We start from the raw sequence: 72,089 nt of genomic DNA on the forward strand, positions 1-72,089 counted from the left end.
AAAATGGTGATCATACCTATTACAAATAGTGATGTTAATTTGATCCTTGAACAATGAATAAAACCAACTTTCATTTTAGGTTTATGTAATTATAGGTATGTTTCATAAATGTTTAATGTGTTGAAGATTGTACTAAACACGCCAAACATTGGTGATAATTTTAGAACAACATTAAATAGATCACGCCTGTTAACAGCTGCCACAGAAGTTATTATCTGTGATTTTAAACTTCCTTTTCGTGTTCAGATGTTTTATCAAACAGCAACGTTGCTTTCTCAAATTGGTCATTCCCAGTGGTCATTATGAAACATGTAGGAGATAGCTATATGCTGTTCCTGAAATTGAAAAGATGTTTTCCATAAAGGTTCATCGGTCAGATGGTCACAGCAGTCAAACTTCTGTTTTGGTAAAGATATTGTCAGTTATAACCGAAGCGTGACCTCATGAAGATTCACTCATCTGAGAACAAACAACCTGTTGTATTTTGCTTGATGTTCACAATGCAATAGATATATGATAAAAGATATATCACAGGGCATGGGTGTCGCACAATAAATTCTCATTGTAAATTGAAGTAAACTTTAATTTTAGTTTTCAAATGTATAAAATATTTTCTCAAAGTTATCAAATGACAGTGTAGAAAGTTATGAAAACAAAAGAAAGATGTCTATCTGTTTGTAGATTTATTTATCTAGAATTACTTTTTGCAAAAAAATTCAATGATTAAAAAAATATACAGGGGTTATGGGAGCGTTTGCCTGCTCCTACCCTATTATTGCTGACCAATCTCAGAGTGAAATATCAGGCCATGTCCAACTAAGACAAGGATGAAAGAGTCATAATGGTGATGTTCCTAACGACGTTCTTCGCGTCAATTCTGGAAGCTAAAAATGGCAACTTTGGCTGCTAGTAACACTATCAAAAGTAGCACTTTGTCTCTGCTACATCTACTTCTATTACATGGGCTGCTATTTTCTACACTTTGATACCATGGTCTAGTGTAATAAAGACTCCCATAGACAAGATAAATTCCAATTTCCAAAATGATATTACATTGACTTGAATGTATCTTGCTTTTTCGTGGTGCCAACTTCCGCAGCCACCACCAGCGATTACTTACAAGATGGGAACTGTCTACCAGCTCAAAAACAAATTGACCAATTAAATCATAGATAGAAATATCTAAACTAAAAGAAAAATCTTTTCATCCTCCCTCATTACGCTATGTCTAATACCCTTGTCATGCTTAGTCCGACATTTAACCATGGTGTATGTAGATGTACGGACAAAAAGAATCTTGTTGAACGCGGCTTCTCATACGCGAGTGAAAATCATTTATCATAGGTAAATCTTGAGTTGTTCCAAAGCAAACCATCTAATTGAAGGAAAAATACAGGTTATTAGATAACCCAACTGGTTAAACGGGTAAGTCAATCACAGTAGTCTAATTATCATGGACGCGTTGAAATTGGATGAGTTGGCAATACTGCCACTCATGGAGAAGGAAAAGCATGTGTTTGTAATTTGTTGATCAATAGATTTATATTGGCTTACTGAAAAGTACATACCAGACAAGGGCTTATACTGTAACAGAAATAGGTACAATAATAACACTTTATATTTAAGACTAAATTATAAACTTCAATTTTCACATAATGTTTACTTTATTGTCATGAGATTGGAAATAATTTCAGTTAAGACTTATGTAAGTCTGTAATCAGAGTCTGGAGTTAGAAAATTATCAAAGTTTGTATTTGATTCCATGTATCAGTCATATTGTCTACAATAAGACACTTAACCATCATTTCAGATCAGGATATATGACAAAAAAAATGTTCATGATAAGCAAACATGATTTTTATTAAATACAAGTAATTGGAAAGTACTTCCGTCTGTTTGACCTCTCTCACTTTGGCTCCTGGGTGAACAGTGGAAGGCTTGCGTCCATTAGTGCTGCTACATATAGAACCATTGATATTTAGATAAGGCAGTTTCCTATCGAAATTGCTGTGGCTTCATTGAATATCAAATTAGGAAGAAAATCCTTTATTTGTGACAAAGCAACTAGCCGTCGCGTGTGGTGATTGTTTTCTGGAATATGTAACAAATTCATAGGTTATCCTACAAGTTGATCTGTATCAGTCACAGCCGACAAGATCACAAATCTGTTGTGGTACATGTCTTATCATACGCCACTAAGGTGACGAGCTATTCTTGTTTTTTGAGGCAATTCTTGTTTTTCGATGCTGACCTCCATTAAAGGAGTATAACAGGATGGATTGCAAAAGCAGGAAATATACCTGTAAATAGGAATCAATATTTTACGTTACCATAGCCGAGTCTCTATCATGTTTTATAATGTTGTATAAACAGCTAAGCTGAAATTGTATAACTAAATTCAAGGACTTTTTCTAGAAAAGAACAAAAATGTTGAGCAGAATTTGTTCTGATTTTTCAGACAGTACAAGCTCGTAAGAAAACAGTGGTTGAGTACTGTAGTCACCATAATTAGTGCCACCCTCTTCCTGATGGGGTTATTAAAACTATGTAATTACCAGATTATCTATTTCCACTGTGTTTAGTTGTTATATAAACTGCCATCGTTGGAAATCTTGTATTGGCAGTGGGGATACCTGTCATAAAATGTTCACCTTTTGTTAACATTGTTTTTATGCTAAGAGCATTTTCAATGCTCTTCAGCATGTTGCTGTCGCCCCTGGCCCCGAGTATCAGTACTTCGTTTTCATTGGTTCATAAATCGAAAGTTTACTCCTACTCCATCTGCCGGACATTACCGTAATCATTGGATTATCGCCCCTAGAAGTTGCTGACGCTAGTCATTAAATGAAACAACCTTATCGACATTTTCTTCATTACTTGTACATCAAGAAAACGTTTTGTGTTGTGTATTAATGATAATCAGACATCGAAATTTGTAAATACAATGACAAAGACTCACGTTTTATGGTGGTAAATTTTGCGAGGCAATGCCAATATGACGGCTTAACTTACTTTTCCGCGCGATGCATTGTGGGTGTCATATATCTTTCTTTTTTTCCTTTTTCGAAAATTTTCATCCCGTTTAATACTGTTGAAAACTTTTGAAAATACTGATATATGTAGTTGAAAATAAGAATGAAACTAAAATAAGAATGATTTAGAATAGCATAAAATTTTGACGGAAACAGCCGGGGTGCTCTTTGCTGCTGGACCCTGAAAGAAGACGGCGGCAGAAAGAAGATGGCGGGTATTTTATGTAGGTAAGTATCACTTTATATATATAAGCTGAATCTAAAGTCAATACTTATACTGAACTAGCAATTGCATTTTTTGCAAAAATTCATTTGAAATGAGCTATCGCATGTATTGAATTTAGGCTCGACGGCGACGCGCAAGCTGGGCACTGCCGCCATGGCACTTTTTTCAAAATATTTTCAAGACTTTTCCTTTGAAGCATCTAGCACATTTTTGTTGCTTCCGTAAAGTATTTCAGTGTTTTGAAATGAATTTATTTTTGAATGATCGTTTCATAATGGTCTCATCGCAGTCACTTCTGTCAGTGGCCCAACAGATAGGAAATTAAACAGAAAAAATCTTATCCGTAATATTGTACCAGGGACGTATATATGTTAATATACAGGTCCCTGATTGTACTGTACTACTTACGCTACCGTGAATAGATCTAGGAATCTATCTATGTAATATATCGATTTTACTTTAAAATATCGATCACTGTCCATGCTATTGTAGATCTAGCTATTTCAAATTTCTGATCGGAGATAATTTAGAAGTACCTCAAGGCCAGGGTATGAAATCGTACGGGAACTCTACAGCTATGCTAATTGTAAGGTTTACAAGTGAAGTTATAGTTTTAGTTTTAATTTAGTTTTTGTCTTTCTGACATGATGTCTAGTTGATTCTGTTGAAGAGTGATGCATGTGAACGATTGCAATATAAAGATTGGGAATAATGAAGATGTCGATTGACATCTGAATCCCGGAAAGTGTTTTAATAAAGATTAGGAAAAACCTAGCAAAGTGTTAGGTCCCAGTGTGAATATGTAAAGTGTAAGGTCCCAGTGTGAATGTGTAAAGTGTAATTGGTACAATTCTTATTATGCCTGAACTTTTGATATATGTACTGTATTTGTTTATCTCAGAAATTTCAGTATTATGTCAACTGCTTCCACTTTCAGTTCAACACTTGATTCATCAATTTTACACAGCCCTATGCTCAATATTTGTCATTAATTGTCGACTGTTTTTAAGTGTTTTAGAGTTTTGTTTCCATGGTGAATGGAATGAAATGGGATAAATAGTCTAACAAATACCCCTCGAGAGCTTATTAAGACATTGCAGTATTATCACTTTGGGCCTTATTAAAAGTCAAATTGAAACTTTAAGAAACTCAAGTGACCATAAGTACAACAATAAGATGTCGATAATCAATGAAATTGATTAATTGAGAGGACATTTTCTTAGTACAGTTAACCAGGCTTTGTAGTGGTTTGTTCAGAACTGTAGTTCTGGTTAAGTAACCATTAATTATGTCCTTTCAGCTACAATGACATACATTTTTGAAATACCTCTACTGTAGCTAAATGTGGCATTTGTAATAGACATAGCCAAAGTTAATTTTGTGATAGACATAGCCAAAGTTAATTTTAGGATCAGTTAGGACAGCTACTGTTTGTAACAGGCATGGGTTCAATTACATGATGATGTAATTAATTAAATTACAATTACATTATGAAAATGGCATTGCCATTACAGGTATTTTCAAAATAATTAAATAACCATTACATGACGGTCCAATGTAATTAATTAAATTACACATTACTTTTCAAGTCAAAATGATTTTTGAAATACAAAGGTCAAAATTAATTATCATACTGCACAGATTTATCACGCAAATTTAATTTTATGATTCAATCTCTGTATGACCATGGTCAAGATATTATCATTTTGCTAGCTGTCATCGCTTAATAATTTGACAGTATATTTAATATAGACTCCTATTGGGAAGACTGTAAGCTTATACAGAAGTGTATATTTCTTGCACATAATCATAGCAATAATGAAATATAGTTATTTATTTCCCTTACTCTCTTTCAGCAAGTGGATGTCCCTGAAGACATGAAATCTGGAATGGTAGAAGGTATCTCTATTGATTCTTCTAAGTTGGAATTGGCTATGGTGACCAACAATGGATTTGAGGACCTTATGGTGGAGAAAAACGTCCTTCTTTCCGGCCTCCAATTAGATGTTGAAGATGATTAATCACTTGAGGAGATGCTAACAACCATGTTGCCTTTTAATGTCACAGTACTTTCTAAAGGCGGCAGTATATTTACCATCACAAAAGAAGAATAAAAAAATCGTGGAAACTGAAAAATGTGGAAAAGATCATTGTATACTGCATTTGTAGTAAATTTGCATACAATCTTCAATTTACTTGAGTAGAAAGATTCACTAGTTATACCAAGTTTGTGTAGAAAGGATCACTGTATACTGAGTTTGTAGTGTACATAGAAAGGTTTACTTCTTTATTTTTTTTCTGAAGTTAAGTGTATACAATATATATAAAAAAAACTTTTTGTAGAAAAGATCACCGCATAATGAGTTTATTGTTTACAAATGTGTAGAAAAGATCGCTGTATACCGAGTTTATAGTTTACAATTGTCTAGAAAAATCACTGTATACTGAACATAATATGACTTCTGTTTAAAACCTTCATTTAAACTTAGGCATGTATTTTTTTATGTATCTTAAAAGTCTACCTACAACAATTTTGTGTATGCAATCTTGTACTAGGATATTGACATGACAAGATTACATTGCTGATCAAAGCATGGAAAGAATACTGAATAAAGAAAACAAGATATAAGCATCTGTATCATGTATTATTATTATTATTATTATTATTTTTCCATAATGTCTGTCCACATGGAATTTGTAAGCACTCTTGTGCATTCTTATACCACCAAAAGGGTGGGTAAACTGGAATCAGGTTGTCTATCAGTCCATCCATCTGTTTGTCTGTCTGTAGACACATCTTGTCTGGACAACTCCAATGAAACTTTTCAGTAATATTTTTTTCTAATTTTATTACTTTTCATTCTGGTAGGTATTAGCGATGCAAGCTACCATGAGGCTTAATGGTTTTCAGAAGAACTTAATCTGAGAAATGGGGCATATTTCATAACCAAAATGAAACTGAGGATCCTTCATCTCATATGAGTTAAATAGTTTTCATGAAAACCAATTAAGACTCGGAGTCCAAGTTCTAAATTACTTTCAAATACAGTTGACTATTACAGAAAAAAAACACACGGAAAATTGATTGACAAAACTGACAAAGGAAAACCTTCCAACAATAACAAGTAACAATCGTGAAGAACAATAGTGCACAAGTTTTTCTCACTTTTTTAGTTGTTTACAATAAACTATAATTTAGCAGCTAATGGCTTCCCAATGCTGTACTAACATTGTATTAAAAATCAAACTCTCTCGCTATAATTCAGATGTCTTAAAAATCTTTATTTTGTTTTTACTACAGAAATATATTTCCTGTACTACTTCATCCATCCCTCTTCAAAGACCTAATAGATGTGATGATGGACAGCATCCGTACAAATGCTGCTGGTGTCCAGCTGATAATGGGACTCGAGGCTCGTGGATTTCTGTTTGGGCCAGTGGTTGCCCAGGCCCTTGGTGTAGGGTTTGTTCCTGTACGCAAGGCTGGGAAGCTACCCGGGGAGACATTCAGCATAACGTACAAACTTGAATATGGCCAGGTAAAACATAAAGAGCCGTTACCATAGTAGATAGGCCTGGATTTAGTCTGACTCTTGAAATGGCTGTATCTCGATTTGCCCACTTTTTATAAAAACAAAAATTGAGAAATGTTGTTAGAAGGATTGTAGTCTGTTTCATACTATCCTACCTGTATTTACCTGTATTTTTGCCTGTGGTTACACGTGTTCTTTACTAATGTTAGCAAATAAAAACTGAGTTACATGTATTATTATACTTATATTAAGAGGAAAAAGAAACTAGCAGAAATTTAATATTGTAAATTAAATCCTTGACATACACCCTTGAAACTTGACAAATGTGTGCATTTGAGTTAGGTCCCTATGGTACCGTATTAAAATCACTGATGCATAACTAAACTGCGCACGCCGCTTGTACAAAAGAATAAGAGACAAAAGCACGATATCTCGAACCCAGTATAAAGGATTGGTTCAAAATCTGTGTGTGCGAATCTTGAGACATATCCGTCTTGATTTCCCACATTTTAAGCATAAACAGTTCCCCATAAAAAATGCCACGACTGTCCGAAGTTGACAGGGGTTGTGCCATTGCACTTCTTATGCAAGGTATTCCGCAAAATCAGGTCGCTAATCAATTTGGAGTACATCTATCAAACATTTGCTGTCTCAACCGAAAGGGTTGCAGACCGCCCCCGAAGCGATCGCCCTCGTCTGACGACGCGTCGGCAGGATATGGCAATGCGACTTTTGCACCTACGCAATCAGAGAAACAGAGACTACGCCCATACCAACCATCTACAATGATGAAATTATCAAACTCAGATCCGACGAGTGGGATGACAACAGCGATGTCGTCAGTACCAATGCCAAACTCTACCGTGCCAGATGGAAACAGACACCAAAACTTCCCATTACCACCAGAGACATCAACCTGGACAGTATGTGGACGAGGACAACTGCCTGGAACAGTTTCTACTATTCGATGACAGAGAGGACTCTTGCATCATCAGCTTTGTAACAACAGACAACCTGTTTGATCATGCCAACGCGGACACCATCTACTGCGATGGAACTTTCCTCACTTGTCCTAAGCTCTTCTACCAAATCTATACAATCCATGGACTGATTGACGTGAAGATGTACCCACTCGTCTACACTTTACTGTTCAAGAAGACTCCACAGGTGTATACCCGATTCCTGACCCTTCTGAAAACTACGATGGCCAACTTCCACCTCCCACCTCTCCGTCCAACAACAGACGTTGAGACAGCCGCCCACAACGCTTTACGCCACGTTTTCCCTGGAGTGACCATCAAGGGCTGTTTCTTCAATTTTACACAGTGCATCTGGAGGAAAGCCCAAGAGACCGGACTTCAGCAGCTTTACAGAGAAAATGATGACATCAACAGACTTGTTCGCCTCGCAGCCGTACTGCCTCTGATACCCCTGGAGAGAGTGGACGATGTGCGGTTCAACGCACGGGAAGAACTGGAGGATGTGGACTTACCCGTAAACACTATGCCATTCACCAACTACGTTGTCACTCAATGGATTGAAGGAGACCACCAAACCTAGAACCACTACGAAACCGAGGGACCAAGCACCACCAACAACTTGGAAGCTTGGCATGGGAAACTGAAGCAGAATGTTCATCACTCGCACCCCAACATATTCAACATTATCAGAGTTTTCCAGGAAATCCAAGCTGCCAATGAAGTTCAACAGATTCAACGCCATGCAAGAGGAGCAACAAGACTCTGCGCTAAACCCTACCGAAACATCAACCACAGATTGTCTCAGCAGAAGGAGTGCCTACAGACCCAGAGAATTGACAGCATGGAGTACGCAAATGCAGCATCTCATCTTCTCCACTTAAAATAGATAACTACCAATATTTTCATTTTGATTGAGTGCATTCTGTTACGTGGAATGTAATGTGGTCCGATTTCAGCATGCATTGTATATTTCTTTGTACATATACATGTATATTGTTATTCGTTTTAATACCGTTATATATATTGTGTTCAATTTCATCATTTTACAATTATATGATAAAATTAAATGTATGTTGATACCTTTAATATATGTAAAATTTCTAAATAAGAATGTACCTAGGTATTGTGCTGAATAACATTTTATTTTGCTAAATAATATTATATATGTAACATGTAAGTGCTTAATAAAATAAATGTAAATTATGTTGAAGTTATGTATGTAAGGTGACATTTTTGCTAAATAATATTTGTGTATGTAACATGTAAGTGCTTAATAAAATAAATGTAAATTATGTTGATGTTCTGTATGTAAGGTGACATTTTGAAATAAATTACATCAAATTAATAATTTTATCTGTTTCAGTGTTACAGTAAAGTTATAAGGTATATAAGTAGCACAGGTAGAATCTCAGGTAAATGAACTCAGGTGAAATTTACAGTTAGTGTGAAACTGACTATAATTGCTTTTCTATTGTCTTCCTAAACCAACACTTTCTATTGTTTTCTAAAAAGTGGGCAAATCAAGAACCCACCCTTGAAACTTCCTGAATCTAGCTTTACCCCTGACTGTCAAAAAACTTTTCTACAAGGTACCCTGTTGAGGGTTAAATCTTTCATGAATTTGCAAGATTTTTTACACATCGTTCTTTCATGATTCATTACATTTTATTAGGTCGCCTGAACCGAAGGCTCATGGTGACCTATTGCCATCATAATTTGTCTGTCGTCGTGCGTTGTTAACTTTTCACATATTCAACTTCTTCTCAAGAACCACTGAATGGATTTTGACCGAACTTGGCACAAAGTATCCCAATGGGAAGCCGCTTCAAGAAAAGGGTGTGGCCCCAATACGGACTGCAGGAGGGGGAAAAAGGGGGTAAAATTAGGTAAATCTTTAAAAATCTTCTTCTGATGAACCAACAGTCAGATTAAGTTCCCATTTGATATTTAGGGTCCTTATGGCATGGTCTACAAAGTTTGCGAATGGAAAAAAAATGGGGTTAAAAACGGCCACACTAGGGGCGCTCAAAAGGTCAAAAATTCAACTTTGACCGATTTCAACCAAATTTGGTTGAAAGCATCCCTTAGTGAAGGACATATGAAATTATGGTGAAAAAAGTGATTATGTCCCCTTTGGGGCCCATAAGGAGTGTAAAAGGGGCCATATGTAAAAACCTTCTTTAAATGACTTCTCAAGAACCATTGGATGGATGTTGACCAAACATGGCACAAAGCATCCCCATGGGAAGCCGCTTCAAGTTTGCGAAGAAAAAGGGTATGGCCCCAATAGGAGCCCTAGGAGGGGGGAAAAGGGGAAACTTGATACGAATGTTCTACACAAGGTCCTGGCAAATGTTTTAACTTTTTGGGGCGATTCAAAATCCAAGATGGCCACCCTGGCCTCTGTTTGGCTAAGACATTATGGACTTCCTCTCAAGAACCATTGGGTGGGTCATGTTCAAACTTGGTACAGATGTTTTACACATGGTCCTGCACAAGTGTTGTTACATTTTTGCAACATTTTAAAATCCCCAGATTATTGACATATATTCCTCAGGTGACCATTAAGGCCCCTTGGGCCTCTTGTTTCCTTTGTTTGTGTGCATTTTAGTCAAATATGGAAACAATACAACAATCCAAATCTATTTCTCTGTTGTGTACCCATTCCGCATGTTGAGCAAACCAAATTCTTTGGTGTAATATTCGACAGGAGATTGTTGTTCCTTACACATATAAAATACCTTAAATCCAAATGCCTTAAGACACTAAATATTCTAAAGGTGGTGCCCCACAATGGTTGGGGAGCTGATAGAAAAGTTTTGCTAAGACTTTTTAGAGCTCTTATTAGATCAAAATTAGACTACAGTTCCATTGTGTATGGACCTGCTAGACCTTTATATCTCAAACCATTAGACACTGTCCATCACCATGGTCTGAGGCTCGCTCTCAGATCATTTGAAACCACACCTACAGCAAGCCGCTATGTAGAGGCTAAAGATATCACTATATTTGAAATACACCATTCAGCTAAAGTCAAATCCTTCAAATCCTGCTTTTTCATTTGTATTTGATCCAAAATATAAAACCTTGTTTCAAAACAAACCAAAAAGCCCATTTCACCATTCAGATTTCTGCTTTTTACAAAACACAAATATTGATATTGACTTAATTCAGTCGTTTGGAACAATAGAAATTCCACCCTGGCTCTTGAATTCACATGAAGTTGACTTTTCACTTTATGAAAAGGTTAAATCAGACATTGACAGCTGCACCTTTCATTCATCCTTCTGGAAATTGCAGTTAAAATATAAAACATTTCTATATTTACATACTGATGGTTAAGAAGATAATAATAAGGTTGCCGCAGCCATGGTTTCACTAGATGAAGCATATGGATGCGGGCTACTGAACAACGCCTCAATACTCTCGGCAGAGGCACAAGCTATCTACCTCGCCCTTAAATATATTCAAACAAAGTTATCTATTCAGACTCTCTTGCTGTACTACAAAGTCTCAGCAATAGAAATATGGTAATATATTAATACTATATCATTAACTTGCCCTTAACTTTCATATTGCTTTTTACTGGGTTCCTGGGCACATGAGAATACATGGCAATGAAAGAGCAGATCATGCCGCAAAGGAAGCTTTATCGCTACCATCTCTTGTTTTAAATCTCCATTTTACTAATTTTAAACCATTTATCAAACCTATCATCAGTGAATGCTATAACGAAAACTACTTCAGATGGGCCATACATACCTTATGCATTCATATATGTTGAAAGGTGAAGATAATCGTCGCTGCATAGGATGAGATGAGATATTTACTGTTAAACATTTTTTTATTGGACTGCACTGACCTTTTGTCTTCTCAAGAAATTTTTTATTGTAGCATTACGTGTCTAAAGACCCATTTTGAAACTGTTAAGATTTATAAAAATCAAAGTTATCTGAAACATGTTGGTCTGTATTATAGACTTGCCATTTTAATCTTTTGTGATGATATAACCATTTCAGGTTTTTAGTATTTGTCTTTTAACTTTAACTTTGTTTGATGATTTTAGCCAAACATCATCAGATGGTGGGCTATTCAAATTGCTCTGCGTCTGTGGTCTGTGGTCTGTCCGTCTGTCCATATATCCCTGCATCGTACAATTATCCATAAACAATTTTTGTTATCGTTATTTCTTGAGGAGTCCTGGATGGATCTTTTTCAAATTGCATATGCCGGTTCCCCTTGGTCCCTTGTTGTGCGCATTTGATTTTGAGACTGATAAAAAAAGACAAAATGGACACAGGCAGCCATCTTGGATTTTGACTAGTTTGTTATCTCTATTTCTTGAGAAGTACTTCATGGATTTTCTCAAATTTCGTATCTAGGTTCCCCTTGGTCCATTGTTGGGCCTGTTTGATTTTGTATCTGATAAAAAAAAAATGGCTGACAGGTGGTCATCTTGTATTTTAACCATGAAAGTTTGTTATTGCTATTTCCTGAGAAGTACTGAATGGATCTTTCACAAATTGCATATGAAGGTTTCCCTTGGTCCCTGGTTGTGCCCGTTTGATTTTGAGTCTGATCCAAAAAACAAAATGACAGACCGGCAGCAATCTTGAATTTGTTTTTTGTCGCTATTTCTTGAGAAGCACTGAATGGATCTTTCTTCAATTTCATATATATTTTCCTCTTGGCTGCTAGTTGTGTTGGTTTGTTTAATTTTGGATCAGATCAGAAGAAACAAAATGGCTTCCAGGTGGCCATTTTGGATTTGGCAGATAAAGATTATCATTTCTATTTCAGCAAGGCAATGTTCCAATGTCTTAACATTAAGAGCAAGTACAGGGAAAAGGAGGAAAAAGATCCAACTTTCAAAGAGCAAATTAAGATCAAACAATGGTGTGCGCGAAGATCCCTCTGGGATTATCTTGTTTGATATTAAGACCATAAGTCAGTGAACTATAATTATAAAACCTCAGTTGTCTTTACAATGATTAAAATACATGTATTTCAGGATACGTTTGATATAGCTAAGGATTGTGTGAAGCCTGGAGAGAAGGTGGTGATTATAGATGATCTTTTAGCAACTGGAGGTAAATAAAATATATTTTATCAAGTTTCATAGTTAGGAACATTGCACAATCAGGGTTCCAATCTATGGCCTTCCAGATTCTAGACAGATGCTCTTCCAGTTCATGCTCTGTCTATGACCCCTATATCTTAATCCATTGCTCACTTGACAAAATGATTATCCATCATCAGCTCAATAGTCTACTTCTCTAGAACGGCTCTATAATGTCGAACAGTTATTAATTTCAAGATATGATTGCCTGCCAGTACATAGGAGTAAGTCAATAGGGAGATTGAGTTTGATTATCTGAATAGACTCCATACTACTGTCCTGTTGATGAATTCAAACGAACTTTTAAGTGACCTGTAATAGTAGCCATGAAGCTCAAAACAGAAACAAAGAAATAGGGGTAAAATAGTCAGTTGAGAATAAGGGGTAAAACTTCAAATTGCATGGAAAATTCAGTGAAAGAAAAACAGGAAATATAACACTTGGATGACTTTCTTATAGGTACAATGAAGGCAGCATGTGATTTAGTGAATATGGCTGGGGGAGAGGTCCTTCAGTGTCTGGTAATCATGGAGTTGATGGATTTGCATGGACGGGACAAAGTACCAAAATCTGTGACATCACTCATAAAATACTGATGAATCAGGATCTATGAAAAAAAGGAAAAACATCGTAATGAACCATGAGATTTTTGTGTTTTACAAATTTACAAAAAAGTCATTGGTATTTTCACATTTTTATTCCATATGAAAAAAAATCCAACTTAGATACAGATAACATCAATTGCTGTTTCATTAACTAGATATTTATAGAACCACTCTAACCCTTGAAGGCAAACCTCAACCTGCAAAGAAACCTGATCAAATTGCTTAACTCTCAGCATGCCTAGTGCTTACAACTTGATGATATATATCCCAGGGTTGAGATACCCTATTTGTTGTCACAAATGTATTTATCCTTGATGTGAAAGGAGCATCCGCCATCACTATCCTAGTGTGAGACAAGGAAATTTCAAACCAGTAAAAGATTGGATGCATCTAAATCTCACACCAGTAAAAGATTGAATACATCTAAATCTCACACCAGTATTAGAGTAGATACACCTTGATCTCACACCAGTATAAGAGTAGATACATCCAAATCTCACACCAGTAAAAGATTGAATACATCTTAATCTCACACCAGTATAAGAGTAGATACATTTAAATCTCACACCAGTAAAAGATTGAATACATCTAAATCTCACACCAGTATAGGAGTAGATACATCTAAATCTCACACCAGTAAAAGATTGGATGCATCTAAATCTCACACCAGTAAAAAATTGGATACATCTAAGTCTCACACCAGTATAAGAGTAGATACATCTAAATCTCACACCAGTAAAAGATTGAATACATCTAAATCTCACACCAGTATAAGAGTAGAAACATCTAAATCTCACACCAGTATAAGAGTCGATACATCTAAATCTCACACCAGTATTAGAGTAGATACATATAAATCTCACTCCAGTAAAAGATTGGATACATCTAAGTCTCACACCAGTATAAGAGTAGATACACCTCAATCTCACACTAGCAAAAGAGTAGATACATCTAAATTTTAAACCAGTAAAATATAAGATACATCTAAATCTCACACCAGTATAAGAGTAGAAACATCTAAATCTCACACCAGTAAAAGATTGGATACATCAAAATCTCACACCAGTATAAGATTAGATACATCCAAATCTCACACCGGTATTAGAGTAGATACACCTTAATCTCACACAAGTAAAAGATTGAATACATCTAAATCTCACACCAGTATAAGAGTAGATACATCCAAATCTCACACCGGTATAAGAGTAGATACATCCAAATCTCACACCGGTATAAGAGTAGATACATCTAAATCTCACACCAGTAAAAGATTGAATACATCTAAATCTCACACCAGTATAAGAGTAGATACATCTAAATCTCACACCAGTATAAGAGTAGATACATCTAAGTCTCACACCAGTATAAGAGTAGATACACCTAAATCTCACACCAGTAAAAGATTGAATACATCTAAATCTCACACCAGTATCAGAGTAGATACATCTAAATCTCACACCAGTATAAGATTAGATACATCCAAGTCTCACACCAGTATTAGAGTAGATACATCAAAATCTCACACCAGTATAAGAGTAGATACATCTAAATCTCACACCAGTATAAGAGTAGATACACCTTAATCTCACACCAGTATAAGAGTAGATACATCTAAATCTCACACCAGTATAAGAGTAGATACATCTAAATCTCACACCAGTAAAAGATTGGATACATCTAAATCTCACACCAGTATCAGATTAGATACATCTAAATCTCACACCAGTATAAGATTAGATACATCTAAGTCTCGCACCAGTTTTAGAGTAGATACACCTTAATCTCACACAAGTAAAAGAGTAGATACATCTAAATTTTAAACCAGTAAAATATTGGATACATCTAAATCTCATACTAGTGAAATATTGAATACACCCCAATCTCACACCAGTAAAAGATTGAATACATCTAAATCTCACACCAGTATCAGAGTAGATACATCTAAATCTCACCAGTATTAGAGTAGATACATCTAAATCTCACAACCCATGAAAGATTGAATACACCTCAATCTTACACCAGTATAAGAGTAGATACATCTAAATCTCACACCAGTATTAGAGTAGATACATCTAAAGCTCACTCCAGTGAAAGATTGAATACATCTAAATCTCACACCGGTATAAGAGTAGATACATCCAAATCTCACACCGGTATAAGAGTAGATACATCTAAATCTCACACCAGTATAAGAGTAGATACATCTAAATCTCACACCAGTATAAGATTAGATACATCTAAGTCTCACACCAGTATTACAGTAGATACACCTTAATCTCACACTAGTAAAAGAGTAGATACATCTAAATTTTAAACCGAGTTCATGTAGTAGAGCCAATGCCGTGTGTTCTCGTGGGGTGGTTAGTAGTAGAGCCCGGGAGGGTGAAACCGGTAGACGGTATAATAAATCCTAGTAACTACCACTCCGCAGACTGTTGTGATTGATTCTTATAGTCTAAATTTTAAACCAGTAAAATATTGGATACATCTAAATCTCATACTAGTGAAAGATTGAATACAACCCAATCTCACACCAATATAAGAGTAAATACATCTAAATCTCACACCAGTAAAAGATTGAATACATCTAAATCTCACACCAGTATAAGAGTAGATACATCTAAATCTCACACCAGTATAAGAGTAGATACATCTAAATCTCACACCAGTAAAAGATTGAATACATCCAAATCTCACACCTGTATAAGAGTAGATACATCTTAATCTCACACCAGTAAAAGATTGGATACACCTTAATCTCACACCAGTAAAAGATTGGATACACCTTAATCTCACACCGGTATAAGAGTAGATACATCTAAATCTCACACCAGTATAAGAGTAGATTCATCTAAATCTCACACCAGTAAAAGATTGGATACATCTAAATCTCACACCAGTATAAGAGTAGATACGTCTTAATCTCACAACAGTAAAAGATTGGATACACCTTAATCTCACACCAGTAAAAGAGTAGATACATCTAAATTTTAAACCAATAAAGTATTGGATACATCTAAATCTCACACAAGTGAAACATTGAATACACCTAAATCTTACAAAATTCATAAAAAATAAATTCCCCACAAAAATTAATGAATTTTCACTATCATCATGCAATATTTCTGTTATATTCCAACTTAGGTCATCATGTTATTTACATAAGTGTTTATTCATATTGATTAAAGGGAAAACTGCATTCAGCTTTTTTTTTATATATGTTTAAAATTTATTATGTTTATGAACTTTTTCAATCAGTTATTGATTTCACTGTTATGTATCAAATGGTTTCTTGGAAACCTGGATCTTAATCTAAGGTTGACTAAAGCTACAAATGTAGCACAGGGGTATGTGGCATTAAATTTCAAAGTTCAAAACTAATTCATGTAAAAAGCTAACTTGTTTATTTACTTCTGAACTTCAAAAATTATCATTACATGCTTCTGTGCATATAGTTGTACAAACATGTTCATTAACAAAAAAATATTTCCAGCTTGTTCTTTACAATGAAAACATTAGGATTTTTACCCAAAGTTTTCATTAAAACCAAGTATATTTTATCAAATGTTATCGAGAATATTAAGATTTTTACCCAAATTGTTCATGAAAACAAAGTATATTCTATCAAATGTTATTGAGAATATTGGGATTTTTCCCCAAATTGTTCATTAAAACAAAGTATTTTTTATCAAATGTTATTGAGAATATAAGGATTTTTTCACAAATTTTTCATTAAAACATTTATCAAATGTTCAGTATAAGAGGTAAGGTATAAAGTTTTGTTTAAAAGTAAAGAGGAAAAGATGTTTTTGTTTTGTTTTTCTTGTTTGTTTATCTACAGTGGCCTTAAGTCATTCTTGATACACTTGGGGCTATGATCACCATTGCTCTCTGCACCCCTGGAACATTTTGTAGCCAAATTGAAGGGTCCATTGTGACACCTTTTCGATTAGACGAGATGACTGGTTTGATCCTTTGATGTATATTGAACAAATCTTGAGGTCGTATTACAATATGTTGTATGGACTTTGAAGTTGGGTGTCACTCCATTGCAGTCTTTAACAGAGCATATCAGTCTGTGATTGGTCATGTTTTTAATCCTGAAACTTGCTCTAGACCAATTAAATTATTTTGACTGTGCCTTCAATTCTGCAAGATGTTCCAGTGGTGCAGAGAGCGAAAGTGATTTTGGCCGCTGTATTATCTACCAAGGAAGCTGAGAAACACAACCAATATATATATAAGAGTCTGTACTGATGCATTACCAGGCAATACACTTTCCCTTAATTGCTACGGATTATGGGCCTCCTGTATGTTGTTGAGTGAATAAGCCACCAGATACTACAGGGAGAACCTACCTGAAAATGACATGGGGCAATAAACCAAAGGAAGATACAAACATGTACACACACCCTGTATAATTATATAATAAAATCAGGTTTTTTCTGTACGTCAAAATAGGGATTTAGGAGAGAAATTAGTGTTGAAAACAATTTTGATTGTTGTTATGTATAATTTTTGAAGATAGTCATCATGTATGGAAGTCATGAATTTCTTCAAAGCAGATTGCACTCAATATTTAAATTCAAAGTGATGGCAACAAAAAATGGCATCCATGTCAAGCTTTAGATTTTTGAGTGTCAAATACAAAATCAGTAATTCATGCTTTTCTATTCTGGTCGATTACAGTCATATTCAATTTGAAGTGATATTTCAAACCTTCAATATAAATTTTAGAATTAATTCAAAACACTTATATTATCAATCAAGAGATAACAAGAATGAACAATGATTGGATAATGACATTTATTATATCAATAATAGCAAAAATCATGTGGATTTACAACACAATTATGTTCTATACAGCAACGTATATACCTTGCACCAAATGTGATTTATCTTTTTCCATCTCGATGTGTTCATATCCACACACACTATCAACGAAAAAAAAAAAAAAAATATGTTCTACAAAATGTGGCATTTTGTGTGCTAAATCTGAGTTGAAGACATAGTTAACAAATGTTATTGTAATTTTGCTGGAGTCCAACATTGTTTCAGAAATATTGTTTTTTTTTTTTTTTTTTTCATACAGCATATTGTTTATTGTATTGACAGACCAAGTTTGTTTTTCTACTATCAAGGATTTTCAAGGAATGGACAAAACATTTTTTTCTTTACTTTTCCCCTCAAATAATAATAAGTATTTCAATTTCAAGATTTGTATTGACCATTTTTTTTCAATTTCTTTCAAGTAAATTCACTCATTATGTGTTTAAATATTTTAAATATTTCCATTTTCTATTGCTTAAACACTCCACGAAGACAAAAATAAAAATAAAATCTGTTTTGTTTCTTCACATGCATAAATTCATGCAAGCAATGGTACATATTTCTTTTTATACAGGAAAAGGAAAAATATTTCAGTGCAAGTTAGGAAACAAATGTTCACTTTTTTCTACAACATCTCCTACAAAATTCAAACCAGTATGCTATGGACATCTTCACAACACATCCCAATTTCATTGGATACATTTATTGTAAGTTGTCGAGGCACATGTTCCTGACTATGGCAGAACATCTTTACTTCTAGATAGCAGGCTTATATTCACACAGTAACTGATGTCAAATATTCCTGAAATCTCGCTGCTGATCTGTAAGAGATGGAGACATTTGCAGAGAATAAATGAAAAGTATTTTGAAATATTTTGGTTTTTTGACATCATTTGCCTCCTCTTAAAGCTAAAACTAAATGCAGTACTGATCCCCCCGTAACTTTGTAGTCAGCCGCTGTCTTCTCGTCATTCCTGAAAAACAAATATAATGCTTGATATATTTGAAGATATCACTTAACCAAAATTTAGTTGAATAGTCAATAATGGGAATGAGAGTTTGGAATATTTCATGCCTGAGCTTAAAAGCAGGAGTTGGGCAGCATTGTTGATCAAATTACAAAAGTTTTACAGGGAATGAGACAAGCGCATGAAATATCTTTACAGTTACCATAATTTTTGAGGGACATTCTATTACACTGCATGAACACAATCGTAATTTTACATTTACAAAAAGGAAAATTATATCTTGCAGGATATTATGAGATAAAATAGATTTTATCAGATATCACACATCAAGCTTATTCTAGGATTTTCCAAATAATTGTGATAATGTAAGATATAAAATCTTTTGTCATCAAAAATATGTCTTCTACTTACATCTGCTTTCCACTAAAAATTAACCTTTGTTGTGGAGGTGGAATACCTTCTTTTTCTTCTACTCTCTCCTTTATTCTCTCAACCTATCAAATTGAAAAATTTAAACTCAAACAAATAAAACGAGATCCCAAAGGTATCTTGGCATCCATCATTGAACCATCTTTATTGGTTTCTGTACAAAACTGATATTTTCTACACAAGTACTTTTCCCTTCTTTTTTGATAAATAAAAAGGAATCCTACACATGAAATCTAAGAAATGTTTAACAAGAAACTTCTAAGAAATAGTGATAACAAACACTGTCAAAATTCAATGATGGGTGCCTGTCAATCATTTCACTTATGTACATACATTGACAACAATAAAGTCTTTTTTTCTGCAATTAAAACTTGTACATGAAGTCTTTAACTTTGATAAATTGATGCAAATTCTTACTTCTCCAAATAATTTCAGAATCTTGGTATCTTCACCGAGCCCTTTAATAATGTTTTTTTTATACTTATAAGGCAACTTTACTGGTATACAATATGAGGACAAATGAATTTACCTTGTCTGTTGGTTCTATATCTATTTCAATCTGAAAGAAAACAAATATAGGAATTACAGCTAAGTACAAATGTGTTATACTCCCAATGGTTGTTGAGAAACAGCAATGACTTCTGAAACCCTTTTGCTATTACTATGGTATTAACATAAAAAATTAACAAGTAAATGGAAATGTTTGCCAATCACTTACTACACCCTTGTTTGTTTTGCACTTTGATGGTTCAAATTTCTGCCATTTTATCAAACATCTGAAACAGGTATGATGCATTTTTCATATTATCACATTATTTTAAGATTTCAACAACTGACAGATAGTCTCAACATCCATGGTTTCAAGAGATGCAGCTTAATGATTATTTGGAAGTTTTATGGTCATCATCATGATCACATTGGGCATTTTTTTCCTTGTGTAAAGTTGGAGGTATTTGATGCTCATTAGTATACCAGTTGGTTCCATTGATGATTATCTTGTTCACACATAATATTGCTTAAAAAGACTAACCAAAAAATGTGTGGCAGGCTGTCATTGATGAAGCAGAGGATGCTTACCCTTCCAGAACACCTGTCCTTATTCTCTTAGTATTTTCCAGGTCTCTGTGTAAATCTTTCTTTTTATTCATACTTTGCCTTAGTTTCTTTCAATTTGGGTTCAGATCTAGTTTTTCATGTTGGTGTTTTCTTTGTTGTTATCACAATATTATTCCAACCTAAGATAAAATATGATTCAAACAGGGAATCTGGGCCTTGGTGTGCCCCCTACTTCTGTAACCTTGAATATAACAACAGGATCCCAGGAAGGGTTCTGTCCTTGGCCTCCCTCCACTTAAACCTTAGATATAACAACAGGATTCCAAGAAGGGTTTTGTCCTTGGACCCCACCCAACCCCCTCCACTCCCCTCCACTTAAACCTTAAATATAACAACATGATCCAAAAAGGGAGTCTGGTCCTGGACACTGCCCCCTCCAACCATAAATGTAACAATATGATCCAAAATGGGAGTCTGATCCTGGGCATTGCTTCCTCCAACCGTAAATATAACGTGATCCAAAAAGGGAGTCTGGTCCTGGACACTGCCCCCTCCAACATTAAATATAACATGATCCAAAAAGGGAGTCTGGTCCTGGACACTGCCCCCTCCAACCTTAAATATAACATGATCCAAAAAGGGAGTCTGGTCCTGGGCACTGCCCCCTCCAACCCAACCGTAAATATAACATGATCCAAAAAGGGAGTCTGGTCCTGGGCACTGCCCCCTCCAACCTTAAATGTAACAATATGATCCAAAATGGGAGTCTGGTCCTGGGCATTGCTTCCTCCAACCGTAAACATAACATGATCCAAAAAGGGAGTCTGGTCCTGGGCACTGCCCCCTCCAACATTAAATATAACATGATCCAAAAAAGAGAGTCTGGTCCTGGGCACTGCCCCCTCCAACCTTAAATGTAACAATATGATCCAAAATGGGAGTCTGGTCCTGGGCATTGCTTCCTCCAACCGTAAATATAACGTGATCCAAAAAGGGAGTCTGGTCCTGGACACTGCCCCCTCCAACCTTAAATATAACATGATCCAAAAAGAGAGTCTGGCCCTGCACACTGCCCTCTCAAACCATAAATATAACATGATCCAAAAAGGGAGTCTGGTCCTGGACACTGCCCCCTCCAACCGTAAATATAACATGATCCAAAAAGGGAGTCTGGTCCTGGGCACTGCCACCTCCAACTGTAAATATAACATGATCCAAAAAGGGAGTCTGGCTCTGGACACTGCCCCCTCCAACCTTAAATATAACATGATCCAAAAAGGGAGTCTGGTCCTTGACACTGCCCCCTCCAACCGTAAATATAACATGATCCAAAAAGGGAGTCTGGTCCTGGGCACTGCCCCCTCCAACATTAAATATAACATGATCCAAAAAAGAGAGTCTGGTCCTGGACACTGACCCCTGCCACCTTAAATATAACAACATTATCCAAAAAGGGAGTCTGGTCCTGCACACTGCCCCCTCCAACATTAAATATAATATGATCCAAAACGGGAGTCTGGTCCTGCACACTGCCCCTCCAACCTTAAAGAGTACCCTGAGAGGTCAGCTATATTGACCTTGAAAAATAGTTCTGCACATAAAATACACTATGCCGAAAACGCGAATGCCGTGGAATGTTACGTTACTGAGAAATTGCGACTTTTCTGAAAAACACACCTTTGGCTGAGAGGCGTTGACCTCGTTCTCGGGCACCCAAACCTGTGACGTCATAAGTTCAACGCTTTTGTTGATGCAGCCATATTGTCTTTACTGTGCTACATGTGATTGTGATCTATTTTGGGATTTTCCGTGGTAATTTCTTTGTTTATTTACGTGAAAGTACTTCACATCTTCGCAATATCTAATGGCGTGAACGAGGGGTCAGTGAATTAGCGGTTAAATCCGCTAAAATGGCTTCCTATCGAGGAGGGAAGCGGTGTGTATGGTTGTCCTAACTCTAACACGGATGGGGTGTCGATGCATGACGTCGATAAATAAAACTGATTGTTGATTAAATAAAGTATATTTGTTATTAATTCTACAACTAAACATTTTAAATTGATAGGCTAGCCTATGACTTGGGCGGTCATAGGAATATTATTCCTTCGTAATCGTGAACGCCTAATACTCGGAGAAGGCCTAGTCGTGAATGGGTCACGGGAATTTTCACCCCAAGAATTTTCATACTACTATTATATAGTATAGAATAGAATTATTAGAATTTATAGAATAGGTTATGTGTGTATGTTGTTTGTATAAGGTGTATTTGGTTTTTAGATCTTCCAGCAGACGATGTTGTTTAGTTATTAATTTTGCAATCGTAAAAATAACAATAAGATCACCAATCTTGATTTGAAAACACAGTTCACAGTGTAGAGATGTCATCTAAACTCATAATCACACCTGTGCCAGGTTAGGTAATTAGCACCTCTGTGGCTGGAAAAAACAATTGTGACACCTGTGAGGCGACACGCCTGTCGGCTAACAACAGACCCGTACCAGTGCTAGGGTAAAAACCAGTCAAATAATTGTTTAAACTTCTAAAACATCAAATTTTTATCATTAACACAGCGGAGGGTGTTATAATTGGTTGTTGACACCCTATCTATATATATATCCATAGTGGTACGAAAATTCCCTGGAAAGAAAAATTCCCCTCGGACAAAACTTCTTCGGTAAGAAAATTCACGACACCTCGTGAATGTATGCATAGTCTTGCACAAACGCGATTGCCCGACGTCAGAAATTGTTGATCGAGATTTGAAGATAGTAAAATTAGTCCAAAACCACACCCAATTTTATTTTGTTTCTTTGAAACGACGATTCACTGTTCGACTACTTTCACGACTACTGGTGAGACCCAGTGAAGTACGTGCCAATCTATGTTGCCCAAGCGATCGTCACTTTTCGAAGGGTCATTTTCCTCCTCACTGGATACATCGTCTTGTAATTCCAGTTCAAATCGGTAGGGCTGGATTCCGTCTTCAGACATATCATTCACACCATAATCAGACTCCTCAAAACTCATGCTCAAATCGCTCTCAGTTGCGGTGTCGTTGTCAGTGTCAGTCATGATGACTGCCATTTCTGTTGAACTTATGACGTCATGAGTAGAAGAGCCTCGATTCCGCGGAAATGACGATTCGGCTGATTAGGTCTGGGCGGACAGGTTAAAATCGACAACTTTGAGCTTTAGTAACTCACCACTGGGGCGACGGATTTTGATGGGGTTTTCATTATTATTATTTTTACGGCATTCTTAACATTATATCTAAATATAAAATTACTCTCAGGGTACACTTTAATTATAACATGATCCAAAATGGGAGTCTGGTCCTGGACACTGCCCCCTCCAACCGTCAATATAACATGATCCAAAAAGGGAGTCTGGTCCTGGGCACTGCCCCCTCCAACCGTTAATATAACATGATCCAAAAAGGGAGTCTGGCCCTGCACACTGCCCTCTCAAACCGTAAATATAACATGATCCAAAAAGGGAATCTGGTCCTGGGCACTGCCACCTCCAACCGTAAATATAACATGATCCAAAAAGGGAGTCTGGCTCTGGACACTGCCTCCTGCCACCTTAAATAAAACATGATCCAAAAAGGGAGTCTGATCCTGGGCACTGCCCCCTCCAACCTTAAATATAACATGATCCAAAAAAGAGAGTCTGGTCCTGGACACTGCCCCCTGCCACCTTAAATATAACATGATCCAAAATGGGAGTCTTGACCTGGACACTGCCCCCTCCAACATTAAATATAACATGATCCAAAAAGGGAGTCTGGTCCTGGACACTGCCCCCTCCAACCATAAATATAACATGATCCAAAAAGGGAGTCTGGTCCTGGACACTGCCCCCTCAAACCGTAAATATAACATGATCCAAAAAGGGAGTCTGGTCCTGGACACTGCCCCCTCCAACCGTAAATATAACATGATCCAAAAAGGGAGTCTGGTCATGGACACTGCCCCCTCCAACCTTAAATATAACAATATGATCCAAAATGGGAGTCTGGTCCTGGGCATTGCTTCCTCCAACCGTAAATATAACATGATCCAAAAAGGGAGTCTGGTCCTGGACACTGCCCCCTCCAACTGTCAATATAACATGATCCAAAAAGGGAGTCTGGTCCTGGACACTGCCCCCTCCAACATTAAATATAACGTGATCCAAAAAGGGAGTCTGGTCCTGGACACTGCCCCCTCCAACCGTCAATATAACATGATCCAAAAAGGGAGTCTGGTCCTGGGCACTGCCCCCTCCAACCATCAATATAACATGATCCAAAAAGGGAGTCTGGTCCTGGGCACTGCCCCCTCCAACCGTAAATATAACATGATCCAAAAAGGGAGTCTGGTCCTGGACACTGCCCCATCCAACCTTAAATATAATGTGATCCAAAAAGGGAATCTGGTCCTGGACAATGCCCCCTCCAACCGTCAATATAACATGATCCAAAAAGGGAGTCTGGTCCTGGGCACTGCCCCCCCCCCAACCATAAATATAACATGATCCAAAAAGGGAGTCTGGTCCTGGGCACTGCCCCCTCCAACCGTAAATATAACATGATCCAAAAAGGGAGTCTGGCCCTGCACACTGCCCTCTCAAACCGTAAATATAACATGATCTAAAAAGGGAATCTGGTCCTGCACACTGCCCCCTCCAACCTTAATTATAACATGATCCAAAATGGGAGTCTTGTCCTGGACACTGCCCCCTCCAACCTTAAATATAACATGATCCAAAAAGGGAGTCTGGTCCTGGACACTGCCCCCTCCAACATTAAATATAACATGATCCAAAAAAGGGAGTCTGGCCCTGCACACTGCCCTCTCAAACCGTTAATATAACATGATCCAAAAAGGGAGTCTGGTCCTGGACACTGCCCCCTCCAACCTTAAATAAAACAAGATCCAAAAAGGGAGTCTGGTCCTTGACACTGCCCCCTCCAACCGTAAATATAACATGATCCAAAAAAGAGAGTCTGGTCCTGGACACTGACCCCTGCCACCCTAATTATAACAGCATGATCCAAAAAGGGAGTCTGGTCCTGCACACTGCCCCCTCCAACATTAAATATAACATGATCCAAAAAGGGAGTCTGGTCCTGGACACTGCCCTCTCAAACCGTAAATATAACATGATCCAAAAAGGGAGTCTGGTCCTGGACACTGCCCCCTCCAACCTTAAATATAACAACATGATCCAAAATGGGAGTCTGGTCCTGGGCACTGCCTCCTCCAACCGTAAACATAACATGATCCAAAAAGGGAGTCTGGCCCTGCACACTGCCCTCTCAAACCGTAAATATAACATGATCCAAAAAGGGAATCTGGTCCTGGGCACTGCCACCTCCAACCGTAAATATAACATGATCCAAAAAGGGAGTCTGGCTCTGGACACTGCCTCCTGCCACCTTAAATAAAACATGATCCAAAAAGGGAGTCTGATCCTGGGCACTGCCCCCTGCCACCTTAAATATAACATGATCCAAAATGGGAGTCTTGTCCTGGACACTGCCCCCTCCAACATTAAATATAACATGATCCAAAAAGGAAGTCTGGTCCTGGACACTGCCCCCTCAAACCGTAAATATAATATGATCCAAAAAGGGAGTCTGGTCCTGGGCACTGCCCCCTCCAACCGTAAATATAACATGATCCAAAAAGGGAGTCTGGTCCTGGACACTGCCCCCTCCAACCTTAAATATAATGTGATCCAAAAAGGGAATCTGGTCCTGAACACTGCCCCCTCCAACCGTCAATATAACATGATCCAAAAAGGGAGTCTGGTCCTGGGCACTACCCCCTCCAACCATAAAAATAACATGATCCAAAAAGGGAGTCTGGTCCTGGGCACTGCCCCCTCCAACCGTAAATATAACATGATCCAAAAAGGGAGTCTGGCCCTGCACACTGCCCTCTCAAACCGTAAATATAACATGATCTAAAAAGGGAATCTGGTCCTGCACACTGCCCCCTCCAACCTTAATTATAACATGATCAAAAATGGGAGTCTTGTCCTGGACACTGCCCCCTCCAACCTTAAATATATCATAATCCAAAAAGGGAGTCTGGTCCTGGACACTGCCCCCTCCAACATTAAATATAACATGATCCAAAAAAGGGAGTCTGGCCCTGCAAACTGCCCTCTCAAACCGTAAATATAACATGATCCAAAAAGGGAGTCTGGTCCTGGACACTGCCCCCTCCAACCTTAAATAAAACAAGATCCAAAAAGGGAGTCTGGTCCTTGACACTGCCCCCTCCAACCGTAAATATAACATGATCCAAAAAAGAGAGTCTGGTCCTGGACACTGACCCCTGCCACCTTAAATATAACACCATGATCCAAAAAGGGAGTCTGGTCCTGCACACTGCCCCTCCAACATTAACTATAACATGATCCAAAAAGGGAGTCTGGTCCTGGACACTGCCCTCTCAAACCGTAAATATAACATGATCCAAAAAGGGAGTCTGGTCCTGGGCACTGCCCCCTCCAACCATAAATATAACATGATCCAAAAAGGGAGTCTGGTCCTGGGCACTGCCCCCTCCAACCGTAAATATAACATGATCCAAAAAGGGAGTCTGGCCCTGCACACTGCCCTCTCAAACCGTAAATATAACATGATCTAAAAAGGGAATCTGGTCCTGCACACTGCCCCCTCCAACCTTAATTATAACATGATCCAAAATGGGAGTCTTGTCCTGGACACTGCCCTCTCAAACCGTTAATATAACATGATCCAAAAAGGGAGTCTGGTCCTGGACACTGCCCCCTCCAACCTTAAATAAAACAAGATCCAAAAAGGGAGTCTGGTCCTTGACACTGCCCCCTCCAACCGTAAATATAACATGATCCAAAAAAGAGAGTCTGGTCCTGGACACTGACCCCTGCCACCCTAATTATAACAGCATGATCCAAAAAGGGAGTCTGGTCCTGCACACTGCCCCCTCCAACATTAAATATAACATGATCCAAAAAGGGAGTCTGGTCCTGGACACTGCCCTCTCAAACCGTAAATATAACATGATCCAAAAAGGGAGTCTGGTCCTGGACACTGCCCCCTCCAACCTTAAATATAACAACATGATCCAAAATGGGAGTCTGGTCCTGGGCACTGCCTCCTCCAACCGTAAACATAACATGATCCAAAAAGGGAGTCTGGTCCTGGGCACTGCCACCTCCAACCGTAAATATAACATGATCCAAAAAGGGAATCTGGTCCTGGGCACTGCCACCTCCAACCGTAAATATAACATGATCCAAAAAGGGAGTCTGGTCCTTGACACTGCCACCTCCAACCGTAAATATAACATGATCCAAAAAGGGAGTCTGGCTCTGGACACTGCCTCCTGCCACCTTAAATAAAACATGATCCAAAAAGGGAGTCTGATCCTGGGTACTGCCCCCTCCAACCTTAAATATAGCATGATCCAAAAAAGAGAGTCTGGTCCTGGACACTGCCCCCTGCCACCTTAAATATAACAACATGATCCAAAATGGGAGTCTGGTCCTGGACACTGCCCCCTCCAACCATAAATATAACATGATCCAAAAAGGAAGTCTGGTCCTGGACACTGCCCCCTCAAACCGTCAATATAATATCATCCAAAAAGGGAGTCTGGTCCTGGATACTGCCCCCTCCAACCTTAAATATAACATGATCCAAAAAGGGAGTCTGGTCCTTGACACTGCCCCCTCCAACCTTAAATATAACAACATGATCCAAAATGGGAGTCTGGTCCTGGGCACTGCCTCCTCCAACCGTAAACATAACATGATCCAAAAAGGGAGTCTGGTCCTGGACACTGCCCCCTCCAACCGTAAATATAACATGATCCAAAAAGGGAGTCTGGTCCTGGACACTGCCCCCTCCAACCTTAAATATAACATGATCCAAAAAGGGAGTCTGGTCCTGGACACTGCCCCCTCCAACTGTCAATATAACATGATCCAAAAAGGGAGTCTGATCCTGGGCACTGCCCCCTCCAACCATAAATATAACATGATCCAAAAAGGGAGTCTGGTCCTGGGCACTGCCCCCTCCAACCATAAATATAACATGATCCAAAAAGGGAGTCTGGTCCTGGGCACTGCCCCCTCCAACCGTAAATATAACATGATCCAAAAAGGGAGTCTGGCCCTCTCAAACCGTAAATATAACATGATCTAAAAAGGGAATCTGGTCCTGCACACTGCCCCCTCCAACCTTAATTATAACATGATCCAAAAAGGGAGTCTGGTCCTGGACACTGCCCCCTCCAACATTAAATATAACATGATCCCAAAAAGGGAGTCTGGCCCTGCACACTGCCCTCTCCAACCGTAAATATAACATGATCCAAAAAGGGAGTCTGGCTCTGGACACTGCCCCCTCCAACCTTAAATAAAACAAGATCCAAAAAGGGAGTCTGGTCCTTGACACTGCCCCCTCCAACCGTAAATATAACATGATCCAAAAAAGAGAGTCTGGTCCTGGACACTGACCCCTGCCACCTTAAATATAACAGCATGATCCAAAAAGGGAGTCTGGTCCTGCACACTGCCCCCTCCAACATTAAATATAACATGATCCAAAAAGGGAGTCTGGTCCTGGACACTGCCCTCTCAAACCGTAAATATAACATGATCCAAAAAGGGAGTCTGGTCCTGGACACTGCCCCCTCCAACCTTAAATATAACAACATGATCCAAAATGGGAGTCTGGTCCTGGGCACTGCCTCCTCCAACCGTAAATATAACATGATCCAAAAAGGGAGTCTAGTCCTGGACACTGCCCCCTCCAACATTAAATATAACATGATCCAAAAAAGGGAGTCTGGCCCTGCACACTGCCCCCTCCAACCGTTAATATAACATGATCCAAAAAGGGAGTCTGGCCCTGCACACTGCCCTCTCAAACCGTAAATATAACATGATCCAAAAAGGGAATCTGGTCCTGGGCACTGCCACCTCCAACCGTAAATATAACATGATCCAAAAAGGGAGTCTGGCTCTGGACACTGCCTCCTGCCACCTTAAATAAAACATGATCCAAAAAGGGAGTCTGGTCCTGCACACTGCCCCCTCCAACATTAAATATAATATGATCCAAAAAGGGAGTCTGGTCCTGGACACTGCCCCCTCCAACCGTAAATATAATATGATCCAAAAAGGGAGTCTGGTCCTGGACACTGCCCCCTGCCACCTTAAATATAACAACATGATCCAAAAAGGGAGTCGTGTCCTGCACACTGCCCCCTCCAACATTAAATATAATATGATCCAAAAAGGGAGTCTGGTCCTGGACACTGCCCCCTCCAACCGTAAATATAATATGATCCAAAAAGGGAGTCTGGTCCTGGACACTGCCCCCTCCAACCGTAAATATAATATGATCCAAAAAGGGAGTCTGGTCCTGCACAATGCCCCCTCCAACCTTAATTATAACATGATCCAAAATGGGAGTATTGTCCTGGGCACTGCCCCCTCCAAACGTAAATATAACAACATGATGAAAAATGGGAGTCTGATCCTGGGCACTGCCCCCTCCAACCTTAAATATAACATGATCCAAAAAGGGAGTCTGGTCATGGACACTGCCATTCAACCCCTCACATTTTCCAACAAATGCTATAGTTTCCCTTTTTCAAAAACCCTTAACATCTCCCTAGGTTACAGTCATTATCTGAACTAAACCTTCAGAGTATGTTGCAAGATTTTTAATTTCTTTGTGCACAACAAATCTAGAAACCCTAATCTAGATTTGTTGTAAGAAATCAGTCTGTGTGCTCATAAATATGTGTATTATTCACATACTTAACTAGTACTTAAAGACTTGGGGTTTTATTTATCATTTTGTTACACTGAATAAAACTAGCAGTCCAAATTTATTCAGATCATGCTGAAACTTTGCACAAAGATATGTTATGATCATATTAACAACATTCTTATTGGTGTTGTTAACTTCTCTGAGTGTTTTATCTTGATACCCCATGCTATTTGTGTAAAATGTAAATACATGTATGTCTTCCAAGTTTTTCATTACAATAAAATCACCATATTTTTGTAGATAAGTGCATTATAATCATATTAACAATGTATATTTTGATTATGATAACTTCAATAAGTATTTAAAGATATACAGTTTAACCTTTTCAGTGCCACACTACATTTCAAACATATCCAACAAAGTATTTACTTGTAATCTCATTTGTCTAGTTCTATCATTTATAAAGTAAAATAGATAAAATATCATTTAATTTAATTCTACATAAACATGTATGTACTTTCTCTCTAAAATGCAGACAAGGCATATTCAACTTTCAGCCTGCATACCCCTGCCATCTCTCAAACACATCACCTCTCATTGGTGATGTGATATGCATCAGATTTATTTGTTGATCAGCTGACACTGTCATATATTTCTTCACATAAAGACCAGAAGCTTAATGGAGAGGAATTTGTCAATCTTGACAGTGATACATATTCAGTACTGGAGCCCAGCTTTGCAAACATGAACACCTTGTTCTACACCAGTTACGGACCTTGTTTGAGGATCTGAGCAAGTGCAAGTCTTACTTCTTCCTCATATTTCCCCGATTTGGTAGAAATGAATTAACACTAGCAATAAAAAAAACTTTGCAAAATACTGCTATATTTCAAGTCTTTTAGGAATGTGGTTATATATATTGTTCATAAGTGATTAGCAACACACAGACCTGGTAATATGAATCAGTGATCAATATATGATTTACTTTCATGGGTCCTTTTCAACTTCATTGCTAAAACCAATGGTTCCAGCAATGTAAGATTTAAGTATTTCCAGAAATTATTTGAGTCCCATCAAAACTCTACAAGTAAAGGACTCAGAACTCGCATGTAGATTAATCACTGGTGAATTGCTATTTACAAACCTTTTAAAGACTTGATGATATTACTTAAAACAACTTGGCAGTGTGTCGGCTTTATCTACTCCATCCATTTGTTTGTTACAGAATTTCATGATAAAAGGTAAGCTTTTTCTCAAATCAGCAACAGACCAAGTTGGGAGGAGTCAGACAGCTTTTATCATATTCCTTTCATTCTTGTAGGTGGCAGTTAAAATCTCCCTATTTCTCATAAAAAAAACTTTCACTCAGGCAAATCAGGAATCCTGGTGAGCTGCTGGTATTTTCCTGTTAGACTGTAATATATAGAGCTGTTTCTGATAATTTATTTGCAAGATCTACACAACAGGAAAGACACTGTCACAGACAACATGATATCCTTTGTCCAATAAATAAGAGAGTTGTAAAAGATCCAAGACTACACCTGTTCTCTGACTTTGTCGTGGTGGAGCAGACTGAGGTACTTTCCCTAGGAAACAAATCATATAAACTATAACTCCGCTACAATTTTTTGTTTTGGAGATATTGCAACAATGTAGTTCTCCCATTTGTCCTTGGAGAACATCCTCTTTGCAAATTCCAGCAAAGGTTTAAGGTGAACATAAAATACAGAAGAGAAAAAAACATGCACACAAATGACGAAGTAAGACAACATTTGGCTCTGGCACTGAACACAATATACGGCTCAAAGTCTCCCAGCCAGAAATATACTGTACTGTTCAGTAAACGGATGAGTCAAAAGTTCCTTTGTTCTTTGTGTTTCTGTTAGTAAAACGAGATAAGTAGGCTACAGCATCATTTAAACATGCATGCCAATTTTGGAAAGTACAAAAATAATTTTCTATCTAATGCAATCAGATCTCAATCTGCATGCCATTAAAAATGAAAGTGTAATTGTCTATTCTATAGCTACGATGTTTATGTTGATCATGATGTTATGAAAAAGTGTATGGTAGACATTACCCATTTGTCTAACTATTTTCCAAATCAAAATCACATTGAATATTAGATTGAAGAAAGCAACTTAATATGCTGTCTGGTCAGGAATATTCATTGCCATGTTTAAAAACACAGCATTCTCCTATGATGATGTTCAATGCAACACAATGATGTCATTTATTTGGCGATGACATTCAAATTTATTTCAAAATGAAGATGAAATATCTTTTTTCTAAAGGGTTATGAATAAATCCAGAAATTCAAAACTTTATTTTTATACACCTGAATAACCTTTCATCGGCCCATTGGCACTCAACATATTTCTACAATTGACCATACATCATCCATGTCGCACTTAAAGATACGTTGAAGATGCTGCTCTAAAGTGTGATACATGACACTCATGTGTAGTTTTCTCTATCTTAAAATCACTTATGTTTACTGTGGTGGTAATCAGATAGTATGTAAAAGTCAGTACTTGCTACAACCAATGTAATGGGCTTTTTATATATACTGTCCCATATAAAAGATTAATCAGCAAACTCAAGTTGTATAACTTCTCAAAACAATTAATCTCCTGGATATCATCATTCCTAACAAACAGAAGCCATAAAGTACCAATGAATGGGGAAGACTCTGAATGGGGCAATGTAACTTCAGGTATCCCATAAGGATCAGTCCTAGGACCAATAATATTTGTAATATTCATAAATGATCTGCAAGATATTGTCAAATCCGATATGTACCTCTTTGCAGACATCACAAAGATATTTAAAATAATAGAGAATAAAAACCACTGCACTGCACTGCAGGAAGACCTGGATGCTATGTGTAACTGGAGTGATACATGGTTACTTAGAATGCATCCGGACAAATGTAAACATGAGAATTGGAAAGAAAAGTCAAAACATCTATATCACCTTGATGCTGCATACAATCTCAAAGGAAGAAACCTCCAAACAACAACCAATGAAAAAGATATTGGGGTGACCATTGACTCTGATTTTTCATTTGATAAACATATATGAAAGAAGGTTGAAAAAAAGCAAATTCTATGTTCTCTCTCTTAAGAACATTTCTCAATTTATGGACCTAAAATAATTTGCACCTCTGTATAAATGTCTTGTGTGGTCTCAGCTGGATTATGCTAGTCCAGTGTGGTCTCCATACCTATGTAAACATGTAGATATGATAGAGGGAGTCCAGCACAGAGCAACAAAGTGTCTTCCAGACATGAAGGATTTGGACTATAAGGAGAGATTGAAAAAAATTAAACTTCCAATAATGGCCTTCCGGAGGGTAAGGGGAGAACAGTTGAAATATGGAACAGTCTACCAGAAATAATAGTATTATTACTAGTGTATATACTTTCAAAAACGCCTTAGACAATCACTGGAAAAATCAAGAACTATTCTATAACTACAAAGCTCAAATAACCACATAATTTATTATATCGAGAACAGAACTGTAATTTTAATTCTGAATGCTATATTTATATGTCATACATGTATCAAGTTTTTGTTATGGAGTCCTGCACCAGAAATAAACTTAACTTATGAAATCACAGAGAAGAGAGGAAGTTATAAATTGATACAAGCAATCCTCCTCCTCTCCCTTGGGCCCGTTTAATTTTGCGAATACAAACAATGACAACGTGCGAGTGTAGTTGTCAGCGCAAATGTCTTTGTATTAATATTTCATGAAATTTGAGGTTCATACAGAATCAACTGTAGTAAATATATCTATTAAGTTAATTTAAGATATGACTGACAACTCACCTCTTTTCCAGTAAGGGTCTGAAAAATACAATGAAATATTATCACTCTCATTAAGAAGATTCAAATCATCATAATTTTTTTATAAAATCATTCAATAATATATGCCTATTGTATATGTAACTACCTTCACTTTTATCAACATTTTGTCCCGATATTTGAGACAATTTTCTCAAATTTCTGACCGGTTTTCGCTTGCGTTCGGTGTGTTTAATGATAACTTCCGGTTAAACCAAACTGTATGTAAACGCACATTTGATTGGACGTCCGACGTACTGTTCACAAGCTGTAATCGAATGCACTGAATAATAATGAAAAGTGTTCTAGAGTCCTTCAGAATTACGGAAATAGCCTAAGACTTTCTGATTTCGAAAAAAAGTCAGTGATCCTCGTTTCTCTTGTTCGCCTGTTTAACATAACTTTTTTTTTGTTCAAATACCAACAGGAAATTTTGTATATGTTTTCTGAAGACGCTTTATAAAGCTTTTTGCTCTTTTCAAATAGACCGACCAAAACATTTTTCTACATTACTTGAACTCCAACTTGGTTTGGTTTAAACTTTATTTTATTGAGATAATAGCAGTTGTACATATAAATGATACTTATTACAGGATACAGAAACAAGTACATAGTACTTATATTAATCCGTCTCCTAATGTAGATATAAGCTATGGACCCATATTGACTATATTGAATATATATATAAAATCTGCAGGGAAAAGAAAGAGAAAGGCTGCAGGGGTTGGGATGGTGATTACTAAGTGGCATTGCATTGGGCATTAAAACTGTAAAAAGGAACAAGGAACAAACGCAAGTTGTTTACAATCCGAGTTCAAGATACATACTATATTTGATATAAGTATTGGAACTGTACATTTGTTCATATAAATATTTACTGTATATAGTGAAAAAAGGAAAACAAGAAGAAAGAAAAACAATTAGTCACTGATACAAGAAAGCAATAAATGCAAGTTTCTTCAGAAACGTTTTGTCTGTATGATAAAGTTTTGAACACAATCAAAGATAAGTTCATTGGACTGAACAGATAATTCTGGACTACCATGGAGTAAAAGGTTAGCACTATAATTTAGAGGAAGGCGACTAAAACATTGAAATCTAAGCTGCTGGTAATTAGCACATTGGAGGAGGAAATGTTCAGTGGTTTCGGTAGACAGAATACATGAACACATTAACACATTAGACTATCAGCTAAGTTTCGAGTAAATAAGTGAGCAATCATTGAGCTACAGTTCATTCTCAGTCGAGCATGATGTATTTGGCCATGTCTGCTTCTGCAGTAGTAATAGTGTTTTGGGACAGAGCGAGTAGAGAGAGTGTCGGAGTTTAGAAATTTTTTGAGGTTAGTAATTGACGGATTGGATTTTTTGTTTTCTGGAAGTGAGTTCCATATGTAATGTTTTGTGATTTAATGTAACTGCAAAATAACTTATTATCAATTGATATTTATTAACGTGATTTCGGTATATTATGTAAAGCAAGTGCTCCTTAGTTTGTTACAAGCGTTACCTGTATTCGTTAATTCCTATTGTATTGTATTATTGTCAAGGGGTATAAGTTCGACTTTCAGTGACCGATCACGTGCACGTGACAGTCCTATAGAAATGTAGTCATGCGTAGCACACCTGTGAAGTTGAACGGGAGTACGACCTTATTAGCTAGGTTATTTATTACGGGTATATAAGGCCGGGTTGTTGGAACATCGGGGTCCTTCTCTCTTCCGCTGGAGTCAAAGCAGGAAGGCCTTGTTGATGGTGAGATATTATTGAATAATTGTAAAGCTCAAAGGGGAAAGCGCACTTCGCCAGACGTCCGGGATTGCCACAGTGAACAGTACAGGGGTTTGGCGCGGACGCCGGAAAGTTATTGGCGTAAGGGGTAACGCGGACGCCGGGAGCTGGGCCGAAGGTTACTAGGGCGCCTAGGAACGTATTGTGGGACGGGCGAGGATGATGGCGAAGTGTGTTCCTCCTTAGTTAAGTTGGCCTTAGTTTTGCCAGGGAACTATTGTTATTATTCGACGGCGTAACGTCAGCGTTACGCCCGTATTTTGCAGTTAGCGCCGGGCGCATTGACGCCCTAGTTCTCCCTTAGCCGTACTCCCGCTAGTAATGTAGTGTGTTTATAGTTGTGTTTTATGTAATGTCCGACTCGTAGAGAATATTAAATCTTTGTGTGTGTATACGATTTTTGTCTTCATTTTGCAAACAAACACGATTACTAAGGACGCCAACTTGGCAGGGAGACGCCTACAGGAAAAATTAACAGAACAATTACCGGAAAGGGGAGATAACCCTTACATTTTGGTGGCAGCGGTGGGATCTGTTATTAATCTAGCTATTAAGTAGCAAATGGCGTAAACTGAGATAGACGACCTAGCGGAGCTTTACAAGACGATGGACAAGATAGAGACTGAGTCCGACCTTGAAAGCTTACAAGGCGCTGGCGTAAGACGCAAGAAGCATTCATCAACCCCAGCGGAAGAGAGGATGCAGGCTTGTACCAGAGAACGCCCGCGTTATGCCGACGGCGCCCGCCATAAGGAAAAATTATACCATGAGCTATTGGCAACGTCAGAAATATCTCAAAAGCGACAATATGATGGTCAACCCCGACAGAAATCATTTGACGCCAGAAACGGTGAACTGCCTCATTTTACACAGCTATCAGAAAATTTGTCATTCACGGGGAGGGTTGCTGAAACGGATGATTTGTCTGCTGTATCGTATAATAGAGGATCCGGACCACAACCATTTCGTCCAAGAGTGACGGTATATAACGACACTAAAAACTGGCTTAAGGCAGAACCGGGGTGTGCAAAATCCGCAAGTAATAAAGAGCAGCGACCAATAAGGGCGGATAAAATCAGCTACGTATGACGGTTCAACGTCATGGATAGATTTTAAAACACATTTCGAAATGTGCGCCGAGATTAACAAATGGTCGTATGAGGAAAAAAGGAATGTATTTGGCTGTCAACTTACGAGGATTAGCGCAGGGCGTACTCGGTAACATGAAAACTACCGAAAGATCAGACTATCATTCGTTATGCGTGGCATTGCAACAGAGATTTTCTCCCGAAAACCAAACAGAATTATATCGTGCACAGTTAAAGAGTCGTTGCGCAAAACCCGGCGAAAGTTTACCAGAATTAGCACAGGGTATATTGAGACTTACGCAGTTGGCGTATCGTAGCTCCACACCCGAAATCTGGCAAATCCTGGCTAAAGATTCTTTCATTGACGCCTTACCTAGTTCTGAGTTACGAATACGCGTCCAACAGAGTAGGCCTGCTGATCTGAACGACGCTGTCCGGTCGGCGGTAGAATTAGAGGCTTTCGAGAAAGCTGAAAGATGTCGCTCAGATTATAAGCCACATGCCAGGGCGGCTGAGTCAAGTGATGTGATGAAGCAGGAAAAGAAACTGGACGCATTAACAACATTGCAATCTGTGGTAGAAGAATTGGCAAAAGAAGTCAAATCCCTTAAAGAACACCAACAACGGCCATGGAACAGAGGAGGGCGTAAATGTTATTTCTGCGGCGAATCAGGACACTACAAACGTGATTGTCCAAAGAGGCAGAATGCGTGCGCCGAAAATAACGCCAGGCGAGCTAATATTGGAGCAGGGTACCATCAAATGGAGGCAGGAATGTACGCCACGGCGGATGTCAACGGAATAAAAGCCGATCTACTTGTTGATACAGGTGCCACTTTGACGCTTCTTTCGCACGATATATATCAAGGGATTTCTGAAAATGATAGACCTGGATTACATGACTTTCCGCGAGATATTTTAACGGCAAATGGGGATCCTATGACAATTTTCGGGAAGTCGGAATTTTCGGTTACAATCGGCAATCATGTCGGCAAAAACTGTCCCGGAACATCTCCAGAAGCTTTACCAAAACACAATTGTCAATTTGGACGCGGAACAAGCTCAAGCCGTAAAAGAACTACTGTGTGAATATTCGGATTTGTTTTCTAAGGACGACCAAGATCTCGGCCAAACCGAAATTGTAAAACATAAAATCGATACCGGAAAAGGGAAGCCGATTAAACAGCCTCCATGGCGTTTGCCTTTTCATTCTCAAAAAGAAGCGGATCGTCAGGTTGATGAAATGCTTGAAAGGGCATCGTGGAAAAAGCAAGTGGTCCGTGGGCTTCCGGAATAGTCCTTGTTAAAAAGAAAGATGGCAGTACCCGTTTTTGCGTTGACTATCGTGCTCTGAACGACTTAACAATTAAGGATGCGTACCCGTTACCGAGGATCGATGATTCGCTTGACAAGCTTTGCAGCGCACAATGGTTTTCTACTCTCATCAGGGTACTGGCAAATCGCCATGGAACCCTCGGATAAACCGAAAACCGCTTTCGTGACAAGAAAGGGCCTCTTCCAGTTCACGGTGTTACCATTCGGTTTGTGTAACGCCCCAGCGACGTTTGAACGCCTTATGGAAGTGGTTTTGTCTTGATTACAATGGGAAGTGTGTCTCATTTACTAAGACGATATAATTGTACACGGAAAGACATTTATGGAGTGTATAAACAACATGCGAAAGGTGTTTGAACGTCTAGGCAAAGCTGGGCTCAAACTGAAACCGCGGAAGTGCACTCTATTCTCTCAAAAGGTGTCGTTTCTTGGACACGTTGTATCAAAGGATGGGGTAGAGACCGATCCAGAGAAAACTGCAAAAGTCAGGGAATGGCCGGTACCAACATCTCCAACGGAAGTAAGAAGTTTTCTAGGCCTCTGCAGTTATTACCGGAAATTCATCAAGAGCTTCTCGCAGATAGCGTCACCACTCAACAAACTGTCATGCAAAACAGAAAAGTTCGTCTGGACAAACGAATGCCAGAATGCTTTTGAATTTTTGAAAACAAAGCTTACAGCATCTCCCGTACTAGCACACCCAAACTTCGAGTTGCCGTTTATTCTTGATACAGACGCTAGCCATTCCAGTATCGGCGCAGTTTTATCACAGGTACAAAATAATCAAGAGCGTGTAATCTGCTACGGAAGTAGGTCATTAACCAAGAGTGAAAAGCGCTACTGTGTCACTCGCAAAGAATTGCTCGCTGTCGTGTACTTTATGCGGTATTATCGCCACTATTTGACGGGCAAACGATTTCTGGTTCGAACTGATCATAGCGCGTTGCGTTGTATTATGAAAAAGAAAGAACCTGAAGGGCAAACAGCAAGGTGGATCGAAACGTTGTCAACTTTCGAGTTCGACATTCAGCACAGACCTGGTAAGCAGCACGACTTCAGACGGATTAAGTCGTATCCCGTGTCCTCAGTGCGGCATGAAAACCGAAAAAAATGATAAAGGACAAAAGCATGTACGTATTGCAACTGGTGACCAAGAAAAACAGGATCGGAATGTGTCTATGCAGGAAGATCAAGGAAAAGACAAAACAATTGCAACACTCAAGACTTGGATACAGAACCAGAAACGGCCTGACTGGAAGGATATGGGCCTAGAAGGAAAAGAACCGAAGTCATATTGGGCGCAGTTCGACCGATTTCGGATAAGAGATGGAATTGTGTGCCGGTCGTGGAACGACACTAGTAAGCATAGCTTGTCCTGGCAGATTGTGGTGCCGCGGCACTTGAGAGAAACCGTCCTAAAGCAAATCCATGATCAAAGAAGCGGAGGACATTTAGGCATCCGCAGAAGCTTGAAGCGAGTGCGGCAAGGTTACTACGTGCCTGGGCTTCAAAAAGACGTGCGGCAATGGATTATTAGTTGTGAAAAGTGCGCAAGAGGGAAGCGTACGAGTCAAACGACGAAAGCTCCAATGCAGTTGGCGCTAAGCGGCGTTCCAATGGAACGCGTCGCAGTAGATATAACAGGGCCTTTGCCATGTAAAGAGGATGGGAACCAGTACGTTTTGGTAATTGCAGATTACTTTACAAAATGGACAGAAGCTTTCAGAATGCCAAATCAAGAAGCTATAACCGTGACAAACATACTGGTTGAAGAAGTTATCATCAGATTTGGCACACCAACATACATACATTCAGATCAAGGACGTCAATTTGAAAGTGCTCTTTTTAAACAGATATGTGAACTGTTGGGTATTCAACGAACTCGGACAACAGCGTACCATCCACAAAGCGACGGGATGGTTGAAAGATTCAACAGGACGCTGAAAGAAATGCTGAAATCATTTGTAAATGAAAATCAAACCGATTGGGATGTACAATTGCCATATTTGATGATGGCGTATAGATCATCTGTACATGATTCCACGAACTTCACACCGAATTACCTGATGTTAGGTCGGGAAATTACTATGCCACTAGACGTAATGATGGGAAAGCTACCTGAAGAGGACAAAAAAGATGTTGGACAGTGGGTAACCTTCGTCCAGCAATCACTGCAACAGGCATATACTTACGTGCGCGAGATTACTCGATCGTCCGCTCTGCGTCAAAAAAGGTATTACGATCCTAGGTCAGTCAGTAGAAAGCTGAAACCAAAAGATCGCGTGTGGGTTTATTTTCCGACTGTAAAGCCCGGAACAAGTCCAAAACTGACGTCGTTTTGGCGCGGTCCTTTCACTGTTACAAAAGTTGTGTCCGACGTGACATACGAAGTTTGTCCTTATGGCGGTGGACGAAAGCAGATTGTACATGTCGATCGTTTAAAACCCTGCCGTAAAAGAAACGTTGATTTTGGCACAATGCCAGTCGGCTGGAAGTGGGGAGGACGAAGTAGACTCAGATGCTGAAGAAAATCTAACAGAGGAACTAACTGAAACTCTTTCTGCTGGTCCAGGTGATGTTGAATTGCTAACTAACATTGGGAGTACAGCTATGGGTAGTAGCACGCGACCTCGACTTGCGCGATTACTTCCTAAGAAATTTCAAGATTTTTACATGTATCATATTTATCAGAATCAGTAGGAGTCACTTTTCTTTTATTATTTTTAGAAAATGGGAGGAAACAGACCAGCTAGATTGGAATGCTTTGCATGTAAGAAGACATTCTGGGAAATGCGATGCCTGCAAATGCACATTGTACACTGCTCCGCAGCGAAATAAAGTAAGGCTGAAAAGTATTACCTAGGTACCGCAGAGACTCAGCAGACAGAGGGCGGGGAAGGAGTCGATCTCCTCGTCGATTCCAGTGCGATCAGTGCAACAGGACGTGCGGGCGTAAGTCCGACCTGGAATGGCACAGAAAACGCTTTCACAGCGAATCATCGGAGCGACCGTCGTCTCATTCCAGGACCAGAAAAACATCGTCAACACAGGATGGAAGCCCAAAGCGTACGACAAAGAAGTCGACTCCAGTATCAGCAGCCGGCAGCGCAGAGCAGACTATCTAAATTACGGAGAACACACAGAGGAAATCGAATCCAGTGACAGCAGCCGCCGGAAGCGTGGAGCAGACAAATGTTGACGAGATAGGGCCAGATCCAGACATATCAGTATCGGTGGCAACAAGGCAATACTGGGTGGAAGCATTAGTTTCTCCAATCTCTTCTAGCTCGCCAAAGACCGCCCCACTGCCGATCGGCTCATCGAAAACCACCACTGAGGATTCAGCAGCGAGGAAGACAAGTGAACCACCAAGGGACAAAACGTCCTCAACCTCACCTGCGATAGCCTTGTTTCCCAACGTTGACGCGGACCAATATGACGCCATTAACGGACAGAAGGACGCAGGGACGGCTCAGGCGGATCCGCAACGGCGAAGTCTTGGTATACAGAGTTCCGTAAGAGTGAAACACCACAGGCGCGAGGAATCGACAGTTAGGACGACGATCGTGGACGGGGAGACAATCGTTCGATCGAGCATTCATGTGGTGACGTGGGATGAACTAGAGGGTATTACGTAACTGATATAAACTGATGGACTTTTTTTTTGTGTTTCATCTAGATTAAGTTTGAATGAGTCAGTAAGGGAGCGAGTGTGAATTGAAGAGGTGAGACAGAGTAAGGGAGACTGTATGGTTTGTAAGAGAGTGTGCAAGAAAAAGTCTTTTGTGTTTGGTATTGGAAAGTATGGTTGGGTTACATGCTTTTGTTGAAAGATTGTAATTTTGACTGTATGAATATGATTGCAAAATTTTGTGGGTTAATGATTTATGTCTATTTTTGTGTGTATTGTGTAAAGCTAATGTAGTGTTGGCCGAGACGTCCAACCCGGAGGCATGGGTAATGTAATGTTTTGTGATTTAATGTAACTGTAAAATAGCTTATTATCAATTGATATTTATTAACGTGATTTCGGTATATTATGTAAAGCAAGTGCTCCTTAGTTTGTTACAAGCGTTACCTGTATTCGTTAATTCCTATTTTATTGTATTATTGTCAAGGGGTATAAGTTCGACTTTCAGTGACCGATCACGTGCACGTGACAGTCCTATAGAAATGTAGTCATGCGGAGCACACCTGTGAAGTTGAACGGGAGTACGACCTTATTAGCTAGGTTATTTATTACGGGTATATAAGGCCGGGTTGTTGGAACATCGGGGTCCTTCTCTCTTCCGCTGGAGTCAAAGCAGGAAGGCCTTGTTGATGGTGAGATATTATTGAATAATTGTAAAGCTCAAAGGGGAAAGCGCACTTCGCCAGACATCCAGGATTGCCACAGTGAACAGTACAGGGGTTTGGCGTGGACGCCGGGAAGTTATTGGCGTAAGGGGTAACGCGGACGCCGGGAGCTGGGCCGAAGGTTACTAGGGCGCCTAGGAACGTATTGTGGGACGGGCGAGGATGATGGCGAAGTGTGTTCCTCCTTAGTTAAGTTGGCCTTAGTTTTGCCAGGGAACTATGGTTATTATTCGACGGCGTAACGTCAGCGTTACGCCCGTATTTTGCAGTTAGCGCCGGGCGCATTGACGCCCTAGTTCTCCCTTAGCCGTACTCCCGCTAGGAATGTAGTTGTGTTTTATGTAATGTCCGACTCGTAAAGAATATTAAATCTTTGTGTGTGTATACGATTTTTGTCTTCATTTTGCAAACAAACACGATTACTAAGGACGCCAACTTGGCAGGGAGACGCCTACAGGAGAAATTAACAGAACAATTACCGGAAAGGGGAGATAACCCTTACACATAAGTCAACAGAAGAGGGTAGGAAAGAATCTTTGTAGAGGTTTGTTCGACAATTTATTTGACAAATTGTTAGCTGTTCTTGTGTTATGAGTATGCATATCACAATGACGAGCAGGTAAAACGTTATTTAGGTAAGGAGGGCACTGACCATGAACAACCTTGTGAAACTGAATAATTTTATGTTTTTTCCAAGGAGCAGTAAGGGGTTCCCAACCTGTTTCTGTATATAGTCTAGCGAGGCTTGTGAGTCTGCTAGCCCCAGTCGTGATTCTAGCTGCTTCAAACTGTATATTTTCAAGCATCTGGCTCTGGCATAAAGTTATGTTGTCCCATACTATATCACCATATTCTAATAAGGGTCTAATGAAAGTATAATAAACAGTTTGAAGAGACTTCATGTCGATACTAAATTTGAGGTTTCTAAGTAGACTAAGTTTTTTAGAAGCTTTACAAATAATATGTTGGATATGATCAGACCAACTTCCGTTTGCAGAAGTGGAAATACCGAGGTGTTTGTGGCACGGGACTTCAGTTAGGGTAACGTTGTTCATGATCAAGGAGGGGTGGATAGGTTTGTTATTTTTCTTACTTATTGTCATTGTTACAGTTTTGTTAGGGTTAAAATGTACTAGCCATGTTTGAGACCACTCATGAATTTTTGTTAGATCATTATTTAACAGGTTTGCGGTCGGACCCGGCGATTCCACTTCGACATATAGAGACGTATCGTCAGCAAATAGTTTTATGTTACAATGGATGTCTTGAACAATATCATATATAAAAATTTTAAAAAGTAATGACCCTTGTCGTGTAATCACATTTAATGTCCATGTTCAGGTCAATAGTGTTACCCGTTAGTCTTGGTCTCATCTGTGTTTGTAATTGTTAATATATATGTCAAGCGTCTGGCTAAATAGAATGTTGTTGTTACTAGACATGGTGTGGTTCTTTGTATGTGACAACCCTAAAATTGATTCCCTGGGAACTCCCGCGGCTATATCTTACCATCGTCCCATTTGGGACAGTTCCAACCAGACGTTGGGAGTGCTAAGATTTGTCCGTTTATTTTTCATTCGGAACCTCTCGGAAGTGTTCCCCCCTAATTTTACAAAGGTTTGAAGGGAAACAACTCCTATGTTTACTATTAAAAATAGTCCGAGCTAGAGCGATTAACGGAATGAAATACTGCCTTGTTGTCATTAGGTAATTATTTAATTACTACTATTGCTGAGATATACCATTGTTATTATTGTCGATTCATGAACATCGTACACAATGAGCGTTATAAATTATATTTGATAAAATTATTCAAAGAATGTTTTTAGTGGGACAATGTCGGGTCTCCGTAATACAAAGCGACGATAATTCATTGCTTGTATACTGGTTCATTCTGTAGTGCGATACACTTAAATATTCCTAGTTTCAATTCTAATTTACGTTCTGAATGAGTTTTCATTGGGGAAATGAACTATGAAAGGGGGTAGGAACATTTTGTAGGGGCAAACATACAGAAATATAGATTTTTTTTCCTCCGACAATGGTCGGAGTATATAGAGCGACGACCATTTGTCGTATAATTTAAAGAATGAAACTCATATTCTGAACATTAAATAAAATTGTGTATTTTATTAGTCATACATATTTTACCATTAAGTTACTTGAATTATATAATTTCTAATTAATCTGCATATTTGTCATAGGCTGTCCGTCTGATAGAGAAGAAAATGGTTCGAGTAGTGCATACAGAGGGGAAACACGTCTTTTTTAATTATTATTATTTTTAAATACATGTATTTCATTGCGACATATTCAAAACGTGATTTCAGGACGATACGTAAACTCCATGCGCATACCGGGACAAACCATTATTATGCATAGGGGAGATTAACTTATCTTCATTTGTTTACTTTAATACCAAAAATAAATTATTACATATGGCATGAAATACTTCATGTACAACATTATTATATCTAAATGATATTGATAAAAGTGATAATGCGATCTGTAGAAGGTGGATAATTGGCGCTTTAATTGATGCTATACACCCTTGCAACTAATGGTATGTTCCATGTCAACGGCGTTCTCCGCATGGTATTTCATACGCGCCCTGGACAGCACTGCTTGCTGACGCGAGGAAGCAATGGAAGGAATTGCAAAAACAGGAGGTAAGTGGGCCACATTCTTTTATTAATAGATTTTTATGTGATATTTTTATAGGATAAATCCTTATTGGAAAGAAATGCTGGTACATTTTCATTTTATAATAATCTAGTGATTCATTTCAAAGTATAGAATAATGACAATGTTAGTAAACATTTCAAAATGTTCCGCATCATTGGATATCGTCGTCAGATGACGACCACTGCAAGTAGGATTGCATTGTCTTAGGTTTTATAGTGCGCTTACTTCGAGTAACTTAAGCCTTCTTAGGGGTTGAAGATTTGGGCAGAGTGATCTTTTTAGATGATTGATGCTGTTCTACAGACTCAAAATTTTCTGGGTACTTTGTTTTGTCTTTTCTAGGCCTTCCCCTGGTGGACTTGGTACGTGCACCCGAAGTAGACGGCTGAGCTGGAGGCTCGTTACTCTGTTGGGCGTGGGTGGTAGCTACCATCGATCCAGTTGCGGATTCAAGAACTTCAGAATCAGAATCTGGGACATCAATTTCATCAGCAAATCGAGATATGGTTGTATTTGCGTTATCCTGTGATGCTGTCAACCATGTGTCAAATACTGGAGTAGTGTAGGAAAACTCTGGGGCTTTCTCGAGGGTATAAACAGATTTGAGGAGACTGAAGAAAGAGGAATATTTGTTTTGGTTTCTCCATAAGATCTCGCAAAGATGACTTTCAAAGTTTGTGATTGATGTTCCATTTATTGTACGGAAATGATCTTTGGCGTGTTTCCAAGCCTTCTCAATAGTGTTCGTATAGACGTCGACTATTTCATCAGTTTGGACATTTTTGTAAGATTTTCGGAATTGAATTTTGTGCACCAGTGAAAAATGGTTGTAGCCGATACTATTCAAGTGATCGTACCCTCCCCAACTATCTGTATAGATTGACGAACCTAAGTCGACATGTCTCAGTATGATGGCTTCCAGCGTTTCGGCACTTCTATCAGAGACGGGATATAGTATCAATCTGTTGGAGCCCCGCTCTACCAACCCGACAATCCAGACTTTTACACCGCTGTTTCGGTGGCCTCGGTTGTACTTGCATTTTTTGCCAAATAAGGACTCGTCAATTTCAACTATACCCTCCAACTTCATCTGACGACACACATATTCTTTTAAAAGCTCCCTGATAAAGGAAGCCCAGTCAACTGCTGTGCGTTTGTAATTCAATCCAGCAAGGGCGGCCGATTTGAATAACGTGTGGCCATCTAAAAAGTTTCTGATGAATTCTAAAATATCTCTGATGTTTAATTTGGATTGTTCAAAAAGGAAAACTTCCTGTTGGAAAATTCGTGCCTGTTATTGGCTTTGCACCGCCACGTCATGCCATCTACTTTGTTGGGACGTTTCGCGTGGTAGCATTCAGAGTTGCATTTTGGACATTGAAGATTTGATAATAGTAAGCCGTTTATTTCACACCAGTTTAACACGTCATCATCCCAAGTAAAAATAATCCAAAGAAATTCCACGGATTCGAAAAATCAGAAAACGTTATGGTTTTGGCATCTGCTGACCTTTTTCTAAAGTTTCCGTAATTGGTATCGGACGTCCCTCTTGAACTCATTACCTACAACCAAAAACGATTAATTTTTGGTAAATTTATCAACACACTCTTTCATGCCGTAATAATATATATAATCTACATTTAAAATCGATATTTTGGAAATACTAAAATATCATTCAAAATCTCCCAAACCATAGGTTAATCCTTTGCTTGCCCATAAAATATATTTAAAATATTGTTAACAAATTGGAAAATAGAAACAAAACGTTTGGACTGGAAATATTTTTAGTTAGTGACATGTCAAATTTGACGGTAATATTTTGGCGACTTGACAATGAAATGTATAACGACATTATTAAATTCTGACAAATTGATATAATTCAAGCTAGATAATAATTAGAATAAAAGGCAATATTAATCAGATATCATAAAAACAGAAACGAAAGAAAAAGACTGTACTTGGAAACTAAATTCAGTGACATTAAAAATGGAATTTCGTCTTTATGTATTCTTAATAGATTGTAACGAATTTCTAATTTCGAAATTGATTTTTAAAAAGTAGTCAAAAATATAATTGAACACGGCAAATTTCCATCCAGACAATAGATTTTTCCGTGATTTACCTATAAAATGTAAAATACTAAAAAACAATTGGAAAATAAATCTTTGTAGGAAATGTTTTTCGTAAGACGTCTCAAATTTTTAGTATTATTTAGGCAAGTTCACGATGAATGTTTAATGACCATAGGCTTAATCTCAAATAAGTTGTAATTCGCTAAAAAATGAATAAAGTAAAACCACAAAAATGACGTCGAACTCTTAATACTGGTATATTTTTCGTCATGTAATAGTGCTTGTTGCATAAAGTACATACCGTCTCAAAGCTCGGTTCTGGTACATTCGTGGTGTCCCGTTTAAGTACTCGTATTTATTCGTGGTCACGTTAAATGCGTACAGGCTGGTGGAATACCTCCCACTTTCAAAAGGTCGGAACAGCGCCTCCAAATGTCTTCGTGCGCTGTCGTCTCTTAAAAGGCCCATAAATAGGCACCACTCCAATAGCAAGGTAGAGTTCAGTCCATTGACCCAAGCAAATGAAGCTAGCATTATCCTGTCCCAGTGTTTTATATATCTGGTCCAGAATAGTCTGCGTATTCTAATCGGTCAAAGTCTGGCCAGACCAATCAAATCCTGGATAAGGAACCACATTTCACGCTGTTTTGTATTACGATCCATTTCCGAAATTAATATTCTGACAAATATGCATATGCAAATTACATTCATTTAGTAAAAAGAACATTAAAAAAAATAAGGGTAAAATTGTGAACATTTTTGGGGGGGTCTGATGACCGGCTTGTAACAGTAGTGCAAACGTGTCGCCCCTCCACTAATTTTTATTAATAAACTTGACCTATGATTGACAGATGATTTCACATGAGCAATCACATGACAAGTCCAGTACCAATTGTGTCAAAACCTTTTTATGCTTAAATTCAAGTAAAACATGCATTTTGATATTTCTGTGTTCCGGGTGCAAACGCCTCTTCACTACTTTTCATTATTTAACATGACCTATGATTGACAGGTGATCTAACATGACTAATCACGTGACAAGTCCGATACCAATTGTGTCGAAACGTGTGTATGCTTAAATTCAATTAAAGCATGCATTTGGAGATTTCTGTGTTCAAGGTGTATCGTACATTTACTGAAGGATCACAATTTTGCCTGTCTGCAAAAATAGCAATATACAATAACAAAGTTGAAATTGTTGAAATGTTAAAAGATTGTTTGGAAACGTAATAAATCATTGTGAGCCATTTTTCATTTGTTATCTTTTTTAACGCACTATCATATGGTGGACAGTTCAAATCGCCCGTTATCCATCCCTAAAACATCCATTTTGTTGTTTATTTTTGTTTTGTATAAGCAAAAAAGAGGAAAGTAGAGAAAAGGTCATTAAACGGTAGGCGCCAACTTAAAACCCTAATATTATGTATGATTCATCGCATTATCTGCATGGGTTGTGTAGCAGTGAAATATACCGTTCATTCTACCATCTTCCATCGCTATCATTATATAATTTTATAATGACACGTATATAGAAACTGAAACTATTCATTCCGTCATTATATATATTGTCGTTGTTTATTGGGTTGGATAGGAAACATTGTACATCACAATGTTGAATTTATGACTGAATTAATGGTGTGATTTCACTATTTGCAGGATAAATGTGTAGCATAGAACTGTTCCAATAAAATAACCGACACTTCTTTTGTTTTCTTGTTAACTAATCCGTGACTTTTTCCTTGTTCAAATTCATAAAAACCTTTCCGAATATAATTAGATTTACCAAAAAATGATTGCCGTGTACTGTCGCTCTATATATTACACCGACCATTGTCCCACTAAAAAATTGTCATTGTGTGAGAAGTCTACAAATCAATTATATTTAGTCAAATGATTTATTAACAATTTAAGGATCAAAAACACATTTATTCTTTGTACAGAATCTTGAGTTTCATTTCAACCATATTCACAATATAGAATGAAGTGGTTAAAAACCAATGATCGTCGCTCTATATACTACTCCGACCATTGTCCCACTCAAAACAATCTTTGTTTTCCCCCAAAATTGTTCCTAGCCCCTTTTTTATTGTTGAAATCCCCAAAGAAAACCCTTTCAGAATGTAAATTTAGAAGAAAGTCAAGAAAGATTGAACTGTATTGTAGTATAGAATGAAGTGTATGAAACCAATGATCGTCGCTCTAAATACTACTCCGTCCCACTAAAAAAATGTGTTTCCCACTAAAACGTCAATAAGATTTTCATACTGTGAAAAATCTTCAGAATAAGATCATTTTTAATTTTAAAAGTAATACTGTAAAAAGGAAAAATGGTATATTTGATATACAAGTTTCATTCCGTTTAAGGTAGAGTGATTTCATAAGAACGGAGGAGTTGTTTCCCTTCAACACTAAACAAAAATCATGGATAAACATGCGAGGAGTTCCGAATGGAGGGGAAACCAATAAATTTCTGGATTTTTCAACGTCTGTTTGCAATGATCCCATTTGGGACAATGCTAAGATATAGCCACCCCCGCTGTGATATATGCTAAATAAGATTGTTTACCATTTATAACAACATGTTGGCAGCGGTTTTGTAAATAATCTGAGAACCAAGTAAAAAGATTTCCTGTGATACCGAAGGATCTTATTTTGGAAAGGAGGCCTCGATGCCAAATCCGGTCAAACGCTTTGCGAATGTCACAAAATACCATTCCGACTTCTTTACCTTTATCTAAAGCGGAGAAAATATCATTAGAAATATATATAAGTTGATTTATGGTGGAATCACCGGATCTGAACCCAGACTGACAGGATATTAGCACGGACTTATATACACATGTGTATATAATGTGTATATAAGTCCGTGATATTAGTAAGGACTTGTGAACAAGATGGTTGTAAACATGTTTATAAATACATCGTTCCATCATTTTACCAACAATTGACAGGAGTGATATAGGTCGATAATTACTTAATACAGATGGATCATCTTTTTTGTATACTGGTATAACATTAGCAATTTTCCAAGATCGTTTTTATTATTTCATCAGTTTTGACGAATTACGAGTGCTTTAGTCTAATTTTCATCGATATATCCATTTCGATTTTCAAGTTGTACACTATCATACTTCATTCTAAACTGAATTAGCTTTCATTTAGTAATAGAAATGTGAACGCCGGTACAAATATATAGTGGTAACATAGAGACTAAAGCACTCGTAATTCGTCAAAACTGACGAAATAATAAAAACGATAGAATATTTCGATTGACAATATCTTTTGGTGGTTAAGATATTTCAACAGGCTTTTAATAGCTATGTGTACGAACAGCTAGTCTCTTTACCGATATCCTGTTTGTTTCATACGAAGCTGAAGCAAAATAAATGACAAAGACCTTGCGAAATCCTCCGTTTTCACTTGCAGATTTATTGATGATGTCTTAAATAGGAACTGATTTATTTACCATATTAATCGTATAAATCCACGTTGGAATTGGAAATCAAGGGCACGACAGACTCATCTGTATAACCTGTTTACCTCGATCTTTTCATACGGCGAAATTAACTAGGCTAATGACAAACGCGATGCTTTAAATTTTCCCTACCATCTTTCATATAACTTTTATTATTTCTGTATTTTGCCATGCTAAAGTGAAGTATTTCACTATTTTCTGATTAATTTTGCTCACACACTTTTTTAATCGCCCTTATAAATTCATATAACAAAAAAATGTCTTGGTCTTGTGTGAGGAAATTTAGGGTGGAGCGGGGGTATCAGTGAACTGATAAAAGAATAATTGAAGAAACAGCAATTGAAAATAAACTATAAAGTGACTTCACTTTACCATTGGGGGTTCATTTCACCATAAACTTTACCACGGAGTTCACTTCATCATACTACACCGAACGTAACACTACATCCCCCATAAATGGACGGGATAATAATAATTATCGATGTTATCAAAGATTTCAGATTTATTAATGAACAAATAATTAAGCAAATCTGGCGATTACTGTTGCCAATGATTGTTTACGAAAGATATTTTCTAGGTGTGTGTGTTACATTTTTCAGAGTTGCCTTGCTGTCTTTGTATAAGTATTATATCTAAAGTGTGGGCAAGGGTCAGTAACTGTAAGGCAATCATACGATAAGTAAAAGGCATTACCTCCTAATTCCCCAAATAGAACTTGACGCTTAGGGTGGAAATGGGTTGCGATAAAAACACTTGAAAATGATCAAGCATATGTTTCTTACTCCATTTGATAAACTTAAGCAATGTTCCATTTAATTTATTGTTGACTGAATACAATGTGTTATTAAACTTAAATTAATGTATAAAACTGTTCAGTGCTAAGCTGACAAATCGTTCCACACATTTTAGCCCCGTGTTATCTAAGAACCGATACTACAATGACAGCTTGCAAGAACCATAAATGGAGGTGCCAATACTTTTTTTGTGGTTATATTCTGTAATGTTTTCTGTCCACTGTCAAATAGACAGTGACCATCAGAACTTTGACAGAAGGATGACGTTACTAGAGGTTCTTGTCCAGTCGATGGTGACGGAGTTTGGCGGTCTCCTTCAGAAGAACTCCGATCTGGAATACAAGTATCATATCCTGTATGGAGAACTCCAGCGACTTAGGTACAGATCACAGACATTTTACATGAATATTTCATGTTTTTGTTTGATCATTTTCTTTCAACGTTCCAAAACGATCTGCTTAATTGGTATGCAAATATAATATCTAATAATTAAGTTCATATTAAGAATTATATGCTTATTAAATGATCTTAAATGCGTTTTCATTTCATATGAGATTTCATGAAACCGCTCTTTGAGATGTTTATTTTGAGAGTCTAAGCATGGACTGGTTACACTGTTGAACAAATGCAGCAAATTCATAGCATTTGCTCATCACACATCAATGAAGGATCATGTTCCTCTACATTCCATGCTTTGTTTCTTTTCTGGGTTAAACTGAAGACCAATATTTCATGGTCTCAACTTGGTGTCTTGTGTGGTCTGACATAAAAGCAGTATGTGACTCATACATTTCATAGTGTCTTAAAAGCCTTGAGCCAGACCATTGTGCCCCGTTTCCTTGGTCCAAGACACAATACCCGCGAGGAAGATAAGTGCCACAACACTGCCTTTACAAGATGTTTCTAAGGGGACAAGGTAACAGTAATCCTTGATGGTACATGTATTATGTTAAAAAAAGTGCTGATCACCCCATTCAAAGATCCTCATGAAATGCAATGAAAATGATGCAAACATCTTGACAAAAATTCTTGGAACAGTTGAGAACCTGAACTTGTGGCTCAGTTAAGAGGACAATGTGATTGTTTACCGGGGGTTTAGTGATGTGTTGGCGCTGCTGCGAGGTTCAGGGTTTTCTGTGTACATTTCTTCCTATCTTCTGTCAGGTCAGATACAACATGATAAACTTACTGCCAAAGAGGACCGCCAATGTACTAAGTCAAGATGGGTTGTGGAGAGCTACCATGGTTGACTGAAACAGTGGAAACTGTTAAGAGAACAACTCAGCTCAAACTACTTCCTTAGTGTCGTAGATTAAAGTAGCTACTGCTTCCTTGAATATTGTACGTGGACCAATTTATGTGTCCACAATAGAGAGGAACTTGAGGGACCGTCGCCTTGCTGAGCGAATGCAATCCCGTTTGGCTCTGCCAAGCACCTTGACCTCAAGTGTTGCAGATGAACCTGACCTTTCTAGGCGTAACAAGACCAACTGGGTGAAACTTGATGCCTGTTCAACAAAGTATCCAGTACTGGATATGGAATATTTAGAAACAAATCTTCTCCGAGGCCAAATCCATTCAAAGCACAAATCACAGTCAAAATACAATGTTTGGATTGCGTTTGACAGAAATGATCAAGATGACCCTGTCAAAGATTACTACTGTGTATGTCCAGCGGGCAAGCGAACCGTTGGAATGTGTGCACGTGTTGCGTGCAATTTGTATTTCTTGGGCCATGTTCAGCATCAAGATCAAACTAACCCAGTCCATGCAACACTCAAGTTCAAACAAGCAATCACTTGAGCAGTGCTGCTATACTAAACTGCAATGTAATGTGCTGCAAACTGCAACTATTCTATCTTTTATTAGCTTCTCAAAGTGCCACAAATTATGGATCGGAACTGATACAGGCAAAACCCGTCATTATTACTGTACATAATTTAATTTAAACCAATAAGGTCACTTTATTGACCTTCATCAAAGGCTTTGTATAGACCTTTTAATTATATCTTCAAATTGTGAAACTTGCACAAAAATGTTTTTATTTTTTAAAAAAATATTTTGTGTGACCTTGAGACCAAGTTCAGCAATGTTAACCAAACAGATACAAATTGACATGAACAGCCACCTTGTCAAATATCAAGACCTACAGACTTTTTGTTATTAAGCTGTCATTATTTAACAAAAATGAAAAAAAAATCAGTGTTTCTTGGTTTTCTAAGCAAATGTGTGAAATGACAAATTTACCGGTTTTCATTTTCCCAAGAATCCTCCTTTTGGAAGATATCATCTGTGGCCAACAAAGTATGAAAAATAAACTTGTTTCAGAAGTATGAACATTGAAGTGTCCAAAACAATACCTTTCTCAAAAGTAATGGCTTTTTATATGATTTTTGGCTGTTTATGGTTATCATATTTTGAATTCCAAGTGGGGACCGATGCTAATCTTAAACTCCAATATATGTTGACCCCACCTTTTAAAACGCCTTAAGAAACAGGATTTTTTTAAATGAAACTCCTTTATAACACACATGTGAACGGTTCAGAATTATCTTATACACGTGTGAACGATTGACAATCATATTACACACATGTGAATGATAAACAATCATATTACACACACGTGAAAGATAAACAATTATATTACACACATGTGAACGATTAAGAGTTATATTACAACCATGTGAAAGATTCATAATTCTATTACACACACGTAAACGATAAACAATAATATTACACATACCTGAACAATAAATAATTATATTTCACACATGTGAACGATAAACAATTATACTATACACACGTGAATGATAAACAATTATACTATACGTGAACGATTCACAGTTACATTACACACATGTGAACGATTAACAATTATGAATATCTAATAAATTTCCATTTCCCTAAAGAACAGATTTTCTTAAATCCTTAAATCGAATTCTGTACATTAGGAAATAGGTAACAGGTTGATAAACAATTATTCTTTGACACAAAAATTTATTATACTGATTCAACCTTTGTTATGAATGCTTGCTAGGATAGAGCATGATATGATGGCTTGCCCTGACGATGGAGATACTTTTGAACCAAATGGACCGATCACTGGAGAAGTGACGTCACAGACGAAGAGAAACATCGCATGTAAGTTTGTTTCAACAGAAATTAATTCTTTAACTTATCATGGATGATGATTATAGATGAAAATTGATCCGATACAATTTTAGCAAAAATATCTACGACGAACTTATGCTGAACAACTGGTAAAATTACAGTACATGTCAAAATCACACATTCCACCCCTTTACTTAATTGTTTGTCTCCTCCGCTATTCAACTGTGTGTCCTTTGTACAATGTTTTACCAAAATGAACGTCAAACGGCAAGTAAACACAAAGGAAGCAGAGGGACAAACTCAAGAAGAGGAAGAGAAGATCATGACGGTGGGAGTAGTAAAAGCCGAGGAGTATCTATAATAATTAAAAAGCGATTAACTCTAAAGGTAGTGAATTTTAAAGATCTGAAGATTTATATTAATGAATTTGGTGGTAGAACAAACAATTATAACTATAGTAAATATATACGCACCAAATGATGAAAAATATCGAAATATGTATACTCAACAAAAAAAGAAAGGTTAACATGTTTCCTTGGCGAATGCTTGTAAATGAGTGAAAACAAAATGACGTTTGTGCAATATTAGAAAATGGTAATGTTTCACATTACAAAATCCAAGGGGGTTACCAAAATCATTCAAGCGTGAAAGTCTGTATTAGCGAAAGAGCTGCACGAGGTTTTCTGCGACTAACTTGTATCTTCGCTTGAACTTCATAAAGATTCAAACTGACAACTGTTCGTTAGATCCTTAGGACTTAGAAATCACCGAAACTTGCTATCTATCAACGTTATCATTATGCCCAGGCTGTCACAAGTACAGAGAGAAAGGGCTGTAGGCATGCTCCAGGATGGGGAGTCTCGCCGTCGAGTTGCACGGCATTTTGGTTGCAGTGTTAAGACAATTTGCCAGTTGGTAAGTCATTTAAACCAAACTGGGTCAACATCCGATCGTCCCCGAAGCGGCCGACCCCGTAAAACGACCGCCAGGGGTAACCGTCGTATACGATTGATACACTTGCGCAATCGATTCGTAACCGCAGTAGAGACTATAAGGACATTGTTTGGGCGTCGTGTGTCTCCCCAAACAGTCCGTAACAGGTTGAGGGCCTACCAATTGAAAGCGCGGCGTCCCTACACTGGACCCAATTTGTTGCGACGTCACCGTAATAATCGGCGCAACTGGACCCGTGTTCACCGTCGTTGCGCCTTACGACAATGGAACAATGTTCTGTTTTCAGATGAGTCCAGGTTTTGTCTGCAGCACGGTGACGGAAGGCGCAGAGTGTGGAGGCGACGAGGGGAGCGTTTAACTAACAGCTGCGTCGCAGAACGGGACCGCTTTGGCGGCGGAAGTGTAATGGTTTGGGGTGGTATTTGTGGGGGGACTCATACCAGGCTTGTTGTGTTAAATGGCAATTTAACCCGCATTCGATATCGGGACGAAATTTTAAGACCAGTGGTTCTGCCATTCCTAAGACGCCATGGCGTTGGCGCAATTTTTCAACCGGATAACGCACCAGTGCACACCAGTCGCGTCAGCAGAACTTTATTGCAACAGAATAACGTACAGATTGCCATCTAAATCACCTGATTTGTCACCGATTGAGCATGTCTGGGACGTTCTTGGGCGACGCGTGAGAGAAGGTCAAAATCAGCCGTGAAAGTTGCAGGAGCTGGCCCAAGCCTTGATCGCTGAATGGAACAACATCTATCCTCGAATTATCCGCCGGTTTAGAGTTCCATGCGACGACGCTGCAATAGTGTTTACTTCGCAAACGGTGGCCATACCCGTTACTATTGGTGTTACCTTTGAAATTGACCCCAACGTCCTTTACAGTCGAATAAAATCAACTGAACGCAAAGTTTTATAATGAACCATGACTGCAGTTTTATCAGAATTAATCAAATATGCATGATTGGTAAGAATTTATGAAGGGGTTAATTAATTAATCACAGAATAAAGTAGTGTTACCTTTCTTTTTTTGTTTAGTATATTTCAAGAAATTAATAGCAGAGATTGAAGATTTCAAAATGGGATTCCTAATAATTGGTGGGGACTTTAACGAAGTACAAAGTGAAGTAGATAGAAAGAGTACTTCAGAAAACACTGAAATAAGAAGTACATACGGGTTAAAGAAATTAAAGCAATCATACAAACTAGTAGATATATAGAGAATGAGAAATAGAATCAAAAATCAATATACATGGAGAAAGGGTAGAATATTAGCAAGTAGAATTGATTACTTTTTAATCGAAGACGATTTTACAAATGCAATAAGAAGTGTAGATATTAGGCCGGCAAAAATTTAATGTACTGACCACCAAGCTATATCGATGAAAATATTATTAGATACTAGTAATAAATCTGGGCCAGGAATTTGAAAACTAAATAACAGTATTTTGGAAGACAAAGACTACATCAAACACATGCAACAATGTATCGAACAAACATTGGAAGAAATTGAAAAAGGACATTTAAATTAAAGACAGACTTGGGGCTATTGCAAAGCGATCATAAAAATGAAACAATAGAATTTTGTAGAAAAAAGTCTCAAGAAAGAAAAATTAACAGATTAGTAGCTTTTTGAATGGCAAAACTAATATATCTTTGGAAGAAACAAATGAGATAGTTGCTTTTGAAACAGAGTTAGAACATTTATACGACCAGAAAGGAGCAAGAGAAAAGTGGTTAGAACAAGGTGAAAAAAATACTCTTGATTGCCTGTTTTTTTCTTAACGAAAAAATATTTTAGTTAAGAAAAAAACAGGCAATCAAGCAGTGTCATTGGAAGTATAAAAAACGAAACAGGTCAGGTAGTTTCTGATGTATTAAAATTCATTCAAGTTTTTTTTATGAAAAATCGTATCAGTCTGCTAACCCAAATATAAATGACATTGATGAGTATAAAAATAATACTGAAATAGCAGCTAACAGAAATCGAGAGTAAAAAATGTGATGGGTATATTACTTTGGAAGAAAGTGCAAAAGCTGTTCATCAGATGAAATTAAATAAAAGCCCAGGAATGGACGGATTAAGTGTAGAATTTTATCAGACGTTTTAGGATAGGATTGGACATATAGTTACCGAATCTTTAAATGAAGCGTATGAACAGAAAGAATTGAGTCAAACACAAATAGTAGACTTTCATCGATTTATAAAAAAGGATATACTGAATCTCAAAAATTGAAGACCGATAACCCTTTTAAATATTGATTATAAGATAGCAGCATTGTATTAGCGACTAGACTAAAAAGAGTTATTCCAAAAATTATTCACACAGACCAAAACGGCTATATAAAAAATAGATTTATCGGATATAATATTAGGCAAATACAAGACATAATTGATTATTCAGAACAATTTAATTTAGATGCATCCATAATTTTCATAGATTTCAAAAAAGCCTTTAACACAATTGAGTGGAATTTCACGTTTTCTTGTTTGACAAAAGTTGGTTTTGGTAATTCTTTTAAGAACTGGGTTAAAACGTTTTATTATAATATCAGGGGATGTGTACAAAATAATAACCGGATAACTCCAGATTACGAAATAACAAGAGGAATTCGACAGGGGTGTCCTCTCTCATGTCTACATTTTGTAATAGCTGTCGAGATAATGGTTTGTAGGATCAGATATAATGAGAACATATTGGGATTTTACATATGTGATGAGAAAATAAAGATCGCACAGCTGGCAGATGACACGACACTGTTTTTGAAATATAGAGACATACATATTGGCTGCCTTAAATATAATAGAAGAGTTTGGAAAATTATCTGGACTAGGTTTGAATAGAGGGAAAACAGAAGGTTTATGGCTAGGCTGTAATAAAAACAGGGGTAAGTTTTATGAAAATAAGAAATGGACAAGAAACGAAATTAAGTCATTGGGGGTGTTTTTCGGTACAAATAGGAAACATGAACTGGGAAAGCAAACTGGGAAAGAACTATGATCCGAATAGACATAGAATCTCATATAGACATATTAAGAATTAGCTGTGTCAAAAGATTAAATGATGGAATGGTGGCTAATTGGAAAATTATTCCAAACCTACAGTATGAAAAATACGGAAAGGACTTACTTATTTTCAAAATGAATATTACACATTTAAGAGATATAAAAACTTGAACAGTGACCTGTTTGATTTTTATTATGACATTTTAAAATCATGGGTTAAGATTAAAGGTTCAATTAAAGTAGAAAACAGTTATAGAGATAAAGGAAACTCTATTATATGGGGTAACGGAGATATACGCATACGGAAATCACTGATAAACAAGACCTGGACGGATAGTGGCATAGTTTTTGTAGAAGATATAATAAACAGACAAGGACAAATTGACGAAAATATCATTTACGTCTCCATTTAGTATACAAAACATTTGGTACATCATGTGTTGAAGGGAGCAAAATGTGAAAAAGTAACTTTGTACACGAGTTAGTTACATCAAAGGCAAATGTCAAGGAGATAGATCGATAGTTTATTCTCAAACACTGCAGCAACTAAATGTAGGTGATCTTAGAACTAGTCCTCCGTCAGCTTGTTCTTGTTATATCCTTCTTTATAACTATGGTCCAACTAGGCACATAGTAACTAGGAGTATACAAGCATTATTCAAAATACTATGCTACGAGAGCTTTTGAATCACCATCCGTTAATTGGAATATGAATTTTAAGATACTAATGGATTATGTTGAAAACTATGCAAGAGAATTGGAAAAACGAGAACATGCTGCGTTGGATTCACGGATGATATCCATTAGGTCCATCATTCGTAAAATGATTTCCAGCTTGAAATGTAAAATGAAAACAAAGCACAGGTCAGCTTTCCTCGATCCTGATGTCAAATCAAGATTCAAATGACAGGTACGTTATTGTGCTTGTAGATACATGATTACATTTCCTGTATACAATAAGAACTGGGCTTGCTTGATAACGAAGGAAAGTCCTCATTAACATTATGCAATATTTCAAAAGACGAAATATTAGTTGCTTCATGCTAAGATATTACAATAACGTAGATTGCCTTTTTATGATAAGTATACGGACCTCCGCCGTTAACACTGGATCTCTGAACTTCACTAGAATCTATATAAACAACGTTTAATTGCTGGCTCGTCTAGCTGCCCAACCAAACCGTTGTCTAAACTACTGACCGCCATTCTAATAACTATAAAAGCAAGCTTATTGTGATACTGTTTACACCAGGAGTGGAATTAATAGTCTGTGGATTTTGAAGAACTTTTGACTAATCATCAAAAACCTCTTCTTAAAAGATTTCTTCTATAAGGACATTTGATTTTTCCAACCTGTACGCCACCATACCCCATTCTAAACTGAAGGACGCTTTCTTCTCCAAGAAAGATCTACAGCGGTATAATATATATAGCTGTGAGCTATACTGAAGCGTAATTTGAAAAAAAAAAAAAAAACAAAAACAAAAACACGTCCGAATTAAAGAAGAAATATATGGAGGACGAAATCATAAAAACGATCGAGTTTCTGGGTTGACATCTTCATCGAGTTTGGTGGTAAGATCTTCTAACAGCCACACATAGTTGACACTATTGTAAAATTTTCTGATGTATGAAAATTACGAAATTTATCTACTGATGGAGCTGCTGCAGCTCATTGTCTAGATTTTGACTTTTCTTTTGATCACTTTGAATTTTCCTTACTCGCCTCCTAGCCTTTCAATTTTAGGCCCTTAACATCACTGGCGAGTCCTAAAAGGACGAAACAGCTGTATGACGCAGTTTAATTAATTGTTTGGCTCTACTGTAGCTCACTCTAAATTATGAGTGTCTTTTGTATAATCTTAGAAAATACAAAATTTTGCCTTGCGTTTAATAATCAACAGTCTTCTCTTAAAGAATGAGAATATGTTTATCGCATTCCGTTGTCGTAATCAGTGTTTAACCCGTTTTAAACTCAACGTTAATAACAGCCATGGTAGGACCAAAAGGGGAAAAAGGCGTCCCAGGCCCCAAAGGAGACGCTGGCATTCCAGGGTTCAACGGAGACGATGGCTTGGATGGAGTCGACGGTAATATATTTTTCAGTATTTCGTTTGTGTGTGTGTAAGGATTTCTTGTTGTTATTTTAATTCAATATATTTGACAGTCTTACAAGTTTGTTGTGTTTTGATAGCTCGGATACATCAGGGCCGATAACTTCAGCAACCAATTTGAATGATGATTTTTTTGATAAACGATAACTTCTTGCAAGATAATTATTTGATGTGTGTAAAAATCAATAACTGACAAAGATGAACAATAATAATACTTATAATAGTATAAGGGATTATTTAACATGGGCTCTTTGCATGCAGTCCTTATTTTGACAGTGTGCATTGCCTCCTCACTTCCCGACATCATTTCAACGTCTATAATCAAGTGCCTCACATTTACACTGATTAAGTGTAATTAGAAATACCTTGAACATCACTTTTATGAACTTTATGAGCTATAAATCAGGTCAAAAGGGTGAAAAGGGTGATCACGGAGCAGAGGGACCAAAAGGAAGCGATGGTGGATCCGGATTTAATGGTGACGACGGGCATGATGGTAAATATGAGATAAACCAAAATATATATTAAGAAAATTACAGGTAAGGATATTCTTTGTTGGAGTGTAACATTAAAAGCTTTATATTCGTGATATGCTTTAAAAGTGGCATAGTTAAGCATTTAGGTTAAAATAATCGGATATCTAAAACTTATTGAGTAATGTGGTTAGTGCGTCGCACACCTGTTTCTGCACATGTTTCGCTGGTTTTTATTTTCGCTATCAACCTCTCGATTCTTAAAGCCCTAAAATCACAAATTAACAAAGACATGGCGTTGTCAAATCCATTATTTCTATTGATAAGGCGATATAGATATTGGAGAAGAGCGTAATAATTGTACTTGCTAACCCCATGGTAACATCGTAAGGGACATCAAACTTGCGATCTATTAACGTAATTGAAAATAAGTTGATACGGTTTGCTCTGAAATTGTCTTATTTATGCAAATTTCGAAATTTATTTAATGGAATTTGCCTTTTTTTCACTTCTATCTCTTTGGATGTTCCCCATTCGCCTCCTAGGCTTCAAAATATAGGTTCTTAGCATCACTGAAGGACAAAACAACCGAATGATACAGTTTAATTAATTGTCTGGCTCTACTGTGTCTTACGCTACATTATTGAAAGGTGCTATTCACTTGTGTGTCTTCTGTACCATCTTGATCGACTATATCTAGACTTTTGTGAGGCTCTTTTGAGGTTTGAGGATAAAACTTAGTGCTTGTTTATTATGCAGTTCTAACTAAATCACTTTGATTTCGCAAGTACATTATTTCGTGAACAATGATGTAGATACGACTTTAAATGATGAGCTATTAGAGGCATGGACTCCGATATAGCCAAAGAGAGGTTCTCTCTAGCCGATCGGTATATTGTGTCTTACTAGGAATATTTGGGAAAATTAATGTTTTATTAATATTGATTGATCAACTTTATATTTTGTGTGAAGAATCCACCCTAATTTGATCTTAGTAATGAAATAATGAAACTATCATCAGATTGAATTTTGTTACACAGGTCTAGATGGAGCCAAAGGTGAAGTTGGTCCAGCAGGACCTAAAGGAGGTATAGGTAAGTCAGCCTTTGATTGATCAGTTTTTTCTCCTGGAACCAGATAAATTATTTCACTTGTGCCTTCACTTTTTGGCATGACATGTTCCAGTGTTGCAGAGAGCGAGAGTGATTGTAGCCCTAGGATCATCGAGAATTGGGTAACTCGTGAAATCCTGGTACAATTATATAAATCTATGTTTTAAGAGATTATACAACACATGTTAATTTCAAATCAAATAATTATTTACAAATCATAACAGTGCATAAGTCGTAACTTGAAATAATTCATAAATTCAATCATTTGTTTGCTCCTGAAGAATCTTTCTATCCATATTTTTCATCCATGGACGATTTAATTGCATCTTTTATATGGAAGACTGAACTCATCATTCAATTTCTAGCATTCTGCAACTCGTAACAATATCTAGCTTCTTAATGTGTTAATTCTTTTTAAAAAAATACACACCAATTTTAATTATATATTAATGTTTTTCACGCCAGGTGTTTGTATGTATTGTATGTAGACATACTTTTCCACGTTATGCTTACAAGGAAGATGTTTTTAGATATTGTTGAATACTTTAGATCGATAATAAGAATTATACAAAGATGATCTCTATGATATTGTATATGTATAGTGTTGGGACATTTTAAACAAAATGTAATGCTATTAACGAATATTATGTCACTTCAGCTTGAAATTTGAAAAAACCGTGTTGTGAAAAATGAAAACCAGTATTATCATCAGCTGTATATATCACATTATCAATGGTTTAACTAGTTGCAAAATACGTGCAATCTTTCAGGTCAAAAAGGTGCAAAGGGTGAGTTGGGATTGACAGGAGATGTTGGAACTCCTGGCCCCAAAGGAGACTCTGGAATGCGTGGTATTAATGGACCGAAAGGAGGCCCTGGGGCTCCTGGGCCAAAGGGGCAAAAAGGGATAACTGGATCAATTGGATGGACTGGAGCTGCTGGTATAATACTCTGTTGTCTACAACTGTCAAATGTAAAAGACAATACATTCAAAACGATTTTTTTATGTTGTGGAAAATGTGTTTTACAGTATTTCATTAGCGATACATTTACGTTTACGACGAAAACTACTGTGAATCACTTATTTTTCGAAATGGATTAAACTTTGCGTTTATTGGAGAGCAGGATCATTTGTTTATTCAAATCCCTCTCAGTGTTGTTGTCTTTAAACAAATGACTTCAGTAGTGTGGTACGCGTGAAATAATATATTCTCGAATAAAACAATCACTTACATTTAGTGAAAATTAATACTCGCTAAAATCAAGTTATTTTCAATATTATCTGATGACGTCATGTTTCATATACAAAATAGGTAAAAAAGGGGACAAAGGTGCTACGGGATATCCAGGATTTCAGGGAAATAGTGGTATGTATACTTGTTAAATAATTTGACCAATCTTTACTTAATGGTGTAGTTTGATGATGAAAGTTAACTCATAGGATAAACAATATATCTCAACATATTGCAGCTATATAGACAACATACCAGAATTACAATGTGCTTTGTTATGATTAGACAGATTAAGTTAAGCTTGTAGTAACTTGCGATTGCTTTAATGTGTCCACCTTTCTATTTCTACTCTGATACATGATAATTGCTGTTATAATATTTACCAGTAACGTGAAAATTTATTTCAAAATTATTATTCATTGAATCCTGACAAAGTTTGAAAAAACAGAAATTACCTAGAACCCTATTCAAGGTCACAGGGGTCGAAGTATCAAAAGCTGTAAAAGACGTCTTCAGGTAAATCAAAAGTCCGGGATGCCAGGTATCTTATTGAAATGTGTTACTCTAACAAATTTCGAGAAAATATGATGCCATTTACCTATGATCCAGCTTGTAACTGTTACTATTTTGAGATTTAGAACCTGTTTGTTGCAGAAATTGTAAGATTACCCATTTCAAATGTCATTGGCGTAAGTGTTAGCGTATTTGTGATAAACTGTGATTCTGTCTGTGATTATTATTGAGTACCAGGTGAGCGATGCAGACTTATATGGCATCTTTGCTATGTTTATATGACATAGTGCATTTTTGTTTCTTAAAATAAAAAAAAAATCAAATCCAAATAGCTTATTAAAACAAATTAAAAGTTATAAGACAGAAAATACTGAAAAGAAAATACCAACATGTCAACATACTTTTAGTTCAAACTGAAATATAATAAAACTAGGGCAAACTGTGAACGAAAGAAAGATTTACACGGAAACTCAAGAAAACGAGGAAAAACAAGAAGGAACACAAGACCAGGTGTTCCGGAAGTGTTAGCCTGTTCTACCTCATTCAGGACACTCGCCATGTAAATCTTTATCAATCCAAGTCAGTTATGTCACATTCCCAAATAAGAACAAGTTTTACAATAACGGTACAAACAGCCCAACAAACTAACATCAAACACGCCTAGCTTCATATCATAAAATGGAGTTACGATCATTATGACGACCGTAATTTAGAGCAAAGATAGAGGAATGAACTGAAGATATCAATAAATTAAATAAGAAAAAAGAAATCAAACAGTTGATGGTGGCACGAGCATTATGTTTGTATATAATATATTTTATATTTTACGCGAATATGTTGTCTTCAACATTGATGTATGCAATTTAAGAAAGAAAACTTGTATACATGTATACACGCATTTAAACATCACGAATATGTATGTGTTCGTGTTTAGAATGGATCATTTGTAGAAGATTGTACTAACTACTCGTGCAAGTGAAAGGCAGTTTTCAATACAAATTTAGAATCATGGTTGAGGGTTTAGAGCCAGGGTCGTCATATCTGCAATGGTAGAAAACTCGAAAATAGTACACCCTGTTTTTTACAAGGAGAAAGGGAAGTCAGTCACCTAACACTATGTAATTGAAATAATTACGATAAATTAAACTAGGATTTTTTTGTGCCCTTAATGCACCTTATTGAACGTTTAAAATTGCGATCTTGGTTATAACAGAGACGATTGCCAATGTCTTAAAGACTTAAATTTCCTACCAGGTGATGTCTCTTTATCAAATAATGGATAAATGTGATGAAATACATGTATTTATATATATTTCATACATCCCCACATCAACGGAAAGGACTTTCATGTAGATGAATTTGTAGAGTCCTGCATTAATTTCCAAGGCTTATTTATCAATTGCAATTTCACTGTTGTTAACCCAGGTATCAAAGGAAGTAAAGGAGATAAAGGTAATATTGGGTATAGAGGACAAAAAGGCGAAACAGGATTTACAGGTCAGAAGGGCGAGCCAGGGCAATCAATGTCAGGTAAGTCGCATTCACAAAAGTATTAATTGACAGAAATTGACGTCTCCACAACTGTGTACAATGCCCATGTAAGGTACTGGTGGCAGGTCGGTCGATTTTATCTGAGGGTTCCAGCTTTCCACCACACAAAGCTAGCACGACCTTAAACAGGGCATCTCGAATAAATATAAGTATCTTAGCATTGATAATATAAATATTTATCTATCTTATAACACTCTTTTGGACGTTTTCAAAAGGTAACTAAACCAACCAAATGAAGTTGGTGTCAGTTCAATAATACCGCAGGAAGGCTTTCATAAACATATCAAGTCCTCCTAAACACAAACTGAATTATCATTTCATGTTTCGATTGTTGGGTTTATCACTCTATAAACAGTCAATGAGACTGAGTCTCCTTTGACAGCTGGTGTCTATCTCGTTGAACAGCATACGACGGGTCAGCCACAACAATTGGGTAAGTATCAAGGACAAGGGCACAATTGCGACAGCGATCCAAAAGGAAATAACATCAAACAAACTAAAAGTTTAAAAACAAATGCTTAAAATCTTCAATGGATATACTATCACAAAAGATTCAAATGGTAAGTCATAGTCTATAATACAGGCAACATCCACGGGGTTCATCTTCTGAAACCATGGCCGCGGCAACCGTATCATTATCTTTTGAAACATCAGTATGTAAATGTAGAAATGTTTTATATTTTAACTGCACTTTCGAGAAGGATAAACGAAATGTGCAACTGTCAGTGTCTCATTTAAGTAATTTATGAGGTGAAAAGTCAACTTCTGGCTAATTAAAGAGCCAGGGCGGACTTTCTATCATTCCAAATTTGTGTTTTGTAATGAGCGGAAATTTGAATACCGAATAGTAGAGAGGTTTTTTGCTTTGTTTTGAAACAAGATTATATTTTTTTAATCAAATACAAGTGAAAAAGAAGGATTTGAAGCACTGGATTTTAGCTGAATGGCGTATTGCAAAGCCAATTTATTTCGACGGCTATAAAGTGATGGTTCGTTAGCTTCTACACAGAGGCTTGCTTGATGTAGGGACAACCTGCACAGCTATGTCATTCCTAAGAGGTTCTTGGAATGTTGCTGGCGAAACTCTTCCACAAGGCGTTCGCCGGATAGTTTTTAAACACCCTTTTGAGTACCTCATGTTGGCAGGATTTTTTTTCTATAATAAATGGTGAAACGGATGACATTGATTTATCCTTTTCCAACGACCGTATGACGATGAATTGGTTGAAATCATGGTCATCCTCTGAGTCTGATGATGAAGGACAAGGTCGGTTTTTTTTTTTTGTGTGTGTGTTCTTAATTGGATGTTTAGATTTTTATTACCCGTGCTCCTCACCCACCTCGGAGTCTAACAAGGGGAAACTATTGACAGTACGGATCTCTGGTGCACGAGTGCCAAGGATACAGGATACTCGAAAAAATAGAACACTTTCGATTGAACCTTAAGCCACCGCCGTCTGGGATACAACTGTAAAATAAAAACTACAACAAATGATGGGTATACGGTTGAGTGAAATACCAACGAAAATATTGAACACTTAGGACCCTTGGTTTGACATGACCAGTCGATTGATCATTGACGAACGCAATGACCACCCTCGATAGAGGCAAACGTAATGTATTGGGGGAAGGTCATGCAAGATTGCTTTTGAATAAAGAGCAAACCACATAACCGCCCCCAGGATCCTTTCTCCCAGTACTAACGGGATGCTACCCACGGCAGACAGGTTGCCCCTTTTAGTGAACTTTTACCACATGCAGTAGGACACAGCGGATAAATTCTAACCCATATCCGCAAGGGATACATAGGCCAATAGATATGCAAATGTTATGTAAGGTATACTGTAATAGGCAGATTTCTTGTAATTCATATCGATTGAATAGCAAATTATGAAATACATAACAATGCATACCTGTATATATTTTGGAAATCTCTGCATTGATCCTTCTAAATACTATATGCAGATCGTTTATTCAGCTGGGATATGTTATGCATATAATCCTCTTACCTACAAATAGTTAGGTTCTTGCATAATACTTTTATGGAAATCTAGATCGCTCTGCAACGGACTCTTATATAAACTTTTTCAAATTAAAATATATTCTTACCCTGGTTATTAATGAGCATTTCAAAATTTATCCGTGCGATTATGCAGTTCCTTCAATATACAGAGATACAAGCAGCAATGCCTGGTCATCTGAGTTTCAGCCATTACTGCCATGGCTAGGAAATGGATTGTGTAAAATGGTCACTTCACTTGCCCAGATCAAAGAATAAATACAATCAAATGCTGCTTACCTTTATAAAAGTACACGTCGTATTCCACGTAACTGTACACGTAAGGTTGCTTTACCTTTCTAATGGTATATTACGAGTAGTGAAAGTTTAAATCTTGTGACAAATTATTCTTGTCTTCGATCGGTCATGTTATAACTGAATTTATGTATCGGTACTCTTATCATAACAAATTAAAAAGTACAACTAAATAGACATATCAGCCAGTACAGACTAAACACGATCGTTATAAGCAACGCGACGTCATTAGAATGAGAGCAACATTGCAATGATGTATATTCTCATGTAAATGCTTACAAGCAGCGGATTGGGGAGGAGCATTAACAACCATATATTGGGAATATTGAAACCATAGGATCTATCACTACGGTAACGAGAACAACCGCGCTACTGATACAGTTAATCAGACCTCATATCTGGCAAAATGCAATAATATCCGTAAGCATATTGAGATGGCCGATCATTTATGTTGTTTGTCTCTTGGCTAACATTAATAACAATGAGTATATCAATTCAATGCTGCTTATAACAAGTACATAAAAACGTGCATGACTGCTTTCAAATAAAAAGTAGTTTCGCTAATGTGTCACTACAGTGCATCGATAATATTTGCGTATGAAAGATGTAGTTTAAGAGGGTCAAGATTATCTACAGCCGTCGTGTTTCGTCCATCGGATGTAAATATGTTTTGAACACGCAACTCCCTCTGAACGCTCAAATGATTTTCATCTAAACTTGGTCCGAAACATCATTTAGGTGGGCAATAATTTCTTCAATTCAGGAAGTTGAATCGACACCCAAGGTACTTGGAATGGAGACCCAAATAACTCGGTTAGCTTAACTTTTGCTTTAAATCCTACTTATGCCGAAGTGTATTTTCATTCAAATTTCGTCTAAAACGAAAATAAGGTATGAAATCATTTATTGATTTGTCAGACGATCAGATGATCTCCAAGACCCAGGGCTTATTGTTAACCATGTAATGTTTAAAACGATGAAGTACTATGATATTTCTGTCTAGAAATAGTTGTTAAATGAAACACACCTTGAAAGCGACAGAAAAAAGTGCGCTAGTATATGTGAGCGTATCCTGCTTCATTCACAATATCCAACATGATACTTGAAATATGCAAAGACACGTTTTCAAATAAGAACAGGTTAACTTCAACGAAACCGCCATGCATACGGTATAAGGACAAGACATCATTAGCAAAAATATAACTTGTTGGCTTGTTTATACCATTGATTTGCTGTGGAAATGCGCAAAGAAGTAAATCAGTGCCACGAATGTGAATAATTATAACATTATTTATTTCATTTTGCAACATTTTCAAAACTGACTTACAGCTTTTGCCTATCACTCACGAGTTGTGGGAAGAAAGCCTAATGAAACCCAAGTAAAACTCATGTGATCAAATGCATTTTCACGTTCGGTCGTTGAATGGAATCTCGTTCGTCAGATGGAAGGCGAATGCGATACCGTTTTTTGCCTGGTTTCCACCAAAAAATTTAACTACCGATAGAATTGCTAGTATATCCACACAAATTGCACAATCTTGCATGAGTTCGGGTGTCAGTGCTCTGAAATAATAAATATTCTCTAAAGATAGGTTAATTAAAATTATCTTAATGAATTTTAGGAGTTATCTGCAATGAAACCAGTCCATGCTTAATCCTTTAATTATGAGGATCACTTGTTTGCACACTTGTGAAATAGATGAAAAAGAAGATACAAAGTAATAATCATAAAAACACATTAAAGAAAATAAGCTTTCTTCAGATTTTAACTGTATTCATTTGATTACATCAAAGCTATATTTGATTACTGCAACATTACTTACTTACATTACTTACATCACTGCGAGTAAAATAAAACGATACACATTGGAAAACTGACACGATAAATATCCAAAGTGCATTTCTCAGTCAACAGGAGTTAGTAATCTACATAAATGATTATGATTGCAACTTGTACTAGATTATAACTAGTTCTTATATGGCTATAATAATATTGTAACGTGGGACGAGCCTCTGCCCAGCATATCCGGAAATCAACACAGAGATATAACACAATGAACATATAATACAGTTTATTTACATAGAAAACATACAGAAAAATATCAACATACTTGCACTCACAATCATACTTCATTCATACATTTTGGCAACATGTACAGATAGCTACAGTCTCTTCACTGACAGGAATGTCTTACAAATACACAGGCACAGTGTGTCAATTTGCGGATGCAAGAAACTCAACCTAACCGACTCCTTAGTCCGATCATAGCGGAACAACTCTCATTTCCTATGAAGTATAATTCTCAGTTCCTAGCTCACTGACGGCTTGCTAGTGATGCACACGTAACGTGCATCCCTCTGCGGAGTTGGTGGCTGGGCTATCAACACTAATAGGCAGCCTCCTGAGGAGCTACATGCCAGCATGTTCTGGAGACAATCCCTCCTGCAGCTGACCTTAACGTCAGTCGGTCTCGTTACTGCATGCGGAAGATGTGGCGCTCCAAAAATGCTGACCTTCTATATCCTTTACATTGTTTTCTCCGCCATATGAAGCTTTAAAGATAAACGAAACGAACACTAGGCACTCATCCATCCATTCTCGTTATATTTACCATAACTAACTAAGTTTTTTCACAAATTACAATTAAGTGATAATCCATCATTCGCTACTAACATTCTATGAATTATATGTATGACAATGCACAAGAACTAATTCTACGGTGTGTGATGAGATTCTATATCAAATTTCAACAAACGTTTATCTAAACATTATCGCTACACGAAACAAATATGGCAACTCCGGCCTTTTTTACCTACGCGATCACTTGCCAGTTCACGCGCACACAACTACCGCTCACGACTTCCATAAATATTTCACTCGAACGTAACAGCATTTCTATGGGAAGTTAGCAGTTATACAACAACTAAATCATTAACATAAAAGCACATATAGATGTACAATAAGAACTTTAACTACAAAAAGAGCAAATTCAACGTTATATCCAGAAATTAAACCTGCATTTGACAATCCTGATAGCTATGCACGAACACCGATAATAGATGGCTTGACCTATGATAGGGGCATGAAAATATGGCAATAATTAACCACAGAAAACCGCATATTACTAAAGACAGAAAGAATACTTATCCCAGTCAGATATCTGGCGCCAATTTCCCATGAAATAAGCAAACAGGTGAAATAACACAACGGCCGTACTGGCCTCCTGGACAGGCGAAAGTTGCTGTTTACGCTTACTGCTCACACACCCGATCACGTGATCCACATAACCCCCACATTACTCAGGTAACATACAGATGTACGTGACAAATAAATCAATATTTTACTCCGTAGGAACAAAAAGGAAGATCGCGTTCTCCGCAGAACTGGATTCTCATTTCACTACCCTGCGAGCTGGAACCGTGGTTGTCTTTCAACATCAAACATTGAATGCAGGAAACTACTATAGTCCTTTCCAAGGAATATTTCAGTGTGGTGTATCCGGTTTTTATATTTTCACCTGGACAATGGCCGTCAATAGTGGGCATGGATTAACTACACTTTTAGACGTTAACGGATCGCCAAGGGGATATTTGTATTCTGTTGGTCAACCCTACAACTGGAACAGTGGGTCTAACTCGGTCATGGTTGATTTGAATGTCGGAGATCGTGTTAGCGTGAAAATCGTGTATTCAACAGATATCGGTGCTTATCCTTTGAGTGG

The 72,089-nt window shown here is 37.5% G+C and overlaps 3 protein-coding genes across 3 annotated transcripts in view; 2 read left to right on the plus strand and 1 right to left on the minus strand.

Annotated features, from left to right (window-relative positions):
- The first annotated feature begins 1,453 nt into the window (after positions 1–1,453).
- LOC132563601 (adenine phosphoribosyltransferase-like) lies at positions 1,454–17,293 on the plus strand. The gene is made up of 4 exons (XM_060228342.1): positions 1,454–1,515; positions 6,560–6,797; positions 12,783–12,861; positions 13,350–17,293. The coding sequence occupies exons 1-4, from the start codon at positions 1,454–1,456 to the stop codon at positions 13,484–13,486; spliced, it is 516 nt and encodes a 171-aa protein (XP_060084325.1). The 3' UTR covers positions 13,487–17,293.
- Positions 17,294–18,284: 991 nt separating this feature from the next.
- On the minus strand, positions 18,285–34,588 carry LOC132563599 (NEDD8). Its single transcript, XM_060228340.1, has 5 exons — positions 34,501–34,588; positions 34,377–34,394; positions 20,252–20,281; positions 19,705–19,787; positions 18,285–19,299 (listed from the first exon to the last, which is right to left on the minus strand). The coding sequence occupies exons 1-5, from the start codon at positions 34,516–34,518 to the stop codon at positions 19,215–19,217; spliced, it is 234 nt and encodes a 77-aa protein (XP_060084323.1). The 5' UTR covers positions 34,519–34,588; the 3' UTR covers positions 18,285–19,214.
- Positions 34,589–61,562: 26,974 nt separating this feature from the next.
- The window catches only part of LOC132563602 (complement C1q tumor necrosis factor-related protein 3-like), a 10,558-nt gene continuing 31 nt past the window's right edge, over positions 61,563–72,089 (plus strand). The window contains exons 1-5 of the mRNA XM_060228343.1: positions 61,563–61,668; positions 62,686–62,739; positions 63,528–63,698; positions 65,928–66,032; positions 71,720–72,089. The exon at positions 71,720–72,089 is cut by the window's right edge and continues 31 nt beyond it. Coding sequence (XP_060084326.1) covers positions 61,563–61,668; positions 62,686–62,739; positions 63,528–63,698; positions 65,928–66,032; positions 71,720–72,089 — 806 coding nt within the window. The remainder of the gene's footprint in view (positions 61,669–62,685; positions 62,740–63,527; positions 63,699–65,927; positions 66,033–71,719) is intronic.

Source organism: Ylistrum balloti, unplaced genomic scaffold (genome assembly GCF_031769215.1).
Source record: "Ylistrum balloti isolate Yb309-2 unplaced genomic scaffold, AGI_CSIRO_Ybal_v1 Utg371784, whole genome shotgun sequence".
Classification (NCBI taxonomy): domain Eukaryota; kingdom Metazoa; phylum Mollusca; class Bivalvia; order Pectinida; family Pectinidae; genus Ylistrum; species Ylistrum balloti.

Coding starts and splice junctions, on each gene's coding strand:
- LOC132563601 (XM_060228342.1), top strand. CDS start 1,454: ATGGACGCGTTGAAATTGGATGAGTTGGCAATACTGCCACTCATGGAG. Junction 1,516..6,559: donor ATGGAGAAGGAAAAGCATGT/GTTTGTAATTTG, acceptor TTTTTACTACAG/AAATATATTTCCTGTACTAC. Junction 12,862..13,349: donor TGATCTTTTAGCAACTGGAG/GTAAATAAAATA, acceptor ACTTTCTTATAG/GTACAATGAAGGCAGCATGT.
- LOC132563599 (XM_060228340.1), bottom strand. Junction 19,788..20,251: donor ATATAGAACCAACAGACAAG/GTAAATTCATTT, acceptor TCAATTTGATAG/GTTGAGAGAATAAAGGAGAG. Junction 19,300..19,704: donor ATTTTTAGTGGAAAGCAGAT/GTAAGTAGAAGA, acceptor TTTGTTTTTCAG/GAATGACGAGAAGACAGCGG.